The sequence below is a fragment of the Salvelinus fontinalis genome, chromosome 26 (genome assembly GCF_029448725.1).
Source record: "Salvelinus fontinalis isolate EN_2023a chromosome 26, ASM2944872v1, whole genome shotgun sequence".
NCBI classification, from domain to species: domain Eukaryota; kingdom Metazoa; phylum Chordata; class Actinopteri; order Salmoniformes; family Salmonidae; genus Salvelinus; species Salvelinus fontinalis.
Window position 1 is genome coordinate 32,073,091 of NC_074690.1, and position 72,089 is coordinate 32,145,179.

At 41.9% G+C, this 72,089-nt stretch overlaps 2 protein-coding genes across 11 annotated transcripts; one reads left to right on the plus strand and one right to left on the minus strand.

Annotated features, from left to right (window-relative positions):
• Window positions 1-11,371: 11,371 nt before the first annotated feature.
• On the minus strand, window positions 11,372-37,023 carry LOC129824122 (protein SSXT-like). Of its 10 annotated transcripts, XM_055883481.1 has the most exons (13): window positions 36,735-37,023; window positions 35,995-36,071; window positions 35,757-35,841; window positions 33,507-33,545; window positions 32,186-32,345; window positions 20,498-20,734; window positions 20,159-20,329; window positions 19,698-19,775; window positions 17,988-18,035; window positions 17,562-17,684; window positions 16,091-16,227; window positions 15,548-15,610; window positions 11,372-14,743 (listed from the first exon to the last, which is right to left on the minus strand). In XM_055883481.1, the coding sequence occupies exons 1-12, from the start codon at window positions 36,801-36,803 to the stop codon at window positions 15,593-15,595; spliced, it is 1,242 nt and encodes a 413-aa protein (XP_055739456.1). In that variant the 5' UTR covers window positions 36,804-37,023; the 3' UTR covers window positions 11,372-14,743; window positions 15,548-15,592. The 10 variants fall into 10 exon arrangements, with proteins under 10 accessions (XP_055739456.1, XP_055739454.1, XP_055739453.1 ...); XM_055883479.1 differs by having other exon boundaries at window positions 11,372-15,610; XM_055883478.1 differs by lacking the exon at window positions 15,548-15,610 and having other exon boundaries at window positions 33,507-33,542; window positions 36,735-37,020.
• A 454-nt stretch (window positions 37,024-37,477) lies between these two features.
• Window positions 37,478-48,825, plus strand: LOC129824123 (proteasome subunit alpha type-7). The gene is made up of 7 exons (XM_055883488.1): window positions 37,478-37,687; window positions 37,926-38,052; window positions 39,921-40,045; window positions 47,622-47,744; window positions 47,981-48,100; window positions 48,276-48,338; window positions 48,446-48,825. Exons 1-7 carry the CDS (start codon window positions 37,478-37,480, stop codon window positions 48,539-48,541), a joined length of 864 nt encoding a protein of 287 aa, XP_055739463.1. The 3' UTR covers window positions 48,542-48,825.
• The last annotated feature ends 23,264 nt before the right edge of the window (window positions 48,826-72,089 follow it).

Consider the following 72,089-nt stretch of genomic DNA (forward strand, 5'->3'; position numbering starts at 1 on the left):
CCCACAAGGGTGTGTTCTGAGCCCTCTCCTGTACTCCCTGTTCCCCCACGACTGTGTGGCCATGCACGCCTCCAACTCAATCATCAAGTTTGCGGACGACACTACAGTGGTAGGCTTGATTACCAACAACGACGAGACGGCCTACAGGGAGGAGGTGAGGGCCCTCGGAGTGTGGTGTCAGGAAAATAACCTCACACTCAACGTCAACAAAACAAAGGAGATGATTGTGGACTTCAGGAAAAAGCAGAGGGAGCACCCCCCTATCCACATTGACGGGACAGTAGTGGAGAGGGTAGTAAGTTTTAAGTTCCTTGGCGTACACATCACGGACAAACTGAATTGGTCCACCCACACAGACAGCGTTGTGAAGAAGGCGCCGCAGCGCCTCTTCAACCTCAGGAGGCTGAAGAAATTTGGCTTGTCACTAAAAGCATTCACAAACTTCTACAGATGCACAATCGAGAGCATCCTGTCGGGCTGTATCACCGCCTGGTACGGCAACTGCTCCGCCCACAACCGTAAGGCTCTCCAGAGGGTAGTGAGGTCTGCACAACGCATCACTGGGGGCACACTACTTGCCCTCCAGGACACCTACACCACCCGATGTCACAGGAAGGCCATAAAGATCATCAAGGACAACAACCACCCGAGCCACTGCCTGTTCACCCCGCTATCATCCAGAAGGCGAGGTCAGTACAGGTGCATCAAAGCAGGGACCGAGAGACTGAAAAACAACTTCTATCTCAAGATCAATTTCTCATATTGTTTATTCCTGCTTTTCATCTCTTTTACAGACAAATAAGAATATCATCTGAAAATGTAAATTACAGCTTAATGTTTTACTTACTACTTAGCCAATGCATGACTATAGTTTTCACAACTCGACAACTTCCAAAAACACGAGTGTTTTGTAACACGCTAACACGTTTGTGTACTTCCATGGCTTTAAGAAGTTAGATTTTTCTCTAGAGTTCAGGATTCATGGCAACCTTCCAGAACACATACTACACCAGTGAAGAAGTCATGCATACCTCTAGAATATTCTCCCTGTATGAAGACTTACTTAATCTATTACTTTGACTTTTTAGTTGACCAAAGGGCCTCAACGGTGCATCTCCTGCAAACTCTGTTCTGGCTGGATATCTTGACTTCAATCCAGGTAGTCATTGTAAGTGCTCTTCATAAGCAATTCTCTTCATCCCTGTATGAAGAGAGAGGCCTGTTTGATGACATTTCGAATAGACACTACACTGAAAAAAGAGAAACAATATCCAATGGTACAGAGGTGCTTTAATTCTAAAGGGCCCAGCCCAGCCATGGACACCGTGTTCTCCCTCCTCCTCACCCCCTTTTCCCCTCCCTCCTCCCCCCTCTCAGGAGCACGTTGTCAGTGGGTCAGCAGCCGCTCTCTCTCCTCATCACAGGGGGCTGAACCACACTGTGCCGAGATGGAGTACCCCCAACCAGACAGAGTACCCCGACCAGACCTGGCCACATCGACCCATGCTACCAACCTGGCCCTCTAATGGAAGTCCTGGGCATCCAGATGCCTCTCCCCGTCCCTCTGGCCCAAATGGGGGCATCAAGTAGGGCTCTACTCATCATCCTGACCAGCGGGCCCCCTCTACCCTCCTCAACCCCCCTTCCTTCTCCCCAGGCCAGCCTTTTTGGGAACATTGTGGGCAGATGTGTCCAGATGAGTATGTTCTAATTTCTTAGCCAGGTTAATGCTCAGCCAGAGGCCCTGGAGAATCGATAGCTTTATTTCCCTAAAACGCCGGCATGGCGAGAGGTGACTCACAGGGCACTTTTAATATCGCCAGCGTCCCAGTGTGTCCCAGTGAGGACTGGGCCATATCGATCATGCCACACTGGAAATACGTGCGCCTTCTGGGGAAGGATCTATTTGTGTCACCCTGGGCTGAGATGGGGGCTCTGCTGGAGGAGGAGAGAGCCCAGCCAATGGAGGATGCCAAAAACATCAAAACAGCCATGTTTACAGATTACCCAAAGGGAAAGCAAATTACTGCAATTATGCAGGCTGTGGGAATACTGATATCAACATACCTGCTATATCTCCCAGAGACACAACTTTTATCAGAATAGAACACAAACAAAAACAGCACACTGTTCATTTGATTTGACGGCTAAACGGCAATAAACATGGTGGTTGGTTTTAACTAAGTGAAGCCCCACACGTCATATGTATTGAAATGAATCATTTGTTGTTGGAGATCACACGGTTGTGCACACTAACTTCAACTCACTAACACACATTTCAGTTGATTTACTGGTAAACATCATTGTTAAGCCGCCATGCATTTCGGTATATTGGATATGTTTTTTGATCATTTTCCAGGAGTAATGATGTATATAGATACTTTATTTATTACTGCAATTCCTATCTTTTCCCAGGCAGTGCCAACTGATCACCAATGCTTCCCAGAAAATGTGACAGATCTATCATTGTAATATTCATCTGTTCATACAGAATACATTTCCACATGATGGGCCTTTGTTGTGGGCTGTATGTGTGCCATATTCATGACACAGACCATAATAGTCTAAATCCTCTTCTGTTCCCCTGAGAGACCACAGAGGACAATGTCATGTCCAATTATCTGGCTACACTATAGAGATAAATCACAACTCATGTCAAGAGGCTACAATCTACGCTACACACATGCACACAAGCACACGTGCACTCTCACCAAGGCCAGGTTGTAGAGGACAACAGATATTAACATTGATAGAACACATTCTCCTAAGGTGCTCCCAGGTCATGTATGGATTGGACAGGCAGACTGGATTGGCTGGGCTTTTTTTTAAAGATAAATTGACATAGACGATTTCGAGGAGCTATACTGTTAGAGATCGAAATTGTTTGAGCAAAATGTGTTATGTTTATCGATTTTGTGATGGCATGTAGGTATTTAAATTTATGGCAGATCAGGAATACAATTTCCTCCTAATTGAGTCAGAATAATCACTAGATGTGCTTCCAGGTCACCAAGTTCACCAACACCTGATATTCAGAGTCTAACAGCAAAATCCACTAAACTATCAACTAACAATGCCTAGCCGACAAATCAATCAATGTTTCTCTCTCCTCGTCGTGCTGTTTGGTTTGTGATAGCTGCTCGTGGTTGGGTGGGTGGACTCTATGAAGGGTAGGCTACCTTAGCCGGGCACAACCCAGTGCCACCTCACCCTGAAGTGGTGCAGAGCTCCGGCCCAATAAAGCAGGCTGCCTCCCCAGGGCCCCTCCCTCAAGCCTCCAGTCAACGCTTGTTTTGCACCATTTATTTAGTGAGACACATCTCCAATTAAACTGTGGAGGCTGCTGCATTTCCTCCATAACTACCTCTTATTCCTCCCCATAGACTTTCTGTCACACTGAGAGAGAGATGGAAGGTGGGCGAGAGAGAGAAATGGAGAGAGAGAGATCACATCTTGCCTGCCAGCTATATGATCAAATAGTCATTTTCCCCTCAGTGGTTAGAAGCCTCGCCTGAAAGGTGCCTTGAATTATAATTATCAAAATATTGAACAAGATAATCTTCTGAAATAATACTGTCAACTTAAAACCTGAGAAGACACTGCAAATACACTGAACAAAAAAACAAACGCAACATATAAAGTGTTGGTTCCATATTTCATGAGCTGAAACAAAATATCCCCAAAAATTTCCATACGTACAAAAAGCCTATTTCTCTCAATTTTTAGCACAAATTTGTTTACATCCCTGTTAGTGAGCATTTATCCTTTGCCAAGATAATCCATCCACAGGTGTGGCATATCAATAAGCTGGCATGCTGACTGCAGCAATGTCCATCAAAGCTATTGCCAGAGAATTTAATGTTCAATTCTCTACCATAAGCCACCTCCAACATTGTTTTAGGGAATTTGGCAGTACATCCTACCGGTCTCACAACCGCAGACCACGTGTATGGCGTTGTGTGGGCGAGCGGTTTGCTAATGTCAACATTGTGAACAGAGAGCCCCATGGTGCCGGTGGAGTTATGATATGAGTAGGCATAAGCTACAGACAATGAACACAATTGCTTTATATTGATGGCAATTTGAATGCACAGCATTCAGCATTATTAATGCACGGCCACATGTCGCGAGGATCTGTACACAATTCCTGTAAGCTTAAAATGTCCCAGTTCTTCCATGGCCTGCATACTCACCACATATGTCACCCATTGAGCATGTTTGGGATGCTCTGGATTAGGGCTGTGGTGGTCATGAAATTGTCAGCCGGTGATTGTCAAGCAAATAACTGCCAGTCTCACAGTAATTGACCATTCATTAACATAAGAACATTTAGCATCTCCTGGCTTCCACGCATAGCCTACACGCCACTGATGCAGACCTTTGGAACATCTACATTTTAAAAAGTCAAAAAAATCCATGAAATATAACCTACACCATCACAATATATCTATTATTTATTTTAGACAGTTCTAAAGAAACATGACATGAAGAAAATGTAGTCTATTTCAGAAGAACAGAATAGCATATTCTGAGTTGTCCTTATGTTAGGTCCTGATCTGGCTATGCCATATGGCTGTGGGCTACACTAGTTAATTTAGTAGACAAGATTTGCTTAGAATTCCATGGCATTATTTTATAGTATGAAGAAAACAATTGAACATAGCTGAATAACATAGAAAGGATATTTTCTCCAAATTATATGAGGGAGTGGCACATGTGGCTATTCTGTGTTGAGCGGTTAAAACAGCTACTCCTATATGCTTAATTTAAAGTTATTTATGTAACTTTAGTTGTGATACAAACGTTGGGCTATATGTTTTACATTCTAAGGCTGCATGATGCGACTCTAATGATGATTTGAAAAAAGTTGTATGGAAGGCATGAGCTCTCTTTGTTTTTTGTGTGCAGGTTGTACACACTTTATCAGTCTCTCATTCACAATTTAACAAACACTTGACAACGCTCAAATTTCCCGGCTGCATCCCCTTTGTACGCCTTCTAAAAAAATCCATGCCTTTTGCGGCCAGTGGCCGTTGTGCCCTTAGGCTGAATACAATAATTAGAATTCCATTCTCCCAGCCTCGTGCTACAGCTCCTCTCATGCACATGGCTCTCAGTCACGTGATTGGGTCTTTCTACAAGTGAAGGCAGACACATCCGGGATGCATCTGTGTGTGTCCTTATCCATTTCAGAGGCGCATAGTGAAGATATTGGAAGATCTGTCCACATTTACTTTTCGTCAGCCAAAAAGTTGAGTAGGCTTAACGAACAGCAAAAGCACTAGCCCATGTCAATCTACTATCCGCCATAGTACAAAAGTTGACCTATTCTATTCTGTGTGATAAATAAATATTCCAAACATAGTCTGGGACAGTTGTGGGATGCGATAGATCGCAAATTAATACAACCACTAGCATAAAAAAACAGTTTTAAGCAACGAGCCTGACGCAACAGATGAGAATGTTTAGCCTAAAATGTTGATAAACTATGAGGCTATGTTTTCACATTATATGCGCAGCAATGTGCACACGACAGTAGGCTATAGACATGTATGTTCTATTAGCAGGAAAACACCATTGTCAAAAGTTGCCATAAATGTGATTATGCACGTAATGCTTTCATTATAAAGCTGCATTTTTACTGTGAAAATTATCTTCCCCAAAACTTGAAACTCACGCGCTTCATATGTATGCCAGTTAGGCTCTACACACGATGTAAAGTGGATTAAAGTGCTTAATTTTAATAAGTTATTTGGCCACATTGGTTGTGAAACATATAGGCCTATGGGCTACATGAGGTGTGCAACTATGATTTAAAAATGTCACACAAAGAAAAGTCATGCACTTAAACTGGGCATCATTCACAAGTGATAATATATCCTTCACAAGTGGTAGGCTAATATTGTCACCCATCACATTACTCTTTATTTAATATTGTCTTTACAAATACTAAATAATATATGTGTGAAATTTGTTTGATTTAAAATAGACCATTATCATGCACCTGTCTCGAAACAGGGGCAACGAAAAAAATAGGTCATCTATACACTTAAATGAAAAATGCTTTCAGTGGTTAATTTTCATGCCAGCCAGGTAAGCTGTTGTAAAGAGAAGCAATGTGCTTAATATTAGGAAAGTTGAGAAATAAATATAGTAGGCCTAGCCTATAGAAAGCTGATGGGATCCTCCTCTTTTTAATAGAGGCCATCACTCTGTTTTCTAAAGCAAGTGCATAGCCTATAGAAATGCTGCGCAACAATAGCCCATGGGCACCCATGAAGTGTTTGATATATTTGCATTGATGTCAGAGTGATTAGAGGGACAATAGAGTGCTGGTTACCAGGCATTTAGCAAGTTTGTAGGCTACTTATGACCATCAGCAGCATCAGAGCATTCCGCCAATATCCAGCAACTTCGTACAGCCATTAAAGAAGAGTGGGACAACATTCCAGAGGCCACAATCAACAGTCTGATCAACTATATGCAAAGGAGATGTGTCTAGCTGCAGCAGACAAATGGTGGTAACACCAGATACTGACTGGTTTTCTGATCCATGCCCCTACTTTAAAAAAAAGTTATCTGTAACAAACAGATGCATATCTGTATTCCCAGTCATGTGAAATCCATAGATTAGGGCCTAATGAAAGTAGTTCAATTGATTGATTTCCTTAATTGAACTGTAACTCAGTAAAATCTTGGAAATTGCTGCGTTAACATTTTTGGTCAGTAGTATTTGTCCTCATTTATACCTCTTGCCTTATAGTCCATGGATGAAAAGGTACTGAATTAACATTTATGATTGATCAAATGATATCTTTACTTCATGCCAAAAACAAGCGTGCTACAGTTAATTAGTGCTAAATGTAAGGGGTACTCTTGCCATACATCATTTACTTATATGGATTACAAACTGTTTCTTCGGCTCTCCCCATAGGAGAACCCATTTAGGTTCCAGTTAGAACTATTTTGGGTTCCATGAACCAAAAGGGTTCTATCTGGAACCAAAAAGGGTTCCTCAAACTGTTATCCTATGGTGGCAGCTGAAGAACCCCTTTAGGTGCTAGATAACATCTTATTTTTTAAGTGTGGGGTCATTTTGACCCCAAGAAGAAACTATTCGAAAAAGCATCAATCATAGCACAATAGAAACCTAATGCTAATGAAAACATCATTAGGCATGTAAATAATGTTATCTGACATTTTTCTTAAAGAACCGAAACAGACTGTTATTTTTAGCAAATTTTCAGATAATTTGCATATTCTGTCAAAAGAAAATATTTGCTATATTTTTCCCTTATATAATGTGCAGCTTTTTTCCAAAGTACAATCTCTAATCGCAACAAAAAGCAGATTTACCATCATTTGATTGTAGTATCATTTAGTATTTTTTCTTCATATTTATGTGGTAAAAGCGACTGCCATTTAAAGAGCCAGTTCACTAAATTTGAAATACACAGTTGAAGTCGGAAGTTTACATATACTTAGGTTGGAGTCATTAAAACTTGTTTTGAAACCACTCCACAAATTTCTTGTTAACAAACTAGAATTTTGTTAAGTCGGTTAGGAAATCTACTTTGTACATGACACAAGTAATTTTTCCAACAATTGTTTACAGACAGATTATTTCACTTATAATTCACTATATCACAATTCCAGTGGGTCAGAAGTTTACATACACTAAGTTGACTGTGCCTTTAAACAGCTTGGAAAATTACAGAAAATAATGTCATGGCTTTAGAAGCTTCTGATAGGCTAATTGACATCATTTGAGTCAATTGGAGGTGAACCTGTGGATGTATTTCAAGGCCTACCTTCAAACTCAGTGCCTCTTTGCTTGACATCATGGGGAAATCAAAAGAAATCAGCCAAGACCTCAGAAGAAAAATTGTAGGAATTTACAAGTCTGGTTCATCCTTGGGAGCAATTTCCAAATGCCTCAAGGTACCACGTTCATCTGTACAAACAATAGTACGCAAGTAATAACACCATGGGAGCATGCAGCCGTCATGCCGCTCAGGAAGGAGACGCGTTCTGTCTCCTAAAGATGAACGTACTTTGGCGCAAAAAATGCAAATCAATCCCAGAACAACAGCAAAGGACCTTGTGAAGATGCTGGAGGAAACAGGTACAAAAGTATTTATATCCACAGTAAAACTAGTCCTATATCGACATAACCAGAAAGGCCGCTGAGCAAGGAAGAAGCCACTGCTCCAAAACTGCCATAAAAAAGACAGACTACAGTTTGCAACTGCACAGGTGTAAAAATATCATACTTTTTGGAGAAATGTCCTCTGGTCTGATGAAACAAAAATATAATTGTTTGGCCATAATGACCATCGTTATGTTTGGAGGGAAAAGGGGGAGTCTTGCAAGCCGAAGATGCCATCCCAACCGTGAAGCATGAGGGTGGCAGCATCATGTTGTGGGGGTGCTTTGCTGCAGGAGGGACTGGTGCACTTCACAAAATAGATGGCATCACCCTGACCTCAATCCTATAGAAAATGTGTGGGCAGAACTGAAAAAGCGTGTGCAAGCAAGGAGGCCAACAATCCTGACTCAGTTACACCAGCTTTGTCAGGAGGAATGGGCCAAAACTCACACAACTTATTGTGGAAAGCTTGCGGAAGGCTACCCGAAACATTTGACCCAAGTTAAACAATTTAAAGGCAATGCTACCAAATACTAATTGAGTGTATGTAAACTTCTGACCCACTGGGAATGTGATGAAAGAAATAAAAGCTGAAATTAATAATTCCCTCTACTATTATTCTGCCATTTCACATTCTTAAAATAGATTGATGATCCTAACTGACCTAAAACAAGGACATTTTACTAGGATTAAATGTCAGGAATTGTGAAAAACTGAGTTTAAATGTATTTGGCTTAGGTGTATGTAAACTTCCGACTTCCAAAAAGTGATTCATTCATGAATCCTGAGAGACATTGACCAAAAATCCACCCTCAGATTATGTTTAACTAAATATTGTCTCCTGAGCAACCTTGACTAAAATAAATACTTTTTAAAATTTGCCCTAGAATAACCAATACACCTCTGTGTATTCAGATCATATTTGAGTTTTGTATTGCAGTTCTATCAAGTATGTCCATCATTGGCAATTTTTTATATGCACAAAAATAAGGTATTTTTTGTTTTGTGCACAGTCCTACGATACGGGGTATAGAAAAGTACAATAACTGGGAGCTATATCTCTGCACATGATCTGTCTATCTGTTCAAAACTACTGATACAGATCCCCATACACCCTCTGGTGGTATGGATAAATAGTTTATACACCAAGTGTCCGAACAATAGGACTAATTTCCTAATATTGAGTTGCACCCCATTTTGCCCTCAGAACAGCCTCAATTTGTCGGGGAATGGACAAGTTGTCGAAAGTGTTCCACAGGGATGCTGGCCCATGTTGACTACAATGCTTCACAGTTGTGTCAAGTTGGCTGGATAACCTTTGGGTGGTGGACCATTTTTGATACACACAGGAAACTGTTGGTGGTGAAAAACCAAGCAGCGTTGCAGTTCTTGACACACTCAAATCGGTGCACCTGGCACCTACTTCCATACCCAATTCCAAGGCACTTAAATCTTTTGTCTTGCCTATTCACCCTCCGAATGGCACACATACACAATCCATGTCTCAATTGTCTCAAAGCTTAAAAATCCTTCTTTAACCTGTCTCCTCCCCTCCATCTACACTGATTGAAGTGGATTTATAAAGAGACATCAATAAGGGATCATAGCCTTCACCTGGATTGAACTGGTCAGTCTATATCATGGAAAAAGCAGGTGTCCTTAATGTTTTGTACACTTAGTGTTTGTCTCCAAAAAAAACACGATTCAAATAAAGGCCTTATCAAATTACTATAGTCGGAATTAGGCGTTTTTGGCTGGGGTCAAAATTATCATATTGATACAAAACCACTCAATAATGATTTAGATGTATTAAGAACAAGTTGAGTGACAAAGTCATGAGAAATTGGAAGAATTGAGTGAACCACCTTTGGACTATGATCAAAAATATGCCCCTGGGGTCAAAATGACCCATCGGTTTGAGTGTTTGTTTCTTTCAAATTTGGACTAGATCCACTAACACCACTTGTTCCTGTCCAACCTGCACGCGGCAGCCTTCTCATGGTTGTGAACTCTGCCGAATGACTCAAACACAGGGACTTTTATAGACAGCTCCATTGATAACATGACCCTCAATTCCAATTCCCTACACTTGGTGATGAAAAAGAGGCCACATTCAAAACATCCAACAATCCCACCCTGTTACATAAAGATTCACGGGGTAATACTCATCAAAAACACTATGTAAATCAAATGTGGACTACTGAGGGGTTGCTTTCTCCCACTATCCTATTACGCTCAACAATTAGCACAGTGACGTCTCCAGCTTGCTGAATTGATGAGTGCCCAAAAGAGATCCCACAGTACAGGAGTATAAGGGAAGAGTCTTCCTCCAACCACATAACCCTCCTCCTCCCATCCCTTCACCCCTTCATCCCTGTGCACCCCGTGGCACCAGACACAGTCACAGGAGGAGTGACTTTGTCCGACCCCATTCACGCCTGCGAGGGTGGCAGCTGCCAGGGAGGGCTGGTGGGGGAGCGCCCAAAACGGTGTCTGCCAAGCCAAGGGGCCAGGGGGAGACCCAGTGGCAGCTGGAAAGGGTGGGGCAGCCAGCTGTGGAGCAGCAGGATGGTGCTGGGGTGACGGAGATGCCACCAGACCCTGAGCACTGCACATAAAGACACATAGGTTACATGCAGATCGTTATAAAGGAGTGCAAACTAACACAAACAGGATTTCTCTATTTCTCTTAGTTTTTGAAACATCCATAAACATTTACATTTTAGTAGACACTCATCCAAAACAACTTACAGAAGCACATAGGGTTAAGTGCATTGCTCAAGGGCACATAGGTGGATTTTTCACCTAGTCAGCTTAGTGATTAGAACCAGCGACCTTTCAGTTACTGGCCCAACACTCTTAACCGCTAGGTTATCTAACACACAAACACATTATCATCAGCAGCAGCAGGGCAAGGCAGGGCCATCATCTCCACACTCTGGTCACGTGTTCTGGCCACACATCTGGTGCACCATCTGTATCTCTCCCCCCTATGTGAGCTGAGAGGGAGAAGAAGGGGGAGAGAAGGGAGGTCATTTTGGGTGTAAATGATACATCTGGACCAGACAGACCGGGTATGCAGGGTGTGGTGGGAGCGTATTGAACCTAGACTGCCAATACAGTAAATACACAGATATCCAGAACAAGGAACTCACAAAGCAATATTATCTGGTTATATCCATACATCCGGAGAAGAGACATTTGAAAGAAAGACACTGTATAAAAATTCTAGCAATTTATTGTTGCAGTTTTTCCACAGTGACCTACTGTACCATTTAACATCACAATGACACTTACAGTAACGACCCCATCATATTGGCTACAGGGTGCTGAATGAAAAACAAAACATTAATTACAAGATATGTACTACAGTATACCAAGGTTAGTATCTTTGAGGCTGACTGGAAATCAATTATACATTTCTCTTCTCTGTAACATGTGCATGGTGTGTCCATGTAGTAATAGTGTATCAAGCCCAAGGTTTAATAGAATAACACAACTAAAGTCTGTACAAGCATAAGATGTTGCATGACATTAATGGAAATGTATCTCAAAGCTTCACAAGACACTCCCTCTGAGTGTTTTATGTAATATTGTACCTAACTCACATTCAGTTGGTGGTAACGTACAACATGACACTTTGAATTACAAGTTTATTCTGGGGGGAAAATGGCTTCCGTCATTGTAAAGAAGACTCCATCAGACTGAAAGAAGCTTATGTGGGACTGATTATACTGAATGTACGAGTGAGTCTGATTGGACAGTCTGTGGTCAAAGCACTCCCTCAGTCCCATAATGGGAATATTCAGTATGGACATAATGTTCATAAAGTTGCAAATAAAAAATGTTATGTATTGAGCAGACACTATTCTCCATCACATGGAACAGAGATCTGTGTCGGATGTACATTAAGACATACGTTTGGAATATCCCCCAACTGAATAAAGCCCTTAACCAGCTGTCCATTAACAGAGCACACTGAAGCGCCAAGGCCATATTCTGACAACAGATACTGTAGATGCTACTAACTTTAACCTTTAGGAGTAGCAGGGGGCATTGGAAGCATTCAGGTGCCCTATTCATAAAGCGTCTCAGAGTAGGAGTGCTGATCTCGGGTCCATGTAGTCCTTCACATTGTGATAGCCAAGGAAAACCTGATTGAAAATCAGCTATCCTAAATCAGACACTTTAGGAGTATGGGCTCAGCGCGGTTTTACACACACAGTGCATTCGGAAAGTATTTACACACCTTCACTTTTTCCATATTTTGTAACGTTACAGCCTTATTCTAAAATTGATTGAAATTTTAAACAATCCTCAATCTACACACAATACCCCATAATTAAAAAGATAAGTTATTTTGTGGAAATGTTTGCAAATTGATTTTCTTTTTTTTTACAGAAATAACCCTATTTACAAAACTATTCAGACCCTTTGCTATGAGACTCCAAATTGAGCTCAGGTGCATCCTGTTTCCATTGATCATCCTTGAAGTGTTTCTACAACTTGGAGTCCACCTGTGGTAAATTCAATTGATTGGACATGATTTGGAAAGGCACACACCTGTCTATGTAAGGTCCCACAGTTGACAGTGCATGTCAGAGCAAAAACCAATCCATAAGGTAGAAAGAATTGTCCGTAGAGTTCTGAGACAGGATTGTGTCAAAGCACAGATCTGGGGAAGGGTACCAAAACATTTCTGCAGCATTGAAGGTCCCCAAGAACACAGTGGCCTCCATTCTTAAATGGAAGTTTGGAACCACCAAAACTCTTCCTAGAGCTGAGCAATCGGGAGAGAAAGACCTTGGTCAGGGAGGTGACCAAGAACCCAATGGTCATTCTGACAGAGCTCCAGAGTTCCTCTGTGGAGATGGGAGAATGTTCCAGGAGGACAGCAATATCTGCAGCTCTCCGATCAGGCCTTTATGGTAGTGGTCAGAAGGAAGCCACTCCTCAGTAAAAGGCACGGCAGCCAGCTTGGAGTTTGCCAAAAGGCACCTAAAGGATTCAAGATGCTCTGATCTGATGAAACCAAGATTGAACTCATTGGCCTGAATGCCAAGCGTCACATCTGGAGGAAACCTGGCAGCATCATGTCAGGATGTTTTTCAGCAGCAGGGACTGGTAGATTAATCAAGATCGAAGGAAAGATGAATGGGGGAAAGATGAATGGAGCAAAGTACAGAGATCCTTGATGAAAACCTGCTCCAGAGCGATCAGGACCTCAATATTGGGGCGAATGTTCACCTTCCAAAAGGACAACGACCCTAAGCACAAGGACAAGACAACACAGGAGTGGATTCTGGACAAGTCTCTGAAAGTCATTGAGTGGCTCAGCCAGAGCCTGGAGTTGAACATGATCGAACATCTCTGGAGACCTGAAAATAGCTGTGCTATTCTGTGTACGCTCCTCCTCCAACCTGACAGAGCATTAGAGGATCTGCACAGAAGAATCGGATAAACTCCCCAAATACATACCCAAGAAGACTCAAGGCTGTAATCGCTGCCAAAGATGCTTCTACAAAGTACTGAGTAAAGGATCTGAATACTTAAGTAAATGTGATATTTCCATTGTGTAGATTGATGAGGGGGAAAAAACGATTTTATACGTCTTAGAATAAGGCTGTAACGTAACAAGATGTGGAAAAAGTCAAGGGGTCTGAACTTCCCTGAATGCACTGTATATCTCAAGTCAGTATTCAGCCCTACTCACAGGTCATGTTCTGCTTCTGCTTCCCAAAGAAATAATGTTTCAGCACTGATGCTTCAATGCACATGGGTGTTCTGTTTGAGAGCTTTCTATATACAACCCATTCATAAAACCAAGGCATCCGATTTGTTCACCCCAAGCACATATTCTTTGTACAAGTCACTGAAGAAGCATAGAGAATTCAGGGGGAACAAATAACAAAAGAACAAACAAAATGGGGGATGAATACAATGTCATCACGACAACAAAAAAATGACATCAATAGACATAGTTCAGAAAAAAAAAAACAATATTCAACAAGAGTCTCCAAATTCTTATACAAAGTTAGCTTAATCTAAAAAGCATAAAATTGATTTTTACATCATCACACATGTTGACCTTGACATGTACCATGGCCTAACAGAATTTTGTTTCAGATGCAAGATCTCCTCACGCTGCCTCTGTCCCACCCCTCCCATTGGCATTATTGCTTCTTATGAACGGGGGGGGGGGGGCTATTGGATGGAGAAACATTGCACTACATGAGTGTGAAGTTCAGATCTGTACAATTCTGTCCTGTTATATCCCAAAAATGAATGTAACTTGTTATTTTTGCCCATTTCACAATCTGCAGGGCTCTGTATAAGGCAGCTCTGTTTCGTTTTAAGGCATCGCTGCTTTGAGACCAACACAGACCAGAAGCAAAGTGATGGAAGTGGACAAAATCATCTCATTATCGACATTAACAAAAGTTACACTTTTCACATAAGGACCACAAAGTGTGTGCGTGTGTGTGTGTGTGAGAGAGGGTGTCTCAGTGATCTGCAGCCGAGTTTAGAGGTCAGAGCAGGGCTCTTGTTGACTGCCATGACCATCTCTCATTGCTGGTAATTTCCATATTGACCCTGTGGAGGAAGGAAGAAAGTACTGTAAATGGACACATCTTAATGACTTCTCATTCAAACATCTGAATAAACAGGCATTTACTTGAGAAAAGCTCATATTTATATATCTAAATAGGATGCAAACAAACACATCTGTGGTAGCTATCAACCTTATGTCACAGATGCAGACTATTCCTGTTTGGCTGCATTGGCTGGATTTAACCAGCAGGTGGGAGCATGGCCTCAGAAAAGCTAATGAAAGGAGGGACGCAACTTCTTATTAGTATACTGCAGCATTAGGCAAAATGCTGCTCTGTGACTTGTGCATTTAATATGATAGGAGGGATGTTTTTTTGTTGGTATTTTAAAGGTTCATTTCTAAACAGGGGTCGAAAGTGGCTGCTCTTTAGGAACACAATTGTCATTAGTAACATATTTCAGATTTTCAGTTTCAATTTGACTATTACTTTGATCAGATACTATTTCTACACAGTGCATAATTATTAATAAATGACACATAAAACATTAAAATGCAGTTAATTGCATGAAAAAAATATAAATATTAACCAAAGTATGGCGAGTTGTATTTTTGATTTTGTCAATTCCAAACCATCTACATTTTCTCAAGTTCCCCTACAGATTGTGCTTGATATATTTGAAGACCTCAAGCATAAAGTTCGACCCCTGGTTACAAAAAGACGTAAAGAAATCAGATGTTTAAACAGAAGACAGGAGGAGAAACATAACAAATGCAGATCACGGCTAGGCGAACAGGTCAAACGTCCAGATTTGACGTTGAGGTGACGTCTTCACAGCAACCATTACCTTTGCTTCTTACAGAGCTAGTCAGGGGTTCAAATCCCCGGGTCTTTATTTCCTCATGTGTCCCTGAATATTCAAAGATAAAGAATCAAAGTGTAGCTGTGGCCTCCGCAAAGGACCACAGAAAATACAGGGCAACACGTAGCTCTCCCTCCCTGTCAACACTCCCAAAGGTCTATGTTACATTTGGGGAGGAGAGATTCTACATTACCCTGCTCTGCTCTGACTTGCTGTATTATTCAAGGCAATATATTAAACTCTTTTCCACTCACAATTCAACTGTGAAGGCAGGTTTCTCCTAACAGAGGAGAACCATACTAAGCTGTAAGCTGGCTAAACACATCAAACCGTTTAAGGAATTATATATTAAACTCCCCATACAACGTCAGCATGCACAAGACACCCACTCCTCCCTGGTCTCTTGCTTATGGACACTCCCTGAACCCTGGATAAACTAAATGTTATATCTCATATTTAACTTCTATCCATCTTTAGCCAACATACAAGGACACAGTAAGACCTGCCTACTCATGGGCTCATGCTCACCTGGTCGTAGCCTGGGTATGGGCGTTGTTGCTGGGCCTGAGGGGGCCCGGGCTGGGGGCCCCGGTAGGCCCCGTACTGCTGCCCCTGTCCCTGGGGGTAACCCTGGGGGTACTGGCCTGGAGCTCCCTGGGATGGACCTGGCGGACACACAGAAATCAAAGGTTATGGACGTCTGACTGAAATATTACATGTACATGAAGATACTGTTCTTCACACCAAATAGGTACACAACCACACTATTATAGACATTGTTCAATAATCAAATGCAGTGTCTGGGAGCGTAACAGCATGCTAGATTCCCAGATTTTGCTGTTCGATGTCAATCATTATGACACGTCGTATTCTTGCACAATTGAGCGCTTCAGGGGAACTCACTTAGAGTCAATCCACCTCCATCTACCCATGAACACAGATCCACTGACAGGCAGACCGACAGGGGCATGGCAGAGAGAGAGACTAGTGGGTAGTATTAGTTGGGCCCTGGGCCATTCGTTGAAGTTTGGCTTCACACTAACACTGGCCTACTCTTCTCTGTAATGAGAGAGTCAGAGAGTCTGACTAACTGCAGCCGGCGCTGTAGCCAGCACCAAGGACGGGGCTGGGTGTTAAGTCGTCTAATGCAAGGAGACATCAAGGAGATTCCGTGGGCCTTCATTAGAGAAGCGGAGCCTCATTAAAAACCACTTCATCGGACAGCCTCTGAATACTACCGTTGCACTGGTGTTACCGTACCGCCGCATATCGCCGTGCTATCAGGCATTCCAAAGGCTGATCAGTGATAGGATGCCTGACTGACTGGAGCCAAGTCAAAAGAGAGCCACGCAACATCGTTAGGGCGCTCGTAATGCCAACGCCGCAAAGCTTAACTTAGAGGGGGCCCGCCTGCGAGAGTGAACGAGCGTGTGGCAGATGGAGCCTACCTCACAGCCTCTGCCTCTCTCCACCAGCTCATTACTGACATGAGAGAAATGCCTCTGGCTCAGAGAGAGAGAGAGAAAAAGCAGGAGAAGAAGAGCTGACAGGATTTTAAAAACAAAGGGGAGAAGGCCCACTCGCACACACTGCCAAGGGCGATTACCCATAAGCCTGACCTTTCCTTTCTCTTTCACTCATTCTCTCACACTCCATCTCTCACTTTCTATAACACAGTGACTAGGCCTGTACAGTGACCCACCGTAGTACTAGAGGGACACCTAACACAGCACATTGTCTGCCAGTTCCCTCTTCTGATCAACGTGCCAGTGTCTGTAGCCTTGACTGTGCTGCTGCGACATTGAAAGTGCACAATGTAAATTAGGAAAACAGTGGCGTGGTACAGTAAACATACGGGAGGCTCTGGGTTGGTGCCATTTGGAATCAAGGACTGATGTTTCAAGACAACTAAATCGAAAGCAAATGGTGCCTCCTACAGGATGAGTGTGGACTGACAGAGAAAGAGGAAGTCAAAGGGAGACTGAGTATTTCCACCCACCATAACCCTGTTGCTGTCCAGGATAGCCCTGCTGTCCGGGGTACTGCTGCTGTGGGGGGTAGCCCTGCTGTTGAGGAGGACCTTGCTGGTAGGCCTCCTGCTGCTGGCCATACTGTGCATTTCCTACAGGGGGGGGGGCAACAGAGACATTACAGTACCTGTGACATTACAGTATCTGAACCAGGCTCGACGACATAACAGCAGACAGCACAGCAGTGCTTAGTGTGGCCAGAATCAGGGTTGGGGTCCATTCCATTTTGATTCAGTCAACTCTGGAGGTAAACAGAAATTCCAATTCAAAATGTTATGTTTGGAATTTCAGTTTACTTCCTGAATTGACTAAACTGAACATGAAATTGACTCCAACCCTGATCCGAATGTTTTGAAAACACTGATTTAGGCTGTTAACAAACAAAGTTAACAAACCATGATCTTTTTCATAGGGGGACTGTTGGTTGGCTGCTGGGTCTCGCTCTGGCAGACAAGACAAGAACCACAGGAGAAAAAGAACCAACACTGTGAGCATGCCCATTGAAACATGAAGTTTTGTTTTTAATATACAGAATTGTTATAGTGACACCTTTTCAGCATCCTTACCTGACACCTGCTATGAGCCGTAAAATAAAATAAAAAGCTTGAACGACAACATTTATGAGAAATGAAATATTTGTGAGTGAGAAATCAAGAATGATATTTTTTTTTAGGAAGGCAGAAAACAGACCACAGACTCGGCAATCTTCAGCCGCTCAACTCAACCTCCCTTAACCTGAACTGAGCTGGCCAGGGAAGGCTAATTGGGAGAAATAATACTGGTGTAGAAAGTGTATTTTAGGCATGTTAATTGTAAAAAGCTAGCATTTAGGCTACTGCAGTTATTGAACAAAATAGCCTTAGCAACAAAAAAGTTGCATTAGTTACGGTATATGGCTTTAGCGTAGCTTCCTTTTTCCCTACGTAAATTTCTGTGAAACTACATTGATACCTCCGTGGTAGTATTGTTCTGAGAAATCAAAGCGTTGATCAGGAAACGGTGGCTAAAGCAAACTGTACTCACCATCACCTATAGCATTACTTCACAGGGAGATAGGAAACATGTTATTTCATGTCCATTTTGGAGGAGATAGAAGTCAATGGGGGGAAAATTCAGTGGACTCAAATATTGTTATATACGCATAAACATTTATTGTGCTTCACAGTGTCTGTGTGTAGAAATGTTCAGAAATATAGTTTTGAAAAAAGCTTAAACTAATCCTGGGAGAAAATAAACTACTTTCTTTTGAGAATATACATATTTTTCCAAAACAATATTTAAAATCCTGTAATTCCCATCAGAGTACAACCTAGCTATTGGAGACTGGAGAGTGCTGTGTCAACGTTTCAAAGTGAGTAGAAAGTAGAAAAGGTGTAAAAAAGTGATTGACACATGCAAGAGAAAATTATTCATTTGAGAATACTTGTTTATGTTGATGCTATGACACAAAACCACTATGAAGGGGTGGGAAATCACTGGGGAAATCATCCCAGTCCAGCTAATCTCATTTTCCTCCATGAGTCTTTGACACAACATCTGTCAAGTCTGCTAACTCGTGTGTGTGTGGGGCTTCTGCTAAAGTAGGACCTCTGCTTCCGCTAAAAGCACGACCGGAGATCAACTTCCAGGATTGAGTCGCTGTATGCATTTGGAGTCCCACCTTGACAAGATCAGGGTTCGACAGAATAACTAGCCGACTAGCTATTTGTTTATCGACGAAGCACAGCCCTAAATGGGACGGTGGGCGGGAAAACCGAACATCAGAGCTTCCTTCAGGCCAGACTTACAGAGCACAGTGACTAATGTCCAACTGAATAGTTAGATGACTTTCATCCTCTACTTCCACAAATGTTCTAGATAACCGCGTAGGAACCAAAATAAACCGCCGACGCTCTGTATAAGGCTTGGGTGTGAAGTGGTGCTGAACAATCCACTCCCTTAGCTGATGGACAGGGTCACCATCTGTCACAATGTTGTTTTGCTTTGTTACGCTCTCCATCCTCTGTCCTTCTCCATGCCTCAACACAGCTCCTCTAAGTGAACCTTAGACTGGCAGAGGCTTGGTTGGTTCTACGAGCGAGCAAGCGGTTGGTTGGATCTCCTACCTTCTGAAGCTCCCTGTCCTGCGTGACTGTACTGGTCCCCATAGTAGTCTTCCTGCCCTGGGTACTGCTGAGGGGGTCCTACACACACATACACACACGGCAAACAACACACACACAGGTAGATTCAAGGTGTTGTTGGGGGGTAATTTCGGCGAGGAAGTGAAGTTGTAATTTTGGCCACTTATTTGCTAGAGAGCTCCTGTGTGAGTCTCGTTGGTCACCAAACTACAGTTTAGTAGTGCTGGGACTGACAACCTTCAGGGCGCCTGGGTGAGTGTTCCTTCTATGGTTATGGGGCTACCTGCGTCTGTGAGCCACGGCAGTGGAAGTGAAAGATAGCTCCACTTAAAGACGAAGAGGAGAGGGGGTTAGGTACAGGAGAGGAGGTCGCAGCCCTGTGTAAAGTCAAACCAAGCGCCTTGCTCTTTGCCCAGTGGTCCACTCTGTGGAGCGGCGCATACCTTGCTGTGGGGGTCTGTAAGGGGGCATGGGCCTCTGCCCCATGACATGGTTGCCTGGGTTGACCTGACCCATCATGCCCATGGGATTCTGCTGGCCCTGGTAGTGCTGCCCACCACCCCCAGGGGGCATGTTGTACTGCTGGGAGGGAGGCTGCTGGTGCATCATGGGGCCTGGGGTGGGAACAACACAAATACACACAATATTTCATTACAGAACCCTATTAGAAAAATAATAATAATAAATGCTCTATGGGTGGATGTCATCATCAATAGAAGGACAACTGAAGGTCCAGTGTGAGAGATCTATTAATTATACTTTTTCCCCCCTCTTTCCTGTACCTTGGTTAGGCTGCATGTTCATGTTGGGCCGGGGGCCGTAGTTGCCCATGGGTCCCTGTCCCTGGGGCATGTTCATCTGGCCCTGGGCAGGCATGCCCTGAGACGAGGGCACAGCGTGGTTGTAGCCGCCCATGGAGCCGTGGCTGCTGGGGGGCATGTTCATGGCGCCACTGCCGGGCATGTTGGGAGGCTGGTTGGGGCCAGGCCCGGGGCCCTGCATGGGCATGTGATTGGGCCCTGGGAAAAAAGGACAGACCATTTAACCTTCAGGATGATACAGTACCTTGCATAAGTATTCACCACCCTGGCGTTTTTACTATTTTGTTGCATGACAACCTGTACATTTTTTGTTGTTGTATTTTTTCTCCCCAATTTCGTGGTATCCAATTGGTAGTAGTTACAGTCTAGTCTCGTCGCTGCAACTCCCGTACGGACTCGGGAGATGCGAAGGTCGAGAGCCATGCATCCTCCGAAACACAACCCAATCAAGCCGCACTGTGTCTTGACACAATGCCCATCCAACCCGGAAGCCAGCCGCACCAATGTGTCGGAGGAAATACCGAACACCTGGCTACCGTGTCAGCGTGCACTGTGCCCGGTCCGCCACAGGAGTCGCTAGTGCGCGATGAGACAAGGATATCCCTGCCGGCCAAACCCTCAATAACCCGAACGATGTTGGGTCAATTGTGCGCTGCCCATGGGCCTCCCGGTCGCGGCTGCAGTGACAGAGCCTGGGCTCGAACCCAGAATCGCTAGTGGCACAGCTAGCACTGCGATGCAGTGCCTTAGACCACTGCGCCACTTGGGAGGCGACAACTTGTAATTTAAATTGATTTTCATTTGGATTTCATGTAATGGACATACACAAAATAGTGAAATGAAAAAATAATGGAAAATGGAAAAGTGATGCGTGCATATGTATTCACCCCCTTCGCTATGAAGCCACAAAATAAGATCTGGTACAACCAATTATCTTCAGAAGTCACATAATTAGTTAAATAAAGTCCACTTGTGTGCAATATATATATATATATATATATATATATATATATATATATATATATATATATATATATATATATATATATATATATATGTGTGTATATATATATATATATATATATATATATACACATATATATATACACATATATATATACACATATATATATATACACACACATACATATATATATATATATATATATACACACATACATACATATATACACACATACATACATATATACACACATACATATATACACACATACATATATACACACACACACACACACACACACACACACACACACACACACACACACACACACACACACACACACACACACACATACATACATACATATATACACACACAGTGGGGCAAAAAAGTATTTAGTCAGCCACCAATTGTGCAAGTTCTCCCACTTAAAAAGATGAGGCCTGTAATTTTCATCATAGGTACACTTCAACTATGACAGACAAAATCAGGGGAAAAAAATCCAGAAAATCACATTGTAGGATTTTTTATGAATTTATTTGCAAATTATGGTGGAAAAAAAACATTTGGTCAATAACAAAAGTTTCTCAATATTTTGTTATATACCCTTTGTTGGCAATGACAGAGGTCAAACGTTTTCTGTAAGTCTTCACAAGGTTTTCACACACTGTTGCTGGTATTTTGGCCCATTCCTCCATGCAGATCTCCTCTAGAGCAGTGATGTTTTGGGGCTGTTGCTGGGCAACACAGACTTTCAACTCCCTCCAAAGATTTTCTATGGGGTTGAGATCTGGAGACTGGCTAGGCCACTCCAGGACCTTGAAATGCTTCTTACGAAGCCACTCCTTCGTTGCCCGGGCGGTGTGTTTTGGGATCATTGTCATGCTGAAAGACCCAGCCACGTTTCATCTTCAATGCCCTTGCTGATGGAAGGAGGTTTTCACTCAAAATCTCACGATACATGGCCCCATTCATTCTTTCCTTTACACGGATAAGTCGTCCTGGTCCCTTTGCAGAAAAACAGCCCCAAAGCATGATGTTTCCACCCCCATGCTTCACAGTAGGTATGGTGTTCTGTGGATGCAACTCAGCATTCTTTGTCCTCCAAACACGACGAGTTGAGTTTTTACCAAAAAGTTCTATTTTGGTTTCATCTGACCATATGACATTCTCCCAATCTTCTTCTGGATCATCCAAATGCTCTCTAGCAAACTTCAGACGGGCCTGGACATGTACTGGCTTAAGCAGGGGGACACGTCTGGCACTGCAGGATTTGAGTCCCTGGCAGCGTAGTGTGTTACTGATGGTAGGCTTTGTTACTTTGGTCCCAGCTCTCTGCAGGCCATTCACTAGGTCCCCCCTGTGTGGTTCTGGGATTTTTGCTCACCGTTCTTGTGATCATTTTGACCCCACGGGGTGAGATCTTGCGTGGAGCCCCAGATCGAGGGAGATTATCAGTGGTCTTGTATGTCTTCCATTTCCTAATAATTGCTCCCACAGTTGATTTCTTCAAACCAAGCTGCTTACCTATTGCAGATTCAGTCTTCCCAGCCTGGTGCAGGTCTACAATTTTGTTTCTGGTGTCCTTTGACAGCTCTTTGGTCTTGGCCATAGTGGAGTTTGGAGTGTGACTGTTTGAGGTTGTGGACAGGTGTCTTTTATACTGATAACAAGTTCAAACAGGTGCCATTAATAGAGGTAACGAGTGGAGGACAGAGGAGCCTCTTAAAGAAGAAGTTACAGGTCTGTGAGAGCCAGAAATCTTGCTTGTTTGTAGGTGACCAAATACTTATTTTCCACAATACACATCCTACAATGTGATTTCTGATTTCTGGATTTTTTCCCCTCATTTTGTCTGTCATAGTTGAAGTGTACCTATGATGAAAATTACAGGCCTCTCTCATCTTTTTAAGTGGGAGAACTATATATATATAACCCACTGTTCCTAGGCCATCATTGAAAATAAGAATTTGTTCTTTACTGACTTGCCTAGTTAAATAAAAGTAAAATCATAGTCGGGTTCTAAAAAAAATCTGAAACTTTGAACATCCCTCGAAGCGCCATTAAATCAGAGAGGCAACAAAGAGACCAAAGATGACCCTGAAGGAGCTGCAAAGCTCCACAGCGGAGATTGGAGTATCTGTCCATAGGACCACCTTAAGCCGTACACTCCACAGAGCTGGGCTTTACGTAAGAGTGGCCAGAAAAAAGCCATTGCTTAAAGAAAAAAATAAGCAAATACGTTTGGTGTTCGCCAAAAGGCATGTGGGAGACTCCCCAAACATATGGAAGAAGGTACTCTGGTCAGATGAGACTAAAATTGAGCTTTTTGGCCATCAAGGAAAACGCTATGTCTGGCGCAAACCCAACACCTCTCATCACCCTGAGAACACCATCCCCACAGTGAAGCATGGTAGTGGCAGCATCATGCTGTGGGATGTTTTACATCTTCAGGGACTGGGAAACTGGTCAGAATTGAAGGCGCTAAATACAGCGAAATTCTTGAGGGAAACCTGTTTCAGTCTTCCAGAGATTTGAGACTGGGACGGAGGTTCACCTTCCAGCAGGACAATGACCCAAAGCATACTGCTAAAGCAACACTCGAGTGGTTTAAGGGGAAACATTTAAATGTCTTGGAATGGCCTAGTCAAAGCCCAGACCTCAATCCAATTGAGAATCTGTGGTATGACTTAAAGATTGCTGTACACCAGCAGAACCCATCCAACTTGAAGGAGATGGAGCAGTTTTGCATTGAAGAATGGGCAAAAATCCCAGTGGCTAGATGTGCCAAGCTTATAGAGACATACCCCAAGAGACTTGCAGCTGTAAATGCTGCAAAAGGTACCTCTACAAAGTATTGACTTTGGGGGGGTGAATAGTCTTGAACTGCAGTGTTGGTTAAGGGCTTATAAGTTACCATTTCACGGTAAAGTCTACACTTGTTGTATTCGGCACATGTGACAAAGTTTGGTTTGATTTAGTTATGCACACTCAAGTTCAGTTTTTTTGGTCTTATTTCTTGTTTCACAATTTAAAATATTTTGCATCTTCAAAGTGGATGTTGTGTAAATCAGATGATACAAACTCCCAAAAATCCATTTTAATTCCAGGTTGTAAGGCAACAAAATAAGAAAAATGCCAAGGGGGGTGAATATGTTCGCAAGCCACGGTATGTTACCATACAGTACAGAGATAAAGATGGAACTGTTAAATTAAAAGATTTTCTCCTGAGAGAGTATTTTCTCCCTATTCTAATATTTACAACCATGTGTGCTATATATGCCTTGACAACTGGTAATAATTGGCATAACAAAGTAGACTAAATGCTCACAGTCTCCCTCACTCAAACGAACACGCATATAAACACAACCACAGTGAAGTGGAGTCCAAGACCACCTAGGAACATAAAGCAAAGAAACAGTCAGATGCACAATTATACCTCTGAACTAGCTGCACTGGGAGCCACGTTTGAAACGGAATTACAAAGAAAACACTACAAAAATGTATGTGGTCACCATTCATGGAATACATTAAATATATACATCATTTGGGAACCATTTCATTGTTTTATCACAGGTACATTATTTTCCCCATTTGAATCTTGCAGCAACTCAACGTACGGCTTTTCATGACTTATGGGCAGGGCAGACCATCTGATAAGCCATTAAACATTTTGAAGTGCAAACTGGAATGAACATGTAAGAGGACTATAGTGAAATAAAGTTATTCTATAGTGAAATAAATCTCACATCTGTGCTGTTTGCGAGCGATGTTGTTAGGCTACATTGTATCGTTGTTTCCTCTTCAGAGCCTACTAGTGAGAAACAAACTTTTACTTCACAGAGAGAACCACGAGATCTTCAGGTTTAGCATCCACACATTTTTGAATGATCTGAATGATGATGATTATGGTGAAGGGGGTGATTAAATATACATTATACAACGGGTGAGTCTAATCCTGATGGGTTAAAACAGCATTCCAGCCGGTGTCTATTCCACAAGTTACCACCGGCTAAATCGACGACGTTGAAATGCCCATTTACTCTGTTCCATCTGACTGCGCAATCCACTGTCTCATCAGCACAGCCAGGCAATTATAAACTTGATCTCCACTATATTTTATTTATTTATTTTACCGTTATTTTACCAGGTAAGTTGACTGAGAACACGTTCTCATTTGCAGCAACGACCTGGGGAATAGTTACAGGGGAGAGGAGGGGGATGAATGAGCCAATTGTAAACTGGGGATTATTAGGTGACCATGATGGTTTGAGGGCCAGATTGGGAATTTAGCCAGGACACCGGGGTTAACACCCCTACTCTTACGATAAGTGCCATGGGATCTTTAATGACCTCAGAGAGTCAGGACACCCGTTTAACGTCCCATCCGAAAGACGGCACCCTACACAGGGCAGTGTCCCCAATCACTGCCCTGGGGCATTGGGATATTTTTTTTAGACCAGAGGAAAGAGTGCCTCCTACTGGCCCTCCAACACCACTTCCAGCAGCATCTGGTCTCCCATCCAGGGCCTGACCAGGACCAACCCTGCTTAGCTTCAGAAGCAAGCCAGTAGTGGTATGCAGGGTGGTATGCTGCTGGTAAAGCATCTCGGCATTATCTCACATTTCTTTTAGACTAACATTTGATTTTCAACAGCAGAGAATTGTATAAACCTTGCTGTCTGTCTCTCCGACCTTTTCAATTTTGTTTTAATATGGAATTGCGATCTCCATCATCCCATATAAAGTGAATGTGTCCGAATGAGCCAGACAGCAAATTGAGCTGGTTGTCATAGCAACATACAGTTAACTAGCTAAATCGATACTTTGTTGCCAAAACTAAAACGGATGAGTGGAACATCTTTCGGCGGCATGACTATGGATGAATGGGAAAAAGAGATGGCAATAATACCCAGGCATGCAGATTTGGAGGATACTGCATTGAATGACCTAGAGAAAAGCAGCGATGAAAAAAAACACAGTTAAGAATACAAACTGAGCTATGCGTTGCTTTGAGGGCTGGCTAGCAGAGAAGAAAAGGTTGTTGACTTCAAAACTGTCACTAAGAGTTTAATATCCTTCACCGATAGTTTTATGAAGATGTACAAAATGGGAAGGGGGAGCAGTACAGCATTAGCTACCTGGCACTCTGGGGTGGGCTCAAATGGTTTCTAAATGACCCTCCCATCGGTCGCAGCTGGTGCCTTATGAAGGACACCGAATTTACCACCCCGAATCATGTATTTATGGGAAGCATTAAACAGCTAAGGCAGCAAGGAAAATATATCACAAACAGACACCCTCCCATCACCGATAAGGACATGGCCTAGCTCCAAAACTCCCAGGCTCTGAATCCGGTACACCAAGGGGTCTAGTCCAGAAAGTGTGGTTCAACTTCCAGTTACATCTGGGTCGAAGAGGAAAAGAGAGGAACAGACAACTAAAGCCCAACTCATTCCTCGTAAAAACAGACGAGAACGGTCTAAGGTATGTTATGCATAGCCTGTTTGTGTTATTTCTAAGTTGCACTCGTAATTAGGCTATTGGAAAACAATATTATAACAACGCATTCTCTCTCAGATATGCCACTCTCGCATATAAACGAGGCAACAAAGAATCCTCTGGACAAAAGGGAGAGGGGCAGGGAGTCCAAGAGTGGATTCATGTTCGAGCAGCCAGGGAACCCACTATGCCCGGTGGCATCACTGGAAAAATATCTATTGAAATACCCAGAGAAAGCCCTTCAATTTTATCTCCACCCAAGGAGAGGAGTGTGTATCGGGGACTCAATCTGGTACACATCAGAGCCGATGGGCGTGAACTATCTGACAGCACTTCTACCCAAGATCTGCAGGGCAGCGGGAACAACTACATACACAAATCACCGCATCAGGACCACGACAGTCCAGAAACTGGCCAATGCCGGTTTAGAAGCGAGGGAGATTATGTTAGTGAGTGGGCATCAGTGCAAATATATCTACAACACAAAATCCATTTCTACATGTGTGTATAGTTCGTATGTTATGTGTGTGTGGATGTGGAATAGAGTTCCATGTAGTCATGGCTCTATGTAGCACTGTGCACCTCCCATAGTCTGTTCTGGACTTGGGGACTGTGAAGAGACCTCTGGTGGCATGTCTTGTGGGGTGTGCATGAGTGTCTAAGATGTGTGCAAGTCGTTTAAACATATAGCTCAGTGTTTAGTTTCAACATGTCAATACCTCTCACAAATACAAGTAGTGATGAAGTCAATCTCTCCACTTTGAGCTAGGAGAGATTGACATGCATATTATTAATATTAGCTCTCTGTGTACATCCAAGGGCCAGCCGTGCTGCCCTGTTCTGAGCCAATTGCAATTTTCCCTCTGTGGCAACTGTTAAGGTTGAGCAGTGCTTTATTATGGACAGACTTCTCCCCATCTTAGCTACTGTTGTATCAATATGTTTTGACCAGGACAGTTTACAATCCAGGGTTACTCCAAGCAGTTTAGTCACCTCAACTTGCTCAATTTCCACATTATTAATTGCTAGGTTTAGTGAATGATTTGTCCCAAATACTATGCTTTCCCCCCTGAAATACTTAGGACCAACTTATTCCATGCCAATTATTCTGAAACTAACTGCATTTCAGTTGCTTGGTAGCTGACGTGTATAGTGTTGAGTCATCCGCGTACATAGACACACTGGCTTTACTCAAGGCATGTCGTTAGTAAAGATTGAAAAAAGTAAGGGGCCTAAACAGCTGCACTATGTTCTGTTAGACAGGTAACTATTTATCCACAATATAACAGGGGGTGTAAAGCCATAACACAAGTTTTTCCAGCAGCAGACTATGATCGATAATGTCAAAAGCAACACTGAAACAAAACACCCCCCCCAATATTTTTATCATCAATTTCTCTCAGTCATTTGTGTAAGTGCTGTGCTTGTTGAATGTCCTTTCTTATAAGCGTGCCGAAAGTCTGTTGTCAATTTATTTAAATGTAAAATAGCATTGTATATAAGTGTGCTATTTGAGCCAGTAAAGGGGGCTTTACTATTCTTAGGTAGCAGAAATACTTTTGCTTCCCTCCAGGCCTGAGGGCACACACCTTCTAGTAGGCTTAAATTGAAGATGTGGCAAATCAGAGTGGAAATATCGTCCACTATTATCCTCAGTAATTTTCCATCCAAGTTGTCAGACCCCAGTGGCTTGTCATTGTTGATAGACAATCATTTTTCACCTCTTCCACACTTACTTTACAATTCTTGCCTTTCATAATTTGCTCAGATTTACTTGGATGTGTAGTGTCAGTGTTTGTTGCTGGCATGTCATGCCTAAGTTTGCTAATCTTGCCAATCTTGCCAATGAAAAAGTAATTAAAGTTGTTGCCAATTTCAGTTGTTTTGGAATGAATGATGGAGCTGAGTTTGCCTTTTTTCCAACATTTAATTGAAGGTGCTCCAAAGCTTGTTACTATCATTATTCAAGTTATCTAGAAGGGTGAGTGACTAACTGTGAATTGTTTTGGCAGAGTGAAAGTACAAGCGCTTCCCACGTTCGATCACACACCTCCACATCAAAGCACGCCTCCAAGACCCACATTTCCTTCTGTTGAATTTCCTAATAAGGAGAATTAAAACCAAGGCTAAATCAAGTTCAGCCCTCTTTAATGATGCTATTATTTTCTCCTTCATGGCATGCGGAGTGCGAAAGCTCATCAACTAGAGAGAGCTTCTACAATAAGATTGAATTGGCTTCTTTCTCTCGTCGATACGTTTCACACCTTTCCAATCCAGAACCAAGCACACGAGGAATTCATTTTCATAATGTTAGATGGGATGGGTATATAGTCTTCTCTATTCGCTGCAGAAAATTGCAAAGGAATAACGTTAGGAAACAATAACCTCAACCTACAGCTGTCAAATGATTTGGCATAAATAGAAGCAATCAGCAACAGCTTGATAAAAAGTGTAAAACATGTGAATGATAATTACACAATGTAAATGGGACAATATTTTCATGTTGTAAACCAACTAATAATTGCACTTTTAGCTGTCTCATTAAAATGTTTTCAATATCTGTTTATGAATTTCTACAATTTATATTTGGTTTGAGGTTACGTCGGTGAAATTTGGAGCCATTAACATTTTAAAATATTGTCCTATGTACATTGTGTAATTTACGGATTTGTCCTTAACTATTCCCGTAGGGATATCGAATGTCAAACCAAATTGACCATAGGCATTACGATCGGGTGGCGTGCAGCTGCGCTCCGAATTGCTGCCAGCTGTGGGCATAATTGAATTAAACCCAAGGAAAACTGTTACATACTATTTTTTCCTAACTAACTGACAAATCTCAGATTTGGACGAGACTGACTTTATGACCAAATGTATCATATTTACACTTTGTAGTCAATTTTAACACTAGAATAAATGTTTGACTAACATCAATGCCACATAGGATATTTTCTACCAGTTGCTCTTTAAACTTTGATTCATTGATTGAATGAAACTATAGCAGCACATTTGAATCATGACGGTGACACGATGGAAAAGCGAAAAACAATTCCGATTCACGTTTATTGACCTAAGAGGGAATCTTAGCACAGCTCATAAAACATATAGAAGACACATCAGGAAACAAACAGAAAAAGTCAGACAAATACCTTAACAACCTTTCTATCCCACACCTGCCCATATGGGGAGTTGTTCAGAATAGTAAGGCCCTATAAAATATGCGTTGTGGAGAACAGACGGAATCACCGAATCCAGACATTAAAACAGAATTCAACAACATTCCCCCAAAAATGTGTACTTAGTAGGGAATTAACTTAGAAAATAATGTAATTTTCCAAAGTTAATCATAAGACGTGAACAAATGCCTGTGTGTGTGTGTGCCGTGCGCATGTACACTTTGTGTAGCCATTAGCAATGATGCTAAACGATAACCGTCTTATGGTAGAGATGGAAACGATTCCCCAAAAACCTTCTCAATTCACCCTTAATCATTTTAAGATGGTCACACCATAATCATTTAGCTATTAGATGTATTGACTCAGGGGCGTTGTTAATAAATGTCTAAAAACATGTTGTTTTCACATTGAAGGCCAAATCATTTGGACGCTACAGACGTTTGTGAAAAGACCGATTTTCGGGATGTCTCGTGGTCTGACAAACGTTGTAACTTGGCCACCTTCTACCGCAAATGCGGAAAGCCGCCATTGGCAGATGCGGTGGATTCAGACTCAGCAAAACATATCTATAGCTTAAGACAGATTTTGATGAGGATTTTCTTTATGTTGACTGTAAGGGGTTAAACATTAACTACAAAGTTAGCCTATGCCTACCTGGCAGAATGATATCATGATTATTTGCATCAATCCAGTGGCCATTTGTTTTGCAATCTCATCAGATGACCTCCACAATCACCAGACCTCAACCCAATTGAGAGGGTTTGGGATGAGTTGTACCGTAGAGTGAAGGAAAAGCAGCCAACAAGTGCTCAGCATATGTGGGAACTACTTCAAGACTATTGGAAAAGCATTCCTCATGAAGCTGGTTGAGAGTGTGCAAAGCTGTCATCAAGGCAAAGGGTGGCTACTTTGAAGAATCTCAAATATATTTATATTTGTTTTTTGGTTACTACATAATTCCATATGTGTTACTTCATAGTTTTGATGTCTTCACTATTATTCTACAATGTAGAAAATAGTAAAAATAAAATAAAAACCCTGGAATGAGTAGGTGTCCAAACTTTTGACTGGTATTGTATATATATTTTTTACACATATTTAACCATTTTTAGGGTAGGCACAAAACTACCTTCGTCCTTTCATAATAAAAAAAAAAACGGTACTGGTTACCTTCAGACGAGTTCCGTGACACTTGTGGGGTAACATTAGTTTGTTGCCCAAATGGGCTGTAGATCAGGTGGCAGGTTATGTGCTGGATAGCACGTTAGTTCAGAGGGGAGAGTTTTAGAGAGGGGGATCCAATCACTATAGTAGGCCTATAGGCTACTCCAACACTTTATTTTTATACAAACCTTCAGAAAACACAATGTGAAACTTGTCGTTCTCACGGTCAAGCGAAATTATACAATGTATCACTTGTACACCAGTGCACTCTGAAGAGTAAATAACGATACAATGTAGCCGAACAACCTCGCTTGCAAACAGCAGAGATGTGAGATTATTTCACTCTAGAAGCAATGAACAAAATATTTAGGGGCATATGGCAGTCTGCTCTGCCCTGCCCTTCCTCTCAGTCACACCAGGGCTGTGAAGCATATAGGGTTGCTATATGATTGAACCGGGAAAATAATGTAACTGAAAACATATAAATGAAATAGCTCCCCAAAAATGTCTGATGTTAATATTTGATGTATTACATGAATGGTGACCACAGGCCTTCCAAAAATACATTTAAATCGTGCTTTAATAAGATTATTTTTCACCCTACTCCATTGTTTTGGTAATTGCTTTTCAAATTTGGGTCCCAGTGTGGCTAGTTCCGGTGGCATCATGACACATCTGACTGTCCCTTCTCTTAGAAGACCACCAGAGCTCACAGACCGACGAGTGACATCATCGTTTAGCAGAGCACCATTCCCTCCCATCCCAGATCTGTGGTGTTGCTAGGCAACCATCGTGAGAGAGAAAGGGACAGAGGGAGGTGGTGGTGACGAAGAGGTCACTTACCAGGCATCTGTCCGTTCATCTGGTTCTGCATGTGTGGGGCAGTGGGGCCGCCACTGACCATGCCCTCCGAGGGCATGTTGTGTCCGTGGGGGGGCTGGGGGCCAGGCGCTCCACTCTGATTCATCCCACCAGGGCCCATGGGCATGTTCTGAGTGGGTGGCTAGACAGACAACACAGAGACACAGGGAGAGAAATACTATCTGTGTTAAGGTACATATCTGAGCCATGTATGAGAAAGAAAGCAAGTGATGTTGAAGGTACAGAATTAAAAGACTCAGGCTTCATCTAACTGTGGACATATAATCTCTGGCTATACAGTGCATTCGTAAAGTATTCAGACCCCTTCACCTTTTCAACAGTTTATTACATTACAGCATTATTCTATAATTGATTACGTTGTTTTTTCGCCCCTCATCAATCACACACAATACCCCATAATGACAAAGCAAGATCCAGTTTTTTTTTTAAGTTTTCTTTTTAGAAATGTTTGCAAATGTATTAAAAACAAAAATACCATATTTACATAAGTATTCAGACACCTTGCTATGACACTCCAAGCCATGAGGTCGAAGGAATTGTCCATAGAGCTCCGAGACACAAATCTGGGAAAGGGTACCAAAAGATTTTTGCAACATTGAAGGTCCCCAAGAACACAGTGGCCTCCATCATTCCCAAATGGAAGAAGTTTGGAACCACCAAGACTCTTCCTAGAAGAATGGGAGAAACTCCCAAATACAGGCGTGCAAAGCTTGTAGCGTAATACCCAAGAAGACTCAAGGATGTACTCGCTGCTCAAGGTGCTTCAACAAAGTATTAAGTAAAAGGTCTGAATACTTATGTGAATGTTATATTTCAGTTAATTTTTTATAAATTTGCAAACATTTCTAAAAACCTGTTTTTGCTTTGTCATTGTGGAGTATTGTGTGTACAATCATGATGAAAAATAACAATTTAATCAAATTCAGAATTAGGCTGTAACGTAACAAAATGTGGAAAATTTAAGGGGTCTGAATACTTTCCGAATGCACTGTATAGTGTCTGGATATATGTTATTCTATCCTCTATTTCACAGTGCCAGATTGAAGCAACAAGCAAGCTTATATAATAAAGGATGGCCTATCAACAGAGTATACCATTACATTATCTCATACTATTGTAAAGGCCATCAATTGGCCTATCACCAGCAGTGTGTCTCAGAGGTGTGACATACCCTGATTGAATGTCTATGGGAAATAGCCTGCAATACACAGTATGAAGTGTGAACCAAGACACCTTAGACACCCTATCATAATTCAAACACCACTTCTCCATCCATACTCACTTCAAGCTTTACCTCTGGAGGAGTAGGGGAGTCACACTTCTGAAATCAAGTACAGAGCATCTAGGTGAACATTATACACCTCCCCTTTGTCCAACAACAGGGGAGACCGAGCAAGCTTGCATTTGGGTGGCATATGAGGCATATCAAATGATTGCTTTCAATCTCACATGCACCACAAAATCTATCGTCAGAGCTTGACAGCGGTAGATATACAAGCAAAAGGGAAGGGGTAACACGTATTATGGCCTCATTTCCTGTACTTGACGAATCTAGTGGAATTTCTGACTAGCAGTGTAATGTACAGTACCAGTCAAACGTTTGGACACACCTACTCATTCAAGGGTTTTTCTTCCGTTTTACTATTTTCTACATTGTAGAATAATAGTGATAATAACAAATATGGAATCATGTAGTAACCAAAAAAAGTGTTAAACAAGTCAAAATATTTTTTAGATTCTTTAAATTAGCCACCTTTTGCCTTGACAGCTTTACACACTCTTATTCCAACAGTCTTGAAGGAGTCTCCACATTGGCTGCTTTTCCTTCACTCTGCGGTCCAAATCATCCCAAACCATCTCAATTGGGTTGAGGTCAGGTGATTGTGGAGGCCAGGTCATCTGATGCAGCAATACATCACTCTCCTTCTTGGTCAAATAGTCCTTACACAGCCTGTAGGTATGTTGGGTCATTGTCCTGTTGAAAAACAAATGATAGTCCCACTAAGCGCAAACCAGATGGGATGGCGTATCGCTGCATTATGCTGTGGTAGCCATGGTCGTGAAGAGTGCCTTGAATTCTAAATAAATCACCAACAGTGTTACCAGCAAAGCATCCCCACACCACCTCCTCCATGCTTCACGGTGGGAAACACACATGCAGAGATGGTCCGTTCACCTACTCTGTGTCTCACAAAGACGCAGCGGTTAGACCAAAAAAATTCAAATCACAAATTGGGACTCATCAGAACAAAGGACAGATTTCCACCGGTCTAAGGTCCATTGCTAATGTTTCTTGGCCCAAGCATGTCTCTTCTTATTATTGGTGCCCTTGAGTAGTAGTTTCTTTGCAGCAAGTTGAGCATGAAGGCCTGATTCAGGCAGTCTTTTCTGAACAGTTGAGATGTGTCTGTTACTTGAACTCTGTGAAGTATTTCTTTGGCTGCAATTTCTGAGGCTGGTAACTCTAATGAACTTATTCTCTGCAGCAGAGGTAACTCTGGGTCTACCTTTCCTGTGGTGGTCCTCATGAGACAGTTTAATCACAGAGCTTGATGGTTTTTGCGACTGCACTTGAAGTCCTTGAAATTTCCTAGATTGACTGACCTTCATGTCTTAAAGTAATGATGGACTGTCATTTCTCTTTGCTTATTTGAGCTGTTCTTGCCATAATATGAACTTGGCCTTTTACCAAATAGGGCTATCTTCAGTATACCAGTCCCTATCTTGTCACAACACAACTGATTGACACAAACCCATTAAGGGAAGAAATTCCACAAATGAACTTTTAAGAAGGCACACCTGTTAATTTAAATACATTACAGGTGACTACCCCATGAAGCTGATTGAGAGAATTCCAAGAGTGTACAAAGCTGACACTGCTACTTGGAATTCTCAAATATAAAATATATTTTGATTTGCTTAACACTTGTTGTCTTACTTCATGATTCCATATGTGTTATTTCATAGGTTTAATGTCTTCACTATTATTGTACAATGTAGAAAATAGTAAAAATAAAGAAAATCCCAAACTTTTGACTGGTAATGTATATGTAGAGGGCATTCTTTAATTGCCTGTCTATGCCCTTTTATTTGGGGCGACAGGTAGCCTAGTGGTTAGAGCATTTGGCCAGTAACCGAAAGGTTGCTAGATCGAATCCCTGAGCTGACAAGGTAAAAATCTGTATTTCTACCCATGAACAAGGCAGTTGTTCCTAGGCCGTCATTGTAAATAAGAATTTGTTCTTAACTGACTTGCCTAGTTAAATAAAAAAATGTCAAGTTGTGATCTAGGCCTATATATTATATCAGTTGGTGAAGAGAATTATATGGAGGGGGTATTTTTTTTATTACCATGTTTGGGGCAATAAAAAAAATACTAGGCTACTAGCCAAGAACAACACCTTATTTGAAATTGTACAATATCTGTACAACTTCATGAATTCCAGTACGCTTCATGTTTTCTCTCTGGCAGAAATGTGTCAGAGTGAATCAGCACCTACGTCACTGCCCTTCGCCCTGGACCCATACTCACAGCAGGGAGCAGAGACTGCATGTTCTGATTGGAGTCTGCTATCGTGGCCAGGTAAACCAAATTTCTGTGGAGCATTTGTTGGTACCTTTTGACAGAACGAACATAAAACACATTTTAACATTTAAAAGACAGGGAGATGGGCCATCAATACACTGCAAAAACTTACATGCATGACAGTGTGCAACCTGAAAGAACATCAGGTATGGAACTTTTGTATAATACATAAATGATAACTTACTGTGAACATTCTGCGGTCTTTCCTTTGCTCTGGAAATCCATTATACATTGAATCAGCTGATTGTTCTCATCCAGTAACTGAAACATGACAGAGCAAAACGGGAAGAAAACTGAAAAAAATGTGGATAGGCCTATAGAAGACAACTGCATCTTCCTATCCAGTAATGTTTGCATTCGGGCCTGTTACATATGAGAGAATATAGTAGCCTAAATACAATTTTAAGGGGATTGGAAACATGCATGAAAACAATGTTGCTTGTATTGACTGGTTGAACTTGAGCAGGACAAACAGTGTCCCATTCCAATGCAGACTACTCATGAAATCATATGTTCTTTGAGAGTACAGTAGTACATGAAATTGATGGCAACATCGTAGTTAGCTGGTCAACCGGTCTTTTGCCTTTTTCTCCAACGTTAGCTATAATCAATGTCAAAGATACTAACAAAAGACGCTAACAATCCAACTAGCTAAGAAAACCATAGCCTATGCTTCCATTTATATCAGAAGCAAATTCAATGTTAGTCCATCGAATCGACTAAACATGTTAGTTATTTTTAGATTATTTGCCCACTACCGCGAAGTTCATATTGACCGCGCTTTACCCTAGCAACATTGTTACCATCTATTTCCCTCTTTACAGTTCGACCTGGCCGCTGGCTAAGCTAGTTAGCTAACAACAGCAGCTGGTGCTGTATCCGCCTCCATTCTGTTGCGGTGCGTGATAAAAATGAATTAGCTACCTTTTGAATTCCAGCGGGTGTTATATCACCCTTTCCACGTTGTCTGTGAGGTGCAAACGCCACCGACATGGTGTTTTCATATAAAGCTAAAACATACAACTAAACAACTAACAAATCTGTAGAACTCAAAGCAGACAGTTTAGAATAGCAACATCTGATGTTATTCTGTGATGTAGTCCATGGCCGTGTTCGAGAGGATCAAATCCGCAATGTATCATGGGAAAATTGTGACTGATTGACTGATCTACAAACAACAATGAGTCATTATTTATGATCCACCGTGATTTGTAGATCAGTAAGTCGGCAGTGGCCTGCAGTCGTTTTGATGCTCTCGAACACGGCCAACTAAAGGGCTGAACGATAATGCCCTTGAGATGTAATATATCTTCATGATATATATATATATATATATATCGAAATTATAAAAACATGTCAATGCATCGTATTGTTGTTTTGTGGTGTAAAATTAAGACTTATAAAAACAAAACGATGTTTTCAACCCCTGTCCAAAGGTGGAATCATCCAAACTCAACCCAAAGGCCACAGGGGAATGGAAAATAATATCCCCCGGAAAGGGTCCAAACAGCGCTGAAAACGTCCGTATTAAACCCTTATTATAGTCCCAAAACCACTTATGATAACAATGAAATGCTGTTGAGTTTTTAAAGAGTAAAATAAAATGTTGCAGAGGCATCTGTGAATTTATGAAAATTTTCTTGTTGAAATGCTCAAAATTGAAGCGCATGCGCCCTGTGATTACACTCTCACTCAACACTAGCTGGCAAACATTCGCTAGCGGAGTAGCTAGCAACACTTTTAAACATTTCAGTACATCTGTTTCGAGAAACATAATGGCAGCAAGATATGACAGGGCGATCACTGTGTTTTCTCCCGACGGTCACCTTTTTCAGGTGGAATATGCACAAGAGGCTGTGAAGAAAGGCTCCACTGCTGTAAGTTTATGAAGCTAAGCTAACGTAAGCTGTGTCATTTAGCTACTATGTAGGTAATGTATGATAAGATAGCTAGCTAACGTAACATTGTGATGCTGTTGGAGAAAGTTGCTAGCTAACTCAATTTAGCTAGCTATCATCTGTTGTTTAACGCAATATTTACTTGAATTTCAGTGAGATTACTTAGCTAGTGTCGAACTACTTAACTGTTTCATTTCCCCATTCATTCCTAATTTAGGTGGGCATCAGGGGCAAAGACATTGTTGTCCTTGGAGTTGAGAAGAAGTCTGTCGCCAAACTACAGGAGGAAAGAACAGTCCGCAAGATCTGCGCCCTAGACGAACATGTTTGCATGGCATTCGCAGGTATCTAACTAGCTAACTACATATTATTTAATTTGCATGTTATCTTGATCATCAGACGACATACCAAAGTAAGTACAGTTGAGGTCGGAAGTTTACATACACCTTAGCCAAATACATTTAAAAGCAGTTTTTCACAATTCCTGACATTTAATCCTAGTAAAAATTCCCTGTCTTAGGTCAGTTAGGATCACTTCTTTATTATAATAATGTAAAATGTCAGAATAGAGTGATTTATTTAAGCTTTTATTTATTTCGTCACATTACCAGTGGGTAAGAAGTTTACATACACTCAATTAGTATTTGGTAGCATTGCCTTTAAATTGTTTAACTTGGGTCAAACGTTTCGGGTAGCCTTCCACAAGCGTCCCGCAATAAATTGGGTGAATTTTGGCCCATTCCTCCTGACAGAGCTGGTGTAACTGAGTCAGGATTGTAGGCCTCCTTGCTCACACGCTTTTTCAGTTCTGCCCACACATTTTCTATAGGATTGAGGTCAGGGCTTTGTGATGGCCACTCCAATACCTTGACATTGTTGTCCTTAAGCCATTTTGCCACAACTTTGGAAGTATGCTTGGGGTCATTGCCCATTTGAAAGACCCATTTGCGACGACCAAGCTTAAACTTTGACTGATGTCTTAAGATGTTGCTTCAATATATCCACGATTTTCATTCCTCATGATGCCATCTATTTTGTGAAGTGCACCAGTCTCTCCTGAAGCAAAGCACCCCCACAACATGCTGCCACCCCCGTGCTTCACGGTTGGGATGGTGTTCTTCGGCTTGCAAGCCTCCCCCTTTTTCCTCCAGACATAACGATGGTCATTATGGCTAAACAGTTCTATTTTTGGTTCATCAGACCAGAGAACATTTCTCCAAAAAGTATGATATTTTTCCCCATGTGCAGTTGCAAACCGTAGTCTGGCTTTTTTATGTCACTTTTGGAGCAGTGGCTTCTACCTTGCTGAGTGGCCTTTCAGGTTATAGGACTCATTTTTCTGCGGATAAATACTTTTGTACCTGTTTCCTGAAGCATCTTCACAAGGTCCTTTGCTTTTGTTCTGGGATTGATTTCCACTTTTCACACCAAAGTACGTCCATCTCTAGGAGAGGGAACGCGTCTCCTTCCTGAGCGGTATGACGGCTGCGTGGTCCCATGGTGTTTATACTTGCGTACTATTGTTTGTACAGATGAACGTGCTACCTTAAGGCATTTGGAAATTGCTCCCAAGTATGAACCAGACTTGTGAAGGTCTACAATTTTCTTTCTGAGGTTTTGGCTGATTTCTTTTGATTTTCCCATGATGTCAAGCAAAGAGGCACTGAGTTTGAAGGTAGGCCTTGAAATACATCCACAGGTACACCTCCAATTGACTCAAATGATGTCAATTAGCCTATCAGAAGCTTCTAAAGCCATGACATAATTTTCTGGAATTTTCCAAGCTGTTTAAAGGCACAGTCAACTTAGTGTATGTGAACTTCTGACCCACTGGAATTGTGGTACAGTGAAGTAAAGTAATCTGTCTGTAAACAATTGTTGAAAAAATTACTTGTCATGCACAAAGTAGATGTCCTAACCAACTTGCCAAAACTATAGTTTGTTAACAAGAGATTTGTGGAGTGGTTGAAAAACGAGTTGTAATGACTCCAACCTAAGTGTATGTAAACTTCCGACTTCAACTGTAGCTAACATTGCCTAGCAAGAACAATTTGTGTAATGGCTGTTTCCAGAGGTAAAGCTTTGTCGAGGGAGTTTTTTTCTGCCATTTGTCTGGTTTCAATATTTTTTGGTTTGCTGTGGCTCATAGCCAAACCAGCTGAACGTTTCGCTGTTATTGTCTCTTATTTAACCAGTTGTCTGCCTCTGTCAGGTCTGACAGCAGATGCCCGCATTGTGATCAACAGAGCTCGGGTGGAGTGCCAGAGTCACAGGCTCACAGTGGAGGACCCAGTCACCGTTGAGTACATCACACGACACATCGCCACCCTGAAACAGGTACAATACACACCACCTCTAACTAACAACAGCCCCTAATGACTTGCTATTGCCATCCGTGACAGACACCACTCAACAATTAGACTTCACTAAAACAGGAAGTCACAGCCCTCCAATAGTCTCTCTCATATGTACACAAGCAAGAGATGGCTTGTATAAGACTTATATTTTAATGTGAGGGGAAGCAATTTGTCAGGCACCTGTAGCAGACCCACGTTTAAAAAGTCTGTTTAATAAGACTTCCCTGTGGATATTTTGTCAACGTCATTAAGACCAACCACCTGGACAACTGGCAGAGTAAGTTCAAGTTTATTCAACATTAGTGACACAGAGGGGACTTTCTGTGTTGGGTCAATGTGAGGATGTTGTCCAAGAGTGACCGCATCGGCGCTTGCAACCAGGGTTGGGTAGGTTACATTCGGAATGTAATCCTTTACAGTTACTATTGTTAGGTTCTAATTCTCAGAGTAAAAACTCAACGGACACTATGAAAGCTGAACCAAGTTTAATTCTTCCCAGAGGATCAATACAGCTGCATTGGACAAAACATGTTTCCACCACCACAAGTATATATACTCCAATTTAGATGCACTCCTCCTTCTCTCCAACCCTTACATCTTTTATGGTTCAACAGGAAGACGAAGTGATAGGGTAATAAACCGTTCCTTCTCCCTTAAGGTGACCTGACCTCAACCCCCTTGATGCCTAATCCAAAGCTCTCCACCCGTATCACCTATAGCAATCATGTGACTGCCTCCCCTCTACCCAGCACATTCCAAAGCCATCTGGCTCCTACAGATAACCATTCATTTCTGATGTAAAAATCAGTCTCTATCACTCCTCAGATACTATAGTATTACTTCTGATGTATCATGTCTCCTAGTATAATAATGTTCCAACTTTAACCCAGAATCTAACAGTCCCCTGTTTTGAACATTTAACTCCATACTGTTCAACATTACATACACTGGGAAATTACTTATAAATGGACAAACAATCATTAGTAAAACATGAACAAAAAATAAACATAATTAACATTCACAGTGAGGTTTACAAACTCAGAGACTTATGGCCTCTGTGTATGGTGTGATCATAGAACAATCTTATTTCCATTCCTCATAGAACACTGATTATAACGTGTCCCCTGGGTCTGTTGACTTGTCCCAGTTCAACGTTCTCCTTCTGGTTCCCAACAGAGTGATAGCACAACTTGCAAAGCAACGAGAAACACTAAACATAACAGTATTAACAATATGCAATAAATGCATATATGCATGAAAACCAAAGTCTGAGACCATGACAATTCCCACTCTCTCTTCACCTGACTCTATGCCTCCAGTATACTTTTCTGCTGGATTCCACAAAAATGAAAGCCCTAAAAGCCTCCTAATGCTTTCACCCAGTCTTCCCCTTACCGGCCCCAGGTTCTGAGAGGTGTTCCCAAGCCATGTCATTTTCACTTTGTTCCCAATCTCCTCCATTGCCACCTGATAGGCACCTCACCTGATAGGCAAGTGTGTATCCCTAATCAACGCTACATCTTCTTGAGTTAACTCAGCACTGTATAGACTTTCATATCAATGCCTCCAAAATGTTGTTTAGAGTACAATAATCCCACATCTATCCTTTTATATGATGCATTAACCAATAAAGCAGCTAACCCAACTATGTTTAAAGTAGCTCCCAGACCCAACCAATCTGCATGTCTACGGTGGAATCTAGTCTCTCTCTCTCTTTAGCTCCGCTTCCTTTGTCATGGCGTCTTCAAGCTCACCCATTATGCAGCTGGACCTCACTTCCTGTGAAAACTATGCACCTACTGAGAAGAGACCTGACGATTTTTACCGCTGCAGGTGCTGTAAGGAGTACTGTGTGTGGACCAGACCAATGCTGTCCCAACATCCCTGCCTGGTGTATCTTGATGTACAGTCAATCTCCAGAATTCAGCCCATGCCTCGGTTATCTCCTGCTCCTCATGTGCTGCATTCACCTGAGGATATACACACTGCAACGCAAGGGTCATTTCCTGACAACTTATGGGAAGATCACTAATTTGTGGCATTTGAATAACAGCCCCCGGCACTCCCATCAGTCTCCCAGCTACCTAGCCATTTGGCATAAGTCCTCATAAACTGATAACCAAACAATGCTAGTAATGTAACCCCTGCTACTCCTAACATGGCCCATGACTATAGCCTCCTCCAATTACTGTCCCTACAAATCAAATCAGACTTTATTTGCGACATGCGCCGAATACAACAAGTGTAGACTTTACCGTGAAATGCTTACTTACAAGCCCTTAACCAACAGTGCAGTTTAAGAAGAAGAAAGTATTTACCAAGTAGGCTAAAATAAAAAGTAATAATACAAAGTAACACAATAAGAAAAGCAATAACAAGCCTATATACAGGGGGCACTGGTACCGAGTCAGTGTGCAGGGGTACAGGCAACTGCTGTGAGAATAACTACTGCATGTAATCTGTCAAGTGTTTTCCGGCTGTTAGAAATTGGGAACGAGATTAATGAGTTGGAAGAATATCCAACCTAACGCCATGATCTGGGTTTGTGTAATGTTCAATTTAACTCCATAATAGTCCCTATATTGTGCACAGTTAGCGGTCATCCCTCTCCTATGAGCTATTTCCTGTAACAATATACATAGTCTCTGGGAATGATACCCCTCTATCACCACAACCTTAATTTATGAGCCCCCACAGATCTCCCCCGCAGTCACATTCCATCCCACTTAACAGCCCTATATAAACATTCTGTCTCAAACACAGGCCTCCTGTACTTCACCTCCTGCTGCAGATACATTTGCATATATCATTCCATCTAACCCATACAACACTAGTCACTACTCCTAATGCACTTCTACACAAACAAACTAAAACATTCTCAAATCAATTAGTCAACATACATCAGTTCCTCTGGAACAATGATCACTCTTATGTTCCACAAAACCTTAAAACACATTGACTTGAAAAGGAAAGAGAAGAAAAATACATTTATAGTAACTTCACACCACCCTTGATGCGACTAAAACTGTGGAAAGAACCGTCCATCCATTACTTTCTATACCCATGTGATGCTGGTCTCCATGCCCTCTCCTTCATTTTCATCATTGGGTGTTATTGCAAAACACAGACTATGAGCCTTGTATGCAATTAATTGTCCCATATCTTCCAGCCATCTATATGTATTGTGATTTAACATTAAAATTCTGATGACATGGTAAAACAAAAGAAAACAAAAAAAAGCCTTCACGGTTGACCCAAGCTATCATCCAGTGAGTTCTCTAACAACCTCCCTGTCGGAGGATACTTAGAGATAAGGTTTCTAGAGCCTCCCTAGGCCTAATACATTTTTGCAGTGCCCCCACCCCGCACCGTTTTAGAGCCCCTCTCTCTATCCGAATCATAACTAAAACATTTTATAAATTATCGAACCCAAATTCAGAATGACAGTCCTTAGTGCTTACTTTGAGTCTATGACTCGAATTCAAGTCTCTCAACCTAGCACACATCATCCCTGTTAGAATGTACGTTTATTAACTGAACTTTTTTACTGCCGGTAATAGCTCTTCTCATTACAGCCCGCATGTTTTCCTGTCGCTGGTGGCCTGGTAATGAAGGAGCGATATCTCAATGCATACTTAGTCTAAATTGTTCGCAGTGTGAAGACCCCCCCCCCCTCCCGGCACTTATCATTCTAGCATGTCTTCTTCAGATAGCGTTACAGTTCATCTTCCCAACGGCACATGTAACTCTTGCCTGTCACATTTGATGGCCCTTGATCATGTCCCGATTTTCAATATCCAAATAGATACATCATTTTCTCCCACGTACACGAGTCTCTCACCTGAGCCGTTATCTCTCTCCACACACGCGATCTCAGCATTCCTGCCGCCCGTACCCAGGTTTGGCTCAGACTCAGATAGAAGTGTTAAAAGTCGCTGTCGCATTGACCGCGTTTGTCGCTCTTTCTTCAGCCGGTTAGGGAGGGTTTTGAGGTTCACACACACTGTTTGTGGTCAAATTATTCCTACCATGCATTAAGACACGATCTGCTGTCACCTTCCATGATAACCTCGAGAGGAAAGAGCATAATAACATACTATTACTGTTGAAACCATTTTCAAAATGAGTTCATACTCATGTATTTTACTGGCGACCTCTCGGAAGAGTTACCAGATCAGGAAGTTAGCACCCTAACCCATCGAAGAATCCCACACTCCATTAGGCCCAATCTGGTGAAATTTGTATCGAAACAAAAACTAAATCAGCAATACACATATCACAATCCATTTGGAGTAACTGTCATCCCTTATTGACATATTTTTCCTTCTGAATGCAGACTGAACAAAATACATTTGTATATTTACCCAAAGACCAGGGCCCCAGGGAACTGGTCATTTTCCCTTCGAACACATGATTCACATTGAATCAAAAACAAAATGTTAAATCAAAAATAAACAAATTCGAATAACCAATCAACTTACATGTCTCTAGTATAATACTTTTCCGATTTTAACCCAGAGTCTAACACTATACTGAACAAAAATATAAATGCAACAATTGAAAATATTTTACTGAGTCACAGTTAATGTAAGGAAATCAGTCAATTGAAATAAATTCATTAGGCCCTAATCTATGGATATCACATGACTGGGAATACAGATCTGTTGGTCACAGATACCGTAATAAAGAATGTGGGGGCGTTGATCAGAAAACCAGTCAGTATCTGGTAACCACCATTTGCCTCATGCAGCGCGACACATATCCTTCGCATAGTGTTGATCAGACTGTTGATTGTGACCTGTGAAATGTTGTCCCACTCCTCTTCAACGGCTGTGCGAAATTGCTTGATATTGGAGGGATCTGGAACACGCTGTCGTACACGCCGATCCAGAGCATCCCAAAAATGCTTAATGGGTGACAGGCCTGGTTAGTACGCAGGCCATGGAAGAAGTGGGACATTTTCAGTTTCCAGGAATTGTATACAGATCTTTGCGACATGAGGCCGTGCATTACCATGCTGAAACATGAGGTGATGGCAGCGGATTAATGGCATGACAATGGGCCTCAGGATCTAGTCATGGTATCTCTGTGCATTCAAATTGCCATCGATAAAATGTGTTCGTTGTCCGTAGCTAATGCCTGACAAAACCATAACCCCACCGCTACCATGGGGCAGTCTGTTTACAAAGTTGACATCTGCACACTGCTCGCCCACACGACACCATACACGTGGTTTGCGGTTGTGAGGCCAGTTGGACGTACTGCCAAATTCTCTACAACGACATTGGTGGCTTATGGTAGTGAAATTATCATTAAATTCCATAGCAACAACTCTGGTGGACATCCCTACAGTCAGCATGCTAATTGCCCCCCCCCCTCAACTTGAGAAATCTGTGGTGTTGTGACAAAACTGCACATTTTAGTGGCCTTTTGTCCCCAGCCCGAGTTGCACCTGTGTAAAGATCATGCTGTTTCATCAGCTTCTTGATATGCCACACCTGCTAGGTAGATGGATTATCTCGGCAAAGGAGAAATGCTCACTAACAGGGATAGAAACTTGCGTTTTGCCCTGTTTGCTTCCGTTTTGGTTCTTAAACGGTTTACGTAACGAATATATTTTTATTTTATTTCACTAGGCAAGTCAGTTTAGGGGGCAGAACATATTTTTACCTTGTCAGCTCGGGGATTCAATCTAGCAACCTTTCAGTTACCGGCCCAAAGCTCTAACCACTAGGCTAACTGCCGCCCGTATGTTGATGCATTGGCCGGGAAAATAACCCTGGTCGCAAAAACAATGATTGATAAGCAGCTTAAACTTCTTAATTTCAACCATTATGGGGTTAAAATACAATACCGGTCATAAGTTTTAGAACACCTACTCATTCAAGGGTTTTTCTTTATTGTTGCTATTTTCTACATTGTAGAATAATAGTGAAGATATAAAAACTATGAAATAATACACATGGAATCATGTAGTAACCAAAAAGTGTTAAACAAAATATATTTTAAATTTAAGATTCTTCAAATAGCCACCCTTTGCCTTGATGACAGCTTTGCACACTTGGCATTCTCTCAACCAGCTTCACCTGGAATGCTTTTCCAACTGTTTTGAAGGAGTGCTGAGCACTTGTTGGCTGCTTTTCCTTCACTCTGCGGTCCAACTCATCCCAAACCATCTCAATTGGGTTGAGGTCGGGTGATTATGGAGGCCAGGTCATCTGATGCAGCACTCCATCACTCTCCTTCTTCATCAAATAGCTCTTACACAGCCTGGAGGTGTGTAGGGTCATTGTCCTGTTGAAAAACAAATGATAGCCCCACTAAGCCCAAACCAGATGTGTCGCTGCAGAATGCTGTGGTAGCCAGTCGCACCATTGCGACAGTCGCACCATTGGCAGACATACAGTAACTTGGACTGTAGCCTACAAAAAGCCCATTCCTGCTCTTTTCCCACGATTGTTATAGATATATATATTTTTTAAATGTATTTACCTAGGCAAGTCAGTTAAGAACAAATTCTTATTTACAATGACAGTCTACCCCGGCCGATGCTGGGCCAATTGTGCGTCGCCCAATGGGACTCACAATCACAGCCGGTTGTGATACAGCCTGGAATTTAACCAGGGTCTGTTGTGACGCCTCTAGCACTGAGATACAGTGCCTTAGACCGCTGCGCCACTTGGGAGCCCAACTATCCATCAAACACATTTGGTGTGTCATCATATTAGTCTCTGATTTGTGGTCAGACTGATTTGTGGTCAGACTCTTTCAGACATAACAAACTTAAACTTAAGCCTTTTTTCAATGCTGATTTGAATGTCATTAGGAAAATAAATGTAAAAATAAACAAACGAATTTAAAAGTAACTCTAGGCCTCCTGGGTGGCGCAGTGGTCTAGGGCACTGCATCGCAGCGCGATAGCTGCACCACCAGAAACTCTGGGTTCGCGCCCAGGCTCTGACGCAGCCGGCTGCGACCGGGAGGTCCGTGGGACGACGCACAATTGGCCTAGTGTCGTCCTGGTTGGGGAGGGTTTGGCCGGTAGGGATATCCTTGTCTCATCGCGCACCAGCGACTCCTGTGGCGGGCCGGGCGCAGTGCGCGCTAACTAAGGTAGCCATGTGCACGGTGTTTCCTCCGACACATTGGTGCGGCTGGCTTCCGGGTTGGAGGCGCTCTGTGTTAAGAAGCAGTGCGGCTTGGTTGGGTTGTGTTTCGGAGGACGCATGGCTTTCGACCTTCGTTTCTCCCGAGCCCGTACGGGAGTTGTAGCGATGAGACAAGATAGTAATTACTAACAGTTGGATACCACGAAATTGGGGGGAAAGGGGGTAAAATTTTAATAAAATAAAATAACTCGAAGTAATCATCTAGTTTTTCAAAAGTATATCTAATCTGATTACAATATTTTTGTTAGTTGTTTTGTAATCCGTTACTCCCCAAACCTGCATGCAAGGCTACCTTGTACCCAGTTTGGTAGAGTAAACTAGAGTCCATATGATACTTGACTGTTTGTTTATTTTCATAGAAAGCCAGATTTTTATATTTTTCTTTAGCGTTACACTCAGAGTAATGGACGAAGACCGTTTGGCATCTCGGCGTTGATCGTGGGTTTTGACTACGATGGGACCCCCAGGCTCTATCAGACTGACCCCTCAGGAACATACCATGCATGGAAGGTCAGGCAATCCACAAAAATACCTCACCTTTCTCCACAGATAAATATGTTTAACGCTTTTCATAGCCATGATGATTCTCTGAATTGTGTCGTTGCAAAAATTAGATTTTCTTGTCTTAATTGTGAGGTCTGTTTTTTAAATAAACGTTAGCTATTGAGCTGTATTTAAACCACACTTGGTATTTTATTGTTTTAAAAATACTCTGTTACTGATTTGTTACCCATCTCTTTGTTCAGGCAAATGCAATTGGCCGCAGTGCTAAGACAGTGAGGGAATTCCTGGAGAAGAACTACACAGATGAAGCCATCGCCACTGACAACGAGGCGATTAAGCTGGCAATCAAAGCCTTGCTTGAGGTGAGGTCAACCACTGTCATTTTTATGCTAAACTCCAAACCGACCCCTAACGCCTACTTCCTACTCCCCTAGGCACTTCTGTAGGTCTGAGACAGTTATATTTGTGTATTCAATATGGCCAAATCCATCCATAAATCCATTGTGTACATTTGACCTTTTTAACTATGTTTTACAGGTGGTTCAGTCTGGTGGGAAGAACATTGATCTCGCTGTGATCAGAAGAAACCAGCCACTGAAGGTAACCTCACCAAAGAGTTTGGTGGTCTAGTCCCAGTATTTGCTGCTTTACACATGTCTTTGTCTATGGATTAATTGTTTATTTTCTTTTGTTGTTGCTCCATGTAGTTATTGGAGTCCAAAGAAATTGAGACCCTGGTGGCTGAGATCGAGAAAGAGAAAGAAGATGAGGCAGAGAAGAAAAAGCAGAAGAAATCTACTTGAAGTCGTTACTCAACCACTGGCTTTCATTTAGCATTTGGGTAAAGGCAGCGTATTTGGTCGGTAAATATAGGAAAGTGTCAAGGTTTATAGGCCCAAATATAGCTTTCATGTCACATAAATATCCCACCGGCATTGCCATCAATGCATAGTTTATGTGGAAGTTGAGTTGTGTGGATCTCACCTCTGCCTTCTTTTAAGAACAGTATGCTATTTTTATTCATTGAACTTATTTGAAGTGAATGTTAATAGATCGACATACTTAATAAAGTCAACTTGTTTATGTACCTTTTTGTTTTTATTCATTCATTGGGTTATAGGGAGAGTTTATTTTCTTTTGATTCATGTTATCTTTGTTGTGTGTGTTGATGCTAAAATATGTCTGTAGTGAAGTCGAGCACCCAATCGCAGATAATATAAAAAATACTGTAGTAAAATGGAATCAGAACAGCATTATACCAACTATGTCAACAATCAACAATGCAACAGTATATATCACCCCCATGAATGGTTCAGCCCCCCCTCTTGGACCTATTTAGATATTGCGTGTGACTAACATATTTCAGTTAATTACTATAGCTTAAGCCTTGGTCCAATCAGTGTAATTTTGTACATGTCGGATCTCTGTGGCAGGACACATCATTCACCCATGTTTTGTCAATCGGGCTACTGCTGTCTGAGATGTCATGTGACTAATGGACAGACAGGGACAGATCCACAGTCCCTTCCCTGATTTCATCGTGGGGGATAATGAAGGCTTAGTTTGACATAGAGGGTCAATATGAAGAAATTACAATGTAATTTTATCTTCACTTCAGTATCCTACCCAGCAGTATACAAAAAGATCACTGTTATTCCTCACTACGGCAGAGGCAGTAGTAGACTCAACATCCATAACGGCAATGTTTCCATTTACCAGCATTCTTTAGGAATATCACTCATACAGCGAATGAAGAGTAGCCCAGGCCCTAGACAGACTGCTTCATGATGTGCTCATCTCTCACATAGTCATTTAAAAGGTAGTGCAGTTACAGTTGAAGTCGGAAGTTTACATACACTTAGGTTGGAGTCATTATAACTCGGTTTTCAACCACTCCAAAAAATTATTGTTGAGAAACTATAGTTTTGGCAAGTCGGTTAGGACATCTACTTTGTGCATGACACAAGTAATTTTCCCAACAATTGTTTACAGACCGATTATTTCACTTATAATTCATTGTATCACAATTTCAGTGGGTCAGAAGTTTACATACACTAAGTTGACTGCCTTTAAACAGCTTGGAAAATTCCAGACTATGTCATGGCTTTAGAAGCTTCTGATAGGCTAATTGACATTTGAGTCAATTGGTGGTGTACCTATGGATGTATTTCAAGGCCTACCTTCAAACTCAGTGCCTCTTTGCTTGACATCATGGGAAAATCAAAATAAATTAGCCAAGATCTCAGAAAAGATTTGTAGACCAAAAGTCTGGTTCATACTTGGGAGCAATTTCCAAACACCTGAAGGTAGCACGTTCATCTGTACAAACAATAGTACGCAAGTATAAACACCATGGGACCACGCAGCCGTCATACCATTCAGGAAGGAGATGTGTTCTGTCTCCTAGCGATGAATGTACTTTGGTGTGAAAAGTGCAAATCAATCCCGCAACAACAGTAAAGGACTTTGTGAAGATGCTGGAGGAAACAGGTACAAAAGTATTTATTTCCACAGTACAACAAGTCCTATATCGACATAACCTGAAAGGTCACTCAGCAAGGTAGAAGCCACTGCTCCAAAAGCGCCACTAAAAAGCCAGACTACGGTTTGCAACTGCACATGGGGACAAAGATCGTACTTTTTGGAGAAATGTCCTCTGGTCTGATGAAACAAAAATAGAACTGTTTGGCCATAATGACCATCGTTATGTTTGGAGGAAAAAGGGAGAGGCTTGCAAGCATAAGAACATCATCCCAACCGTGACGCACGGGTGTGGCAGCATCATGTTGTGGGGGTGCTTTGCTGCAGGAGGGACTGGTGCACTTCACAAAATAGATGGCATCATGAGGTAGGAAAGTTATGTGGATATATTGAAGCAACATCTCAAGACATCAGTCAGGAAGTTAAAGCTTGGTCGCAAATGGGTCTTCCAAATGGACAATGACCCCAAGCATACTTCCAAAGTTGTGGCAAAATGGCTTAAGGACAACAAAGTCAAGGTATTGGAGTGGCCATCATAAAGCCCTGACCTCAATCCCATAGAAAATTTGTGGGCAGACCTGAAAAAGTGTATGCGAGCAAGAGGCCTACAAACCTGACTCATTTACACCAGCTCTGTCAGCAGGAATGGGCTAAATTCACCCAACTTATTGTGGGAAGCTTGTGGAAGGCTACCCGAAACGTTTGACCCAAGTTAAACAATTTAAAGGCAATGCTACCAAATATTAATTGAGTGTATGTAAACTTCTGACCCACTGGGAATGTGATGAATGAAGTAAAAGCTGAAATATATAATTCTCTCAACTATTATTCTGACATTTCACATTCTTAAAAAAAAGTGGGGATCCTAACTGACATAAGACAGGGAATTTTTACTAGGATTAAATGTCAGGAATTTTGAAAAACTGAGTTTAAATGTATTTGGCTAAGGTGTATGTAAATTCCAACTTCAACTGTACATGCGATCTTCCTGCTATGATGTTGAAATAGTCCCAGTCTGTATTGGAACGTTGCGCCTAGAACAAGACCAACAGCACAAACGCTACAAGTAGTGAGTGGAGTTAACGGGCTATACAGCTACAAGTAGTGAGTGGAGTTACTGGGCTATACAGCTACAAGTAGTGAGTGTAGTTAATGGGCTATACAGCTACAAGTAGTGAGTGTAGTTAATGGGCTATACAGCTACAAGTAGTGAGTGTAGTTACTGGGCTATACAGCTACAAGTAGTGAGTGTATTTAATGGGCTATACAGCTACAAGTAGTGAGTGTAGTTAATGGGCTATACAGCTACAAGTAGTGAGTGTAGTTACTGGGCTATACAGCTACAAGTAGTGAGTGTAGTTAATGGGCTATACAGCTACAAGTAGTGAGTGTAGTTAATGGGCTATACAGCTACAAGTAGTGAGTGTAGTTAATGGGCTATACAGCTACAAGTAGTGAGTGGAGTTAACGGGCTATACAGCTACAAGTAGTGAGTGGAGTTAACGGGCTATACAGCTACAAGTAGTGAGTGTAGTTAATGGGCTATACAGCTACAAGTAGTGAGTGTAGTTAACGGGCTATACAGCTACAAGTAGTGAGTGTAGTTAACAGGCTATACAGCTACAAGTAGTGAGTGGAGTTACTGGGCTATACAGCTACAAGTAGTGAGTGTAGTTAATGGGCTATACAGCTACAAGTAGTGAGTGTAGTTAATGGGCTATACAGCTACAAGTAGTGAGTGTAGTTAATGGGCTATACAGCTACAAGTAGTGAGTGTAGTTAATGGGCTATACAGCTACAAGTAGTGAGTGTATTTAATGGGCTAAACAGCTACAAGTAGTGAGTGTAGTTAATGGGCTATACAGCTACAAGTAGTGAGTGTAGTTAATGGGCTATACAGCTACAAGTAGTGAGTGGAGTTACAAACGGTCTGAAGTAACAAGTTAAATGTCGTACCTGTGATAAATATTTTCCACCAATATAGCTAGCTAGACGTAGCCTACTTGGATCCCGGGTTGCCACATTTCCCACTCCAAATAGCCTGAAGCCACAGGGCTGTTCTCGCGGCCTCTATTTCCCTGCATGGGAGCATGTACATTGAACAACACAGCAGCTTTTCAGCTTTTATTTCTGTATAACAAAAAATCTACAGCTTCCCATTGTCAATGGGAAATAATTGTTTTCCCCAATTTGTGGGTGTGGTTGAGGAGAATTCCTTTTTATGGCGTAAATATCGACTCGGAGTATAACACTCTGATATTGTGGAAATTATGATAATGCCCTTTTTGTGTAAGAGCTGTTTGAAAACATGCCTGGAATTTTAGCCTGTTCAGGTGGGATGGAACTTTTAGCCCACATCATGATGTCACAATGTGATGTAATTATAATAGACAGATTACTTTTCATCTGGGCAAGGGCGTGGACTCTAGACCATCCTATCAGCCAATCAGGGCTGTGTATGTAAATATATTCACATTTGTTTCCTAACAGCCACAAGATCAAGACAGCATTTCAAGGGTCAAAGGAGACTCAGGGAAATAAATACATGTTTTTATTTTATAGTTATTTTTCATTAAATAAACACACACATTGGTGTATTAGACATACAGTGATGATTTTAAAATAAAATTACAACGACTGCATGAGGGCTTTACAACAAATTAGTGATGGACCAAGGGAAGTGTCCGTATGCCTCTTCCCTCCTTTCTTGCCTCACCCCCTTCTTTTATTTCACCCTAAATTTGCTTATCAAGCAACCGCTGCTCTGAATTCTCAAAGACACAATTATGGCCGCCGGTGTAGTAGGCCTGCTTAATGGGATCCTGGCCTCAGACCCCAGTGGGAAACTTCAGTGACTTTAATCTGGAGCCCTTTGAAAAGTTGTGCTGCCGAGCGTTGCTGAGAAGCCCCGGGGGGTCCCTGTGACTCTCACCAAAGACATAATGGTGAATGGTAAAGTCCTTCATTTAGAGTCATCTCCCCCAGACAGGATTTCCTGAGTGGGTGCCATGACTGCCGTGGCAAAATAAACTGCTATTTGTCTGCAATTTGCCTTGTTTGTGTGGGTTATAGATGTGTGAGTATGAATCCGTTAATTTCAGGAGAATCTTTTATAACCCTACTATAAATGTATAGGTTGTTCAATTATTTATCAAACTCAGTTCTTCAATGTTTTAAGTACAATGGTAGTGCATATATGTGCTAATCAAGAATGAGCGTTCCATTTTTTTTATCCGAACACCACACACATTTTGTATTTCAATCAGTTGTAGCTTGAGCTGTTGAAGCTCAGCTCTCAGTATGTCAGAAGCGCAAAATTCTTATTCTGACAGAAACAGACAACAGACAAACACTGCTTTTCTGATTCTTGTGGTAGTGGTTGAAAGTGAAGACAAATTACAAAGGAGCAACAAAATAAGCTACTTCTTTAACTTTCTCCAAGTTCACTAAGGGTAATCCCTTCAGACACAGAGGTTATCTAGATCCATCTTGTCAATAGACCGAGAACAGCTTATGTTTCTAATGCCAAAGCTGGCTGCTGCTCCTAGTTCTGTTTGAACTGCTTGTGGGAAGAGTTTCTCTTTGTTTTTCGCTGCCTGCCGTTGTTGTTGCCCATAATCAGAACGAGCTACTTTGCCTGGGGACAAAGCCCATCACTGGCTGGCTGCTGTTCGTCATTAATGCAGAAAATAATGGCTCCACCAGAGGTCATCGACGGAGGAACAAGGCCCGGGGACATGTGCTCTCAAAGCAAGAATGCACAGTGCCCAAGGCTGTAGACTGAGTGCATTACAGTGTACACACACACACACTCTCTTAATGTACCTCACAAACCAATTGTGCAAACATATTGCGTTTTTTAGACTACTGACAACACAGTAGCCTAAACAGTATGAGATGTACACACACACCTCACAAACCAATAGCATTCTTATATTGCGGACTACACTTAGAAGACATTGCAAACTAAATAAAAATGTACATCAACACACACACACACACACACACACACACACACACACACACACACACACACACACACACACACACACACACACACACACACACACACACACACACACACACACACACACACACACACACACACACACACACACTCTCAACACAGTGTATTTATGCGTTTGAATTAATAGACTTTAATGTTACTTGAATGCATACAAAATAGATGGAAACTGCCTGTAGTATGAGTCTGCTGCACTTTTTCCTAATAATAACAAAATCAATGTAGCTTCCTGTCATGTTGATTTCAATTCATATACAGTGCACATTGCAGACAGCGCAGGTTGGGGATCTACATTTTGTCATTCTAATGTGTTACCCCCTTGGCTGTATTTCAAAGCAGGCCCCTCTTGGGATGTTTGAAATGATCAGTGTGGAATGTCCCCAGGTCCAGATAAGATAACTGCTTCAAGGGCAAAACACACACACAGACAGAGAGACACACACACAGACACACAACCCCTGGGAGCTAAGGTTAAGGTTATATCAGTCCTCCTCTCTTACAGAGTGCTTCTGTTCCACTGAAATCAATGGAGCCAGTACCACTCATCACCAGCCGGGTGCAGTGTTGCATAAAAGCAGTATGTTCATATCAGTTACACTTTCATCTCACTTTTGTCATTAAGGCTTACAGTATGAGTCTAGCTAACAGCTAGCTGAATATACTGGCTTCTGACATGTTTGTGTCGCTCTGTGCTTTAACATAGAGCCTCAAAGGCTCTAAGAACAATTGAATCCATAGAGAGAGAGAGAGAGAGGGAGATATATATATATATAGAGAGAGAGACAAAATATATATAGAGAGGGAGAGTAGTGTTTGCTTAAAACTGTCAGAATAAAAAAAACAACAAGGCTAAAGTCCTGCAGCCATGGCCAAGCTGTCATAGTGTGTTGGGTCATGAAAGGCTACACTCAACACTGTCCCTTTTCTGCTTGTCACTTGTTGACAGATATATACACCATTATCCGTGAAGGCTAGCGATCTGAACCGCTAGCCTTCACTCATTCCCTACAGGGTTATGGTTATACCACCAAATAAAGGATGGACAAATTGGAAGTACGTGTGTGGTCCTAAGACATACGTGGAATCACATATGTGATCCCCTATTATAGTTCCGAAGATAATGACTAGAGTCATTTTCACATATTTCTCCCACATCATTCATTCATAGGTCTGCAAAGTATCTATCTTCACCTCGTGAACACGCCCTCTGTCAATGTCACCACAGTTGCGAACATACACAGTGGCGTAAATGATACAACAAGCTGCATTGATAGCCTTGGCCTTTGTGTGTGTTGAATGGGTTTTGGAACACTAACAGTTCAGTGTTAACAGACTAAAGAGCTGGTTTACTGTTACCCCTCAAGAGTCAACACACAATGGTTTTGGTCTCACTGGAGAAGAATACGAGTACATCCTCTTCTAAATGAAAGATGATACTATCAGATACACAGGGAGAGAGAACTAGAGGGAGGGAGCGAGAGGGCATGGAAAACTAGAGAGAGGGGGTAAAAAATAAAGGAAGGAGAGATTGGCAAAAAGGAGCAAACAGGGCTAAGTAAACAATTCCCATGATGCCGTGGGGCAGGAAGCAGTAGCCCGGGGGTGCTTGGCCTCTCAGGGCCGTGGCAGAAGTCAGTCACACACATCACATAGAATTACACGGAATGAGGTTACAGCAAAATGTCAGCCAACGCATAAGGAGGAACCATCGACCCATAGGATAATTCGATGGCCTGAGGTGGGTGCAATCTCACATTCCCACGAATCCTCTCTTTCCACCCACACACCCTCTTTTCATTGTATTTTTAAATCAATTTTATCTCTCTCTCTCCGCTCCATTATTTAATGTTTTCAATTGTACTGTGCACTCTAGTAGCCAAGCATTCTCATGAATGTAACATGGTAAATGTGTGGCTAGTGTATTTCCATGAGAATTGACTGCAGTATCCTCTACATTCCCCATGGAAATGTTCAGGGCTATTGGTTTAAAGGCTCCTCTGACCTGACTGTTGGATGGCTTGATTCAGGACCTGCTGCTTTCTGTTCATGCTCTCCCTTTGTCTCACTCTCATATTATCTTCACCACACAAAATGCCTGTCATTCTATTACTTGTCGGACATGTTCTTTCCCTCCCAGTCATGGTGTGAGACACTTGAGGCCTTTAATAAAAATTAATTGAATTGGACAGTTGAAATAAGTACATTTTGTGTTTTTAACTGTCATGTTCTTTTGGGAGGTCTATCATTACGGTATCATATGGAAATGTGTGTAATATTATGTTTGTCAGAGTGTGTGTGTGTGTGTGTGTGTGTGTGTGTGTGTGTGTGTGTGTGTGTGTGTGTGTGTGTGTGTGTGTGTGTGTGTGTGTGTGTGTGTGTGTGTGTGTGTGTGTGTGTGTGTGTGTGTGTGTGTGTGTGCAGATAGCTGAGTGCCTCTGACAGGGAGGACAAGCCTGAAGGCAGGTCTCAGCCCTTCAGCACCAAAAATGACACATGACCCCCCCCACCACCACACACACATGCTGTATACTGCTTAGATTACATTATATTTGTCCTCTGGACATGCACCCTCCTTGCTGGATGACATTTGGGCTTGTGCAGCACTGAGGTTACCTTTATGCACCCCGAAGTTAAACATGCCTGTCTTCAGTATGCAATCAGAAAAGAAAATGTGATGAGAAAGATTTCCAAAAGCACTTTGATCAGAGGCATCCACAGCAACTTGTTAAGCAGTATGTAAATTTAGGCTGATACTGAATAAAGTTGCCAGAATGGCATGAATCCATTGTGCTGCGATGATCAAAATAAAAGAGGGCTTCATGTGCTGGAGGGCAAGAAAGTCACAGACATTAGTTATTTTTTTCGGCTTCCTCCTTTTTTTCTCACAAAGAGAGGGCTGATGGGAGGCAGAGAGGAGAGGGTAGGGAGGAAAGGAGGGAGGGAAATGAAAGATGGGGGAAAGCCTGGAAGGATCTCAATCTAAATTAGCCGAACGGAGGGAAAGAATCTGCTGAGTGAGATGTATAATTCAAATCAGGGTTATACTGCTGTGCTGTGATGAAAACATCAGCATTCATTCATTATCTGACTGAGTGAATTCTCCAATTACAACTGGGACCTTCTATAGACGATTCAAAGCCAAAGGTATAAGCTTGAACTATTGAATAGACTGTGGCAATGCCCCTAGAATGGATTTCAATGAACAATCTCACCTATGGTATCTCTTTCTCACCTTTCTCTCCCTCTCTCTGACACTCTGTGAGATGAATAGGCGTTGTCACGGAGACTCTTGTAGCCTGTCAGCTTTTAAACAAACAGTCACTGAAAGCATCACTTTCACAGGAGAGACCTGAGAGTCTGAGTCTGTGGTAAGATCATTAGCTTGCCTCACAACCCCTCAACTCACACCTGTCCATGTGGGAAGATGTATCCTGCCAATGAAGCAGAAAGATACAAATATGGCGTCACAAGTAGAATGAGCACATCTGTCTTCAGCAATGTTATCACAGGAATCTGAATGCCTTCAGTATCAGTATTACTGCCAAACAAAAATAGCTAATTGTATGATCTTGTTCATTCAGTGTCCATAATAATTTGGAACTACGCTGACCGTGTCTGTATACCCGTACTTGCGTTCTAAATAGACATTTTGGGTGTGCGAAAATAGAACATTTTATAGTATGTGACATTTAGCAATGTTGTATGTATAACAACAAGTGGGGAAGCAAGTGGGGAAGCAATAACAAGTGGGGAAGCAAGTACAGGGAGTGAGTGTTTTAATAAAGAAAGAAAACAAGAAACACAAAACATGCACCGACATGAAACAGAGTCAAAAACACCTGAAGAAAGAACCAAGGGGAGTGACAGATATAGGGAAGATAATCAAGGAGGTGATGGAGTCCAGGTGAGTGTCATTAGGTGCTGGTGCACTTGACGATTTTTTTATATATTTTTTATTTTATTTCACCTTTATTTAACCAAGTAGGCCAGTTGAGAACAAGTTCTCATTTACAATAGCGACCTGGCCAAGGTAAAGCAAAGCAGTTCGACACATACAACAACACAGAGTTACACATGGAGTAAATCAAACATACAGTCAATAATACAGTAGAAAATAAGTCTATATACAATGTGAGCAAATGAGGTGAGATAAGGGAGATAAAGGCAAAAAAGACCATGGTGGCGAAGTAAATACAATATAGCAAGTAAAACACTGGAATGGTAGATTTGCAGTGGAAGAATGTGCAAAGTAGAAATAGAAATAATCGGGTGCAAAGGAGCAAAATAAATAAATAAATACAGTAGGGGAAGAGGTAGTTGTTTGGGCTAAATTATAGATGGGCTATGTACAGGTGCAGTAATCTGTGAGCTGCTCTGGCAGCTGGTGCAACGATGACGATGGTGACAGGTGTGCGGGATAATTAGCAGCCTGATGACCTAGAGGCTGGAGAGGGAGTATACGTGACAGTATGCTTTAAATTCCAGGATGTCGTACTCATTCCGACTTTTCGTCTAGTGCAATTCGTCGCATGCTGTTGAGGAAGAGAATCGTCTTTCGAGACCCACGTGTGTTTTACAGCAGTTAATAATCACATAAGGTGACCTGCTGTACCAAAATTATGAATGGCTGGAATAAAAGCAATTCTGCATTTGATGATACATTGTCAGTACGGACGAGCCTAGTATGTTGATATTTGTTGCTTACTGCATTCGTTTTTACTAAACAGTGAGTTCTAAATAGTATGCAGTACGATTAGTACACAGTATCTGGTTTTAGTAGTAGGTAAGACAGACTGTCTACTTATTCATGTCCACTTACATATATACTGAACAAAAATATAAACGCAACATGCAACAATTTCAATGATTTTACTGAGTTACAGTTCATATAAGGAAATCAGTTTGAATTTTAAAAAATTCATTAGGCCCTAATCTATGGATTACACATGACTGGGCAGGGCCGCAGCCATGGGTGGGCCTGGGAGGGCATAGGCCCACCCACTGGGGAGCCAGGCCCAGACAATCAGAAGTAGTTTTTCCCCATAAAAGGGCTTTATTACAGGCAGGAATACTCCTCAGTTTCATCAGCTGTCCGGGTGGCTGGTCTCAGACGATCCCGCAGGTGAAGAAGCCAGATGTGGAGGTCCTGGGCTGGCGTGGTTACACATGGTCTGCAGTTGTGAGGCCAGTTGGACGTACTGGCAAATTCTCTAAAACGACATTGGAGGCGGGTTATGGTAGAGAAATGAATATTAAATTCTCTGGAAACAGCTCTGGTGGACATTCGTGCAGTCAGCATGCAAATTGCGTGCTCCCTCAAAACTTGAGACATCTGTGGCATTATATTGTGACAAAACTGCACTTTATTGTCCCCAGCACAAGGTGCACTGGTGTAATGATCATGCTGTTTAATCAGCTTCTTGATATGTACACCTGTCAGGTGGATGGATTATCTTGGAAAAGGAGAAATGCTCACTAACAGGGATGTAAACAAATTGATGCACAAAATGATAGAAATAAGCTTTTTGTGCGTATGGAACATTCTGGGATCTTTTATTTCAGCTCATGAAACATGGGACCAACACTTTACATTTTAGTTGTATTGTTCCACTTGATTTCAGTGATCTGACAGATTTGGATAGGATTCAAATTAGATTTTCATTGTGATGCTTTCACCTATCAAATGAGATCAGATCTGTAATCATGTTGAGCAAAGGTCTGACAGACAAAAAATATAAACTAAAAGAAAGAATAACCCCGAGATGCTCTCGAGATGCTCTCTCTCTCTCTCTCTCTCTCTCTCTCTCTCTCTCTCTCTCTCTCTCTCTCTCTCTCTCTCCACCAGCACAGATCTAGTCTCCCATGTCCTACGTGTGTCTCTCCACACAATGGAGAAAAGTGCGTAGCCCCTGGCGCCTCTCCCCAGCTGAGAGCCACCTCTCTCCAGAGGACACGGGCAGGCAGGAGGAGAAACTGGCAGGGCTAAGAACTGATCCTGGCAGATAAAGAAGGAGATAGGAGGAGAGGAAAGGAAGTGATAACTCAGCCAAAAGGCAACCTCCTCTGCCTTCTGTGTGTCTTCAACGGTGCTATGACTGCCCCTGGTAATACTACTACTACTACTACTACTACTAATAATAATAGTAATAATAATGATACACACTTTGTCTTTCAAATATGCTCTGAAGTATCTTCTAACACAGCTAATCCCAAACTGGGGTACGTGTACCCCCAGGGGTACACACAATGCCGTGGGTGGTTACGCCAAAAAAAATGTGATTCACATTTTCAAACAGTCCATTTAGATTTCAAACAGTCCATTTAGAACGAGGCTATAAATTTGTGTGTTTTTTTCTTTCCTGAGTAGCCTCGTTTCACTGCCAAAAATAAAATCAAACCATCTAGTGTTCAGCGAAATAACAACACAATGTCAAATAGAGGTAGCCTAGTCAAATAATTAACATCCAACTACCTGCAGTACTACACCTGCACCTGTCGACGACACAAGTTGTTCTGCTTCCACGAGCACATCCAATGCTAGCATCAGTAATTCTACATTTGTTGCTAGCCCAGCTAGCATAGACACTGACAGTTGTGCATCTGATGCAGCCGAAGAGCTACTGCCCCCTTAACCGGGAAAGCACCGAACAACAGACAGGGACATTGAACCATCGAAGAGGCGCGAATATGATGAGAACTTCATTGATTTGGGATTCACTTATATTGGGAGTAGTGCCTTGTGCAAAAGTACTATCTCACAACTCGATGAAACCTTCACTCTTGCCCAGACATTTACAAGGCAGTTAACCCACTGTTCCTAGGCCGTCATTGAAAATAAGAATTTGTTCTTAACTGACTTGCCTAGTTAAATAAAGGTAAAATAAAATATATATATATTTTTTTAGAAAGGAAACATGCTAATTTGAAAAATAAGCCACGGGAGTTTTTGGAGCGAGAATTAAGACGACTTTTGAGTAGTAAGACATGTATAAAAGCAACAGATACCATTAATAAGAAGGGGCTAGAAGCGTCTTATATGATGAGCTACCGAGTGGCTAGGACAGGCAAGCCCCATACTATTATGGAGGACTTAATTCTTCCTGCTGCCGCAGATATGGCTGGGACAATGCAGGGGGAAGAGGCCAAAAAATCTATACAGACAATGCCTTCATCAAACAACACTGTTTCACGAAGCATCAGTGACATGGCAGGAGATGTTTTGAAACAATTACTGCTTCGCATACAAGAAGGTGAATTCTATGCGTTACAGTTGGATGAGTCAACAGCTCCTGGTTTAAGTCCGTTACGTTTATGGGGGATCAATTAAGGAAGACATCCTCTTCTGCAAACCACTAGAAACCAGGACAACAGGAGAGGATATTTTTTAAGTACTGGACAGCTTTGTGACATGAAATGGACTTTGGAGGTCAAGATGTGTTAGTATCTGTACTGATGGCGGAAAAGTCATGACAGGGAGACATAGTGGAGTGGTAACGCGCGTGCAAGCAGTTGCTCCCGACGCCACTTGGGTACACTGCAGCATCCACCGAGAGGCTCTTGCTACCAAGGTAATGCCTGACAGCTTGAAAGACGTTTTGGACACTACAGTGAAAATAGTTAACTTTGTTAAAGCAAGGCCCCTGAACTCTCGTGTATTTTCTGCACTATGCAATGATATGGGCAGCGACCATGTAACGCTTTTACAACATACAGAAAGAAGTGCGCTGATTATCAAGGGGCAAAGTATTGACATGTTTTTTTAAATTGAGAGACAACCTTAAAGTTTTCTTTACTGACCATAATTGTCATTTGTCTGACCGCTTGCATGATGATGAGTTTATCAGGGTGATGTATTTTCTCACCTGAATGATCTGAATCTAGGATTACAGGGACTCTCCGCAACTATATTCAATATGCGGGACAAAATTGAGGCTATGATTAAGAAGTTGGAGCTCTTCTCTGTCTGCATTAACAAGGAAAACACACAGGTCTTTCCATCATTGTATGATTTTTTTGTGAGCAAATGAACTCAAGCTTACGGACAATGTCAAATGTGATATAGCGAAGCACCTGAGTGAGCTGGGTGCGCAATTACGCAGGTCCTTTCCCGAAACGGATGATACAAACAACTGGATTCATTATCACTTTCATGCACTGCCTCCAGTCCACTTACTGATATCTGAACAAGAAATTGCAACAAGCGGTTCTGTGAAAATCTAATCTAATCAGAAGCCACTGCCAGATTTCTGGATAGGGCTGCGCTCAGAGTATCTTGCCTTGGGAAATCGCGCTGTTAAGACACTGATGCCCTTTGCAACCACATACCAATGTGAGAGTGGATTGTCGGCCATCACTAGCCTGAAAACTAAATACAGGCACAGAATGTGTGTGGAAAATGATGTAAGACTGAGACTCTCTCCAATACAACCCAACATTGCAGAGTTATGTGCATCCTTTCAAGCACACCCTTCTCGTTAATCTGAGTTATTCACAATTTTTGATGAACAAATAAGGTTTTATATGTAAGATGGCTAAATAAAGAGCAACATTATTGATTATTATTATATTATTATTTGTGCCCTGGTCCTATAAGAGCTCTTTGCCATTTCCCACGTGCCGGGTTTTTACAAAAACTCACACTCATTCTTAGGTGCTAGAGGGGATACACAGCTGGAGGTTGAATGTTTGAAGGGGTACGGGACTTTCGAAATGTTGGGTACCACTGTTCTAACATAATCAAAATAGGTCATCACCAATCTCCCTATTCTGTAAACCCTGAATTACGTCCACAGCCAAAGAGCCCAAAGTCTCTATACTATAGTGCAGGTTTCGGTTCGAGACCACCTAAAGCGAGTCAGAGTCAAGACCAACACGGGGGGGGGGGGGGGGGGGGGGGCAATTCCAATTCAAGACCATGAATGTAATTTTATCAAATCACCACCATAATAAGAGTTCAAAATGTCCAGTGTTTCTGTGTACATATTTCAGAACAACATATGGATTCTTTAGACATTCAGAATAGTGAATAAATGCATTCTGAGGGAAGATAGAGCCACTCTACAAATTATTACTAACCCAAACACAGTGGGGAACAATGGGCCTTCTACGCCTTCAGAGAAGGGTTAAGGATTTATAAAATAATGATTATAATAAAATAATAATGATAATCATTATTTTTCATTTTAATGATGTAATTATTTAATCTCTTCAATTTTTGTTGGAATGAAAGGATTAACACTGAAGAAAAAAATATACTATCAGGATTTTTCTTTGTTGGTCTCTGGGGTGATAAATCTAGCTAGTCAGCCATTGGCTAGGCCATCAGAAGCTAGATAAAGGCATGTGCCATTCAACTGTATTAAGTCACATTTCGACTTAATGAGTGGGTCCGTTTTTTCCAAAGTAAAGTATGGAAACATCTGCCTTCTTGAATGCCAACAGGTCACTGCGCAGTAATAGTTTTTCCCACGGTCTAGCTAGCTAGAAAAAAATTGTTGTTGGCTAGTTTGCAGCGGCAATAGCAGGTGTTATCAAAGAGGATGTTGTTGCTAATTTGTTAGCCTCCCCCTTTTCAAGAATAACTTTCAACAAGAACTTACATTTCAAATGATCATAATCTGGTGAGTGTAACTGTGTTTTTTTTACAGCACGCTTGCTGTTGTTAGCCATCTCTTTGAAAATAATTTATGTGTGTGAAACATTGTCGCATTTGAAGTGGAACTGACAGCATTTTAGCAACATGAAGTCTTATTCAAATCTGTTCATGTACACACCCAGGAAGAATATGACACTTAAAAAAAATATATGACAAGAGACCATTTAGATATGGTCATTTTCACGTTTTTATCAATTTTATCAATTCTTAGAATGTTTGGGAATTACAAACTAAAGGCATTTGTGAAAATTCTATAGCAATATGGAGTGGGAAAGTGGCAGTGCATTTGAACAATTAATAGACACTGCAGTAAATCAAACAGAATAAAACCATCTGTCTTGTTCAGGACTGGAGTCTACACAGACCGGTGCGCTATAGCCAATCAGAGCTACAGTAGACCTTTATACAAACAAGCCATTTGCCGTACGGGCCTGCCATCATTCACTTTGAACTGGACTGTGTGTTTACAGGCAGTTGCAAAAGCTCAATTTTAGATCATTAGAACGCATTCGCCAAAAGCCACAAAATGCACCTGAATGGATTCTTCAAATATGAAAAAAAACCCACGGGAGGTAGGCTCTCCCTTACTTATGCACATCAACAAGATCAACAACTAATGCTAGCCAGAGCAAGATGAGCTAAAATCTAATGAAGGAACATTAGATAAACCCTCTCTAACTTTTCCAGTTGGTTGGCTGTCCAAATAGGACTGATAAACAATGGGGAATTGTAGCCTCCTTGTCGTTCTGCAGCTTGCCTGCCAATGCATGCTTGTCCCAACCAAGCACCCAAGCTAACTGGCTAAAGTTGGCTAGATTGCTAGCTAGCTACTTCCAGACACAAATGAAAGAACATCTCACTCTGACCATTTTACTCGCCGTAGCAGAGCTGGTTAGGCTGTTATCTAGTTCTTCACTTACTATTACTTTTTTGCCTACGTTTACTGACACCGGTTAAGACCAGTAGGTGTTGCGCGTTTGTAAATTCATCAGTTGTTCTGCGCTCTGGCACGCTCAGACGAGAGTGCTCTGAAATCAGAGTAGTTAGCCAGAGTGAATTTGCTAATGCAAGAGATATGCTAACTGTATTACTGTCCTTCAAGTTCTTGCTGGCTAACCAAATGATACCTACATCTCTAGCTGTGTATAGCCACCGAAAAACGATATGAGGGGAAAAAGTCATTACTCACTCACTCCTCCAATGACATCCTCCTTACGTTATGACTGACTTGTGATCATTGCCCTTGCTAGTTTGATTGTATTGACATTCCCAGCCTTAGTTACATTTGTGCGTTTTTGTCCAGAATATTGAGTCATTGAAACTGAAACAGTGCATCCTGGAGGCAGCAAACAATGTTCCAGGCCAGCTGTGATTTACAACCTGATAGCAATATTTTTTGGACTACCAAGAAATGTATTGGTGAATTAATGCCTTAGTGTACGTTATGGAATGTTAAGTAAAAACAACTATTTTTAAAACCGATTATAAAATTGGTTTTGCAGCATAAACTGGGAATTGTATATTTTTTTACTGATATTATGATTGTCTGTTTCATATCTGCAAAGTAGTTAAAATGCTGTCAGTTCCACTTTAAACTTTAGGTCACCGGTTCCTTTGTGTGCTAAACATCAACGTTTTTTTTCCAATGTGAAGTAATAGTTGTACATTTTGATTGGGAAATGCTTAATGGTTTGAGTTTGAGTTCTTTATTTTTATTTTTACAGGGACAGTGCACATTAATCAACGTTTCAGTAAAAGTACTGGTTTTAGCCAGCCGGCTAATATTCAACCACAGTCCCTGGGCAGGTTATTAAAAACAAATTCCCACAACAATAGAGACAATCATTGAGCAGTGAGCACATGCAGAGCAACATAGGACAAGCAACACGTAGCAGCAGACAGACCAATAGCACAAAAAGCAACATAACAAAATACATAAAAGAAATGAAGTGTTTCCACACCTCACAAGCTACATACAACATGTAAAGGGGCAATACACAGCTAGGGATTATGTTCACAAGTCTGATTGGCCTTTAGCCATGTCTTCATGTTTTTTTGTGAAGGTGTGATAGGTGGTGCAGTTGTGCGTGTCTGATAGCAGTGTGTTCTAGGCATGGGAAGCTCTCACAGAAAAAGCATTTTGACTAAAGGTGCTTTTCCTTAAAGGGAACTATACAGTCACCTCTCACGGCAGACCTTGTGGATCTGCTGCCATGTGTTTGCGTTTTCTGTTTAACAAAAGTACTAAGTGGGAGGGGGGGGGGCATGCCATTTAGGATCTTGAATACAAGACATGTGTCTTGTGTTGTCATGTGTTGTGTATTACACAAGATTTTTCCAACTCAAGAGCTCATACTTTCTGAGGATGTAACAGTGATGATGGCTATTGGGCTTCCTATCAAGCACTTTGAGAGCCTATTGGTCGACAGACTGACTGGGCTTTAATGTTGTACAGCAAGCTTGGGCCCAACTAGTCAAGCAGTATGTTAAGTGGTGGAATATCATAGATTTGAAGTACATTTTTGCTACCTCTGTAGTCAAACAATTTCGTATGAATCGGAAATTAGCTAACTTGAATTTGGTTATTTGTGTTACCTTTTTTTACCTGCTTGTTAAAAGAGAGGTTAGAATCAAGTAGGATTGGGACCTACTGGTTTATTATGTCCGAGTTAATGGACTGCTTATCCTATAACATAATGCTGTGTGTGACTGCTGTCTTTCTATCGGCCCTATACAGTAGTGTAGTGGTGCCTGGATAAGTGGGCATACTCTAATTTTGCAGAAGAGTTCCCAAACTGCCCGCCCAATGGAGGAAAGGCACCCTGTGTGAAAAATCTGATGTTTTCCTATTTTAAAAAAAATAGTTTTCCTATAGATTTTTGAGATGTTCTCTCTCAAAATCACCCTTTTCTTATTGACATTAAAAACAAAATGTGATGTCCTAAGTCCACAACAATACTTACACCACATCAGTCTGAGTGGGTGGGCCTCCGTCCACCCAGGCCCATGCCCCTGATGGAAACAGCGCATGACGAAAGTAGCGTGTCACAAATATCTTACTAACTAACACTTCCTACTAAGCTTTTTCAATAACTGGTTTGCATACCCATTGGTGCCTTAGTTAGCATTTGCTGGTAGATGTCATAAGTTAAAACGTCTTTCCTACCCTCCCTGCTACAACTGTTACTGATGTCATTCTTCTGTGAAGTTCTCCATGCCTAAACCAACTGAGAGCTGCAAACTCTTTCTGCCTGCAGATGATATTCAGCTGAAACTAGGCTGTGTGCGGCGCGCATGTGAATATATTTCACGTGCTTTGTGATTGTGTAGGCTACTTTGTGCATGATTTCTATATTATACTACATAATTGATAAGTCGTATACCTGCATTACACTGCTTCACTACGCATCAGTAGGGATTAAGAAGTGAACATAAGCAATGCCCACTGATAAAACATTGGGTATATTGCTTACCTGCATACCCTCCATTACACCTTTGTGTTTTATAAAAGGTGCACTCTCGTACATCAGTGCGCTGGTATTACAGTTGCTGTCCTTTCAGAATCACCAACCTGTCACACACTGAAGGCCTATAGGTTTATCACTGAGCAAACATGTCAATAATATACACTGCTCAAAAAAATAAAGGGAACACTTAAACAACACAATGTAACTCCAAGTCAATCACACTTCTGTGAAATCAAACTGTCCAATTAGGAAGCAACACTGATTGACAATAAATTTCACATGCTGTTGTGCAAATGGAATAGACAAAAGGTGGAAATTATAGGCAATTAGCAAGACACCCCCAAAAAAGGAGTGATTCTGCAGGTGGTGACCACAGACAACTTCTCAGTTCCTATGCTTCCTGGCTGATGTTTTGGTCACTTTTGAATGCTGGCAGTGCTCTCACTCTAGTGGTAGCATGAGACGGAGTCTACAACCCACACAAGTGGCTCAGGTAGTGCAGTTCATCCAGGATGGCACATCACTGCGAGCTGTGGCAAAAAGGTTTGCTGTGTCTGTCAGCGTAGTGTCCAGAGCATGGAGGCGCTACCAGGAGACAGGCCAGTACATCAGGAGACGTGGAGGAGGCCGTAGGAAGGCAACAACCCAGCAGCAGGACCGCTACCTCCGCCTTTGTGCCAGGAGGTGCACTGCCAGAGCCCTGCAAAATGACCTCCAGCAGGCCACAAATGTGCATGTGTCTGCTCAAACGGTCAGAAACAGACTCCATGAGGGTGGTATGAGGGCCCGACGTCCACAGGTGGGGGTTGTGCTTACAGCCCAGCACCGTGCAGGACGTTTGGCATTTGCCAGAGAACACCAAGATTGGCAAATTCGCCACTGGCGCCCTGTGCTCTTCACAGATGAAAGCAGGTTCACACTGAGCACATGAGCACGTGACAGACGTGACAGAGTCTGGAGACGCCGTGGAGAACGTTCTGCTGCCTGCAACATCCTCCAGCATGACCGGTTTGGCGGTGGGTCAGTCATGGTATGGGGTGGCATTTTTTTGTGGGGCCGCACAGCCCTCCATGTGCTCGCCAGAGGTAGCCTGACTGCCATTAGGTACCGAGATGAGATCCTCAGACCCCTTGTGAGACCATATGTTGACACATGCACATTTGTGGCCTGCTGGAGGTCATTTTGCAGGGCTCTGGCAGTGCACCTCCTTGCACAAAGGCGGAGGTAGCGGTCCTGCTGCTTGGTTGTTGCCCTCCTACGGCCTCCTCCACGTCTCCTGATGTACTGGCCTGTCTCCTGGTAGCGCTTCCATGCTCTGGACACTACGCTGACAGACACAGCAAACCTTTTTGCCACAGCTCGCATTTATGTGCCATCCTGGATGAACTGCACTACCTGAGCCACTTGTGTGGGTTGTAGACTCCGTCTCATGCTACCACTAGAGTGAGAGCACCGTCAGCATTCAAAAGTGACCAAAACATCAGCCAGGAAGCATAGGAACTGAGAAGTGGTCTGTGGTCACCACCTGCAGAATCACTCCTTTTTTGGAGGTGTCTTGCTAATTGCCTATAATTTCCACCTTTTGTCTATTCCATTTGCACAACAGCGTGTGAAATTTATTGTCAATCAGTGTTGCTTCCTAAGTGGACAGTTTGATTTCATAGAAGTGTGATTGACTTGGAGTTACATTGTGTTGTTTAAGTGTTCCCTTTATTTTTTTGAGCAGTGTATATACAGGCTGTTAAGATATGCATTTTTCCAGAAAGGAGTGTATATATTTGGCCTGACGAAGCAGCTTTATGCACTGAGTGAATGGAAGCTGATGAGTTTTTTTTTCTCAGCTGGTGAGTCCTCGCTGTCTGACCGAGTGAAGACCTACTACAAATGTATCTGACACCAGACAATACCGAGACACTCAATATGTAGTCTTACTACAACACTGCTTTAGTGTGTACAATCAATCAAACCACAAACGTGTGTTTGTTTAGGTTTGTACAGTACGATGGTTTGTACCAGTGAGGAGCAGGAATACTAGGCTGAGCCACCCAGTCAGGCCCCTGCTCCTCCATGCTCCCAGGGCAGCAGAGTGGAACAGCAGTTAGGGGGGAGATGGATGACCCTCAGCCCTGGTGGGTCAACCAGCCCAGCCCAGGGTAGGGTAGAGTAGGCCCCAGCTGGGGCTCCTCAGGGCCCCAGACCATGCTGTCTGTCGACCTGACATGATTGAGTAGCTACACATGCAGCTGAATGGATGGATAATGTAGGGAAGAGTAATACCTTGACATGGGGCTCAAGTAATGCAACCCTTTAAGATATATTCTCTATTTTTTAAACATACACAGAGAAAAGTATGGTAGGCCTGTCCACGCATGCAGTTATTTAGTTATTGTTGGATTGACCTGTGCTGTATTAGTGTGTAACCTGTGTATGTGCATGCATTTGTGTGTAATGCTAGCACTAGTATTTGTCCTGCAGAAAGACCTTGTGTGGAATGGGGTCTCAGTGAGAGGAGAGTGGTTACTTTATTCTCTCTTGTGCTGCTGGGGGCTATGGCTGTATTAATGCAATGCCGGGGATCTTTGAAGTTGTGACTTTATGAGACAAAAGCTAATTTCCTTCCCTTTGTTCATTATCGGGACTGACTTCCAACTGAGCGGAGACCACACTGTGCTAATTATTCCATTCATGAGTCGACTCTAAAGTGCGTAATGGATTTCACTGGGCCTCTCACAGGTAAAGCAGTGTGGGAGAGCATAGAGAGAGAGACACGTCTCAGAATGATTCTATGTCTGCCTTGCCCCTGACACTGACAAATAGGAATCTGCCTTATTGGATGCATCTTACTGCATTCATGTTTGTATTCACAAAGGTAAACTGTAGCAAAACGTAACACAGCGTTGTTTGGGTAGTTCCTCCCTTTTCTGTCAGTTTTCTTCCATTTGGTGCCTAATGAATATGCATAGTTCCCTATCCACATTGTGTTGAGGGAACAGGAAGTACATATCACTATTTCACTAAAGGTCTTAATGAGGTTGTTTTTTATATGCATCTGTTTGCTGTTACTATATCTGGCTCCTATAAACTAGCAATGAAGAAGCTAGAAACAAACCATTTTTTAGATGTTGGAATGTGGGAGCATGTTTTTAGTTGATCTTTGCAGAAGGTTTCTGCAGAAACGAGAATCGCAGTGTGAGGTCTGACAGCACGAGACTAAGTTTGTGTAAGTGAATGATGCAAGACAACTCTCACTGTTCTTGCAAATTATGTGATGTTCTTGCAAATATTTATTGTAACCCTTTTTTAAGATCAAACCAATTTTCTGCTCATTACGGTTCAAACTCATATGCTAAGTTCATTTTGAGTAGAGCATATAGAAATGAATGAATACAGGCCCTGAGCCAGTGGAAGTCAACCAATTTCAAGATGTGACATAATGGGATTTCCATCTTTATTATAAATAAGGCTTGGCAGAACATGTGGGAAATGGCTACAACATTCCATCTTCAAAAGAGCGTGTGTCAAAATGTCACTCATACAGTTAAAGTCAGAAGTTTACATACACCTTAGCCAAATACATTTCAACTCAGTTTTTCACAATTCCTGACATTTAATCATAGTAAAAATTCACTGTCTTAAGTCAGTTAGGATCACCACTTTATTTAGTATATTTACTACATGATTCCATATGTGTTATTTCATAGTTTTGATGTCTTCACTATTATTCGACAATTTAGAAAATAATAAAAAATAAAGAAAAACCCTTGAATGAATAGGTCTGTTCAAACTTTTCACTGGTACTGTATGTTGAAGAAGGTGGGGTTCAAGCTGCGTCCCTGTCTCACCCCTCGACCCTGAGGAAAGAAATGTGTGTTTAAAAAATAGATATATATTAACCATATACTTGTTGTTTGTGTACATGTATTTTAAAATATTGTGTTTTTCCCCCCCAACACTGCTTTCCATCAATTTATATAGCAGACCATCATGCTTAATAGAGTCAAAAGCTTTTTTTAAATCAACAAGGCATGAGAAGACTTTGCTTTTGTTTTGTTTGTTTGTCAATTAGGGTGTACAGGGTGAATACGTGGTCAGTAGTGTGGTAATTTGGTAAAAAGCCTTTTGTTCAGGACATTGTTTTCACTGAGGAAGTGTAGGAGTCTGCTGTTAGTGATAATGCAGAGGATTTTCCAGAGGTTGCTGTTGAAGCATATCCCACGGTAGTTATTGGGGCTGAATTTATCTCAACTTGCGTCAATTGGGGCGATCAGTTCTTGGTTCCAAATATTGGGGAAGATTCCAGAGCTGAGGATGATGTTAAAGACTTTAAGTATAACCAATTGGAATTTGTGGTCTGTATATTTTATAATTTCATGTAGAATACCATCAACACCCCAGGCATTTTTGGGTTGGAGGGTTTGCATTTTGTCCTGTAGTTCAATGTAATTGGAGAATCCAGTGGGTTCTGGTAGTCTTTAATAGCTGATTTTAAGATGTGTAATTGATCATGTAAATGTTTTTGCTGTTCAGGCCAAAAAGGTTGGAGAAGTGGTTTATCCATCTCCATTTTGGATAGATAGCTCGTTATGTTGTTGTTTGTTTAGTGTGTTCCAATTTTCCCAGAAGTGGTTAGATTCTATGGATTCTCCAATTACATTGAGTTGGTTTCTGATGTGTTGTTCCTGCTTTTTCCTTAGTGTATAACTGTACTGTTTTAGTGTTTTACC

Bases quoted from the DNA above. Each gene is read 5' to 3' on its own strand.
- LOC129824122 (XM_055883477.1), bottom strand. From the start codon at position 36,803: ATGTCGGTGGCGTTTGCACCTCACAGACAACGTGGAAAGGGTGATATA. The intron at 35,842-35,994 runs GTAAGTTATCAT...TTCTGTCAAAAG, and splicing joins AAGACCGCAGAATGTTCACA to GTACCAACAAATGCTCCACA. The intron at 16,228-17,561 runs GTGGGTGGAAAT...TGTGTCCGCCAG, and splicing joins TGGACAGCAACAGGGTTATG to GTCCATCCCAGGGAGCTCCA.
- LOC129824123 (XM_055883488.1), top strand. From the start codon at position 37,478: ATGCGCCCTGTGATTACACTCTCACTCAACACTAGCTGGCAAACATTC. The intron at 38,053-39,920 runs GTATCTAACTAG...TGCCTCTGTCAG, and splicing joins TGTTTGCATGGCATTCGCAG to GTCTGACAGCAGATGCCCGC. The intron at 40,046-47,621 runs GTACAATACACA...ATTTTTCTTTAG, and splicing joins ACATCGCCACCCTGAAACAG to CGTTACACTCAGAGTAATGG.